This window comes from Anomaloglossus baeobatrachus, chromosome 4, assembly GCF_048569485.1.
Source record: "Anomaloglossus baeobatrachus isolate aAnoBae1 chromosome 4, aAnoBae1.hap1, whole genome shotgun sequence".
Classification (NCBI taxonomy): Eukaryota; Metazoa; Chordata; class Amphibia; order Anura; family Aromobatidae; genus Anomaloglossus; species Anomaloglossus baeobatrachus.
Genome location: NC_134356.1, coordinates 219,052,640 through 219,124,728, shown reverse-complemented (window position 1 = coordinate 219,124,728; position 72,089 = coordinate 219,052,640). Strand labels below are relative to the sequence as shown.

At 46.5% G+C, this 72,089-nt stretch overlaps 2 protein-coding genes across 9 annotated transcripts in view; both read left to right on the top strand.

The window, feature by feature from the left end:
- Window positions 1-11,973, top strand: part of BRD8 (bromodomain containing 8) — a 90,008-nt gene extending 78,035 nt beyond the window's left edge. For 6 of the 8 annotated variants that reach the window (XM_075344665.1, XM_075344664.1, XM_075344663.1 and 3 more), the window contains 4 exons: window positions 313-490; window positions 598-702; window positions 10,041-10,085; window positions 11,010-11,973. In XM_075344665.1, coding sequence (XP_075200780.1) covers window positions 313-490; window positions 598-702; window positions 10,041-10,085; window positions 11,010-11,069 — 388 coding nt within the window. In that variant the 3' untranslated portion in view covers window positions 11,070-11,973. The remainder of the gene's footprint in view (window positions 1-312; window positions 491-597; window positions 703-10,040; window positions 10,086-11,009) is intronic. The other 2 variants (XM_075344666.1, XM_075344661.1) reach the window with 1 other exon arrangement.
- An 8,704-nt stretch (window positions 11,974-20,677) lies between these two features.
- Window positions 20,678-68,818, top strand: LOC142302371 (uncharacterized). Its single transcript, XM_075343427.1, has 9 exons — window positions 20,678-20,701; window positions 25,328-25,558; window positions 28,428-28,670; window positions 33,504-33,707; window positions 36,744-36,877; window positions 42,661-42,747; window positions 60,466-60,534; window positions 67,178-67,355; window positions 68,689-68,818. Exons 1-9 carry the CDS (start codon window positions 20,678-20,680, stop codon window positions 68,725-68,727), a joined length of 1,209 nt encoding a protein of 402 aa, XP_075199542.1. The 3' UTR covers window positions 68,728-68,818.
- The last annotated feature ends 3,271 nt before the right edge of the window (window positions 68,819-72,089 follow it).

Genomic DNA, 72,089 nt, shown 5'->3' with positions numbered 1-72,089 from the left:
ACTACACTGCATACATACTGTATTTAGAAAGATTTAGGAGTGCTTCTTTACATTGAGGAAAAAAAATATTTAAGTTTTATTTCAGCATCATTGTACTGACCTGGAGAATCCTATTGTCAAGTATTTGTTACCTCCCAACCAATGCCGTAAAACAAAACTCAAAAAAACAATGTTGGAATTGTTTTGTTTTGTTTTTCTCTCAACTTTAATTTTTATTTACATTTTTTTACATGCCCTAAATAATCAGTTTTACGTTGTGTGAAATATTAAGCATTATTTGTTGCAGTACTCTTTAGACTTTTTATTTCCAAGGCCTATGGACCTATCTACTATAAAGAAAAACATTGAGACTGGCCTAATTCGGAGTACAGCGGAGTTCCAGAGGGACATCATGCTCATGTTCCAGAATGCTGTAATGTATAACAGTTCTGATCACGATGTCTACCACATGGCTGTGGAGATGCAGCGTGATGTGCTGGAACAGATCCAGGTATGATTAATAAAAGAAACGTGCTGACCATTCATGTTATTTGTTAGAGGATATATAGATGTATAAATTTCATTGCCATTTGTATTTTTTTCCTCCTTATATGATAGCAATTTTTAGCCACACAGTTGATTATGCAGACGTCTGAATCCGGAATCAGTGCAAAAAGCTTAAGGGGCCGAGACTCCACACGCAAGCAAGATGCCTCTGAAAAGGTAATTTTATTTGTGTGGATTGAAAATGAATTTGCTCCTCCACATGTCCTTATCTTTAAGAATGTTTGTTAGAGAGGCTAAGTTTTTAAATGTATTTTTGTTAACCTCTTTGGTAGCTAATTCAGCTTTGATCTCACATAGTTTTTTTTAACGTGCTTTTCTAAAATCCTGAGTGGTTACCCTCTCTGATTAGGCAGAAATACATCCATCACTCCCAGTATTGCTACTTGACATAACTAGATATGTTTGCTTTGAAAGAGACCAGTGGTAGTTTCTGTGGGAGTTTTAATGTCTGATGGGAAAAGTATCTTTAAACAGTACTTGTCACCAATCTGCGGCTGCCCTTTACCAGTAAGAAGCCTCAGAGTGGTGACTTTTCTAGACAATATCCAGTATCAAATCCTTGTAGATGTAGCCTTAATGCTCCTCCTAACGTTCTGGTTTGGGATCCCTTCATGTAGAGCAGGATCCTTTAACCCTCCACAGATCCCTTCATGTAGAGCAGGATCCTATAACCCTCCACAGATCCCTTCATGTAGAGCAGGATCCTATAACCCTCCACAGATCCCTTCATGTAGAGCAGGATCCTATAACCCTCCACAGATCCCTTCATGTAGAGCAGGATCCTATAACCCTCCACAGATCCCTGCATGTAGAGCAGGATCCTATAACCCTCCACAGATTCCTTCATGTAGAGCAGGATCCTATAACCCTCCACAGATTCCTTCATGTAGAGCAGGATCCTATAACCCTCCACAGATTCCTTCATGTAGAGCAGGATCCTATAACCCTCCACAGATTCCTTCATGTAGAGCAGGATCCTATAACCCTCCACAGATGCCTTCATGTAGAGCAGGATCCTATAACCCTCCACAGATCCCTTCATGTAGAGCAGGATCCTATAACCCTCCACAGATGCCTTCATGTAGAGCAGGATCCTATAACCCTCCACAGATCCCTTCATGTAGAGCAGGATCCTATAACCCTCCACAGATCCCTTCATGTAGAGCAGGATCCTATAACCCTCCACAGATCCCTTCATGTAGAGCAGGATCCTATAACCCTCCACAGATCCCTGCATGTAGAGCAGGATCCTATAATCCTCCACAGATGCCTTCATGTAGAGCAGGATCCTATAACCCTCCACAGATCCCTTCATGTAGAGCAGGATCCTATAACCCTCCACAGATGCCTTCATGTAGAGCAGGATCCTATAACCCTCCACAGATCCCTTCATGTAGAGCAGGATCCTATAACCCTCCACAGATTCCTTCATGTAGAGCAGGATCCTATAACCCTCCACAGATTCCTTCATGTAGAGCAGGATCCTATAACCCTCCACAGATTCCTTCATGTAGAGCAGGATCCTATAACCCTCCACAGATGCCTTCATGTAGAGCAGGATCCTATAACCCTCCACAGATCCCTTCATGTAGAGCAGGATCCTATAACCCTCCACAGATGCCTTCATGTAGAGCAGGATCCTATAACCCTCCACAGATCCCTTCATGTAGAGCAGGATCCTATAACCCTCCACAGATGCCTTCATGTAGAGCAGGATCCTATAACCCTCCACAGATCCCTTCATGTAGAGCAGGATCCTATAACCCTCCACAGATCCCTGCATGTAGAGCAGGATCCTATAACCCTCCACAGATCCCTTCATGTAGAGCAGGATCCTATAACCCTCCACAGATCCCTTCATGTAGAGCAGGATCCGATAACCCTCCACAGATTCCTTCATGTAGAGCAGGATCCTATAACCCTCCACAGATTCCTTCATGTAGAGCAGGATCCTATAACCCTCCACAGATGCCTTCATGTAGAGCAGGATCCTATAACCCTCCACAGATTCCTTCATGTAGAGCAGGATCCTATAACCCTCCACAGATGCCTTCATGTAGAGCAGGATCCTATAACCCTCCACAGATTCCTTCATGTAGAGCAGGATCCTATAACCCTCCACAGATGCCTTCATGTAGAGCAGGATCCTATAACCCTCCACAGATCCCTTCATGTAGAGCAGGATCCTATAACCCTCCACAGATGCCTTCATGTAGAGCAGGATCCTATAACCCTCCACAGATGCCTTCATGTAGAGCAGGATCCTATAACCCTCCACAGATCCCTTCATGTAGAGCAGGATCCTATAACCCTCCACAGATCCCTTCATGTAGAGCAGGATCCTATAACCCTCCACAGATCCCTTCATGTAGAGCAGGATCCTATAACCCTCCACAGATCCCTGCATGTAGAGCAGGATCCTATAATCCTCCACAGATGCCTTCATGTAGAGCAGGATCCTATAACCCTCCACAGATCCCTTCATGTAGAGCAGGATCCTATAACCCTCCACAGATGCCTTCATGTAGAGCAGGATCCTATAACCCTCCACAGATCCCTTCATGTAGAGCAGGATCCTATAACCCTCCACAGATTCCTTCATGTAGAGCAGGATCCTATAACCCTCCACAGATTCCTTCATGTAGAGCAGGATCCTATAACCCTCCACAGATTCCTTCATGTAGAGCAGGATCCTATAACCCTCCACAGATGCCTTCATGTAGAGCAGGATCCTATAACCCTCCACAGATCCCTTCATGTAGAGCAGGATCCTATAACCCTCCACAGATGCCTTCATGTAGAGCAGGATCCTATAACCCTCCACAGATCCCTTCATGTAGAGCAGGATCCTATAACCCTCCACAGATGCCTTCATGTAGAGCAGGATCCTATAACCCTCCACAGATCCCTTCATGTAGAGCAGGATCCTATAACCCTCCACAGATCCCTGCATGTAGAGCAGGATCCTATAACCCTCCACAGATCCCTGCATGTAGAGCAGGATCCTATAACCCTCCACAGATGCCTTCATGTAGAGCAGGATCCTATAACCCTCCACAGATCCCTTCATGTAGAGCAGGATCCTATAACCCTCCACAGATCCCTGCATGTAGAGCAGGATCCTATAACCCTCCACAGATCCCTTCATGTAGAGCAGGATCCTATAACCCTCCACAGATCCCTTCATGTAGAGCAGGATCCGATAACCCTCCACAGATTCCTTCATGTAGAGCAGGATCCTATAACCCTCCACAGATTCCTTCATGTAGAGCAGGATCCTATAACCCTCCACAGATGCCTTCATGTAGAGCAGGATCCTATAACCCTCCACAGATTCCTTCATGTAGAGCAGGATCCTATAACCCTCCACAGATGCCTTCATGTAGAGCAGGATCCTATAACCCTCCACAGATTCCTTCATGTAGAGCAGGATCCTATAACCCTCCACAGATGCCTTCATGTAGAGCAGGATCCTATAACCCTCCACAGATCCCTTCATGTAGAGCAGGATCCTATAACCCTCCACAGATGCCTTCATGTAGAGCAGGATCCTATAACCCTCCACAGATCCCTTCATGTAGAGCAGGATCCTATAACCCTCCACAGATCCCTTCATGTAGAGCAGGATCCTATAACCCTCCACAGATCCCTTCATGTAGAGCAGGATCCTATAACCCTCCACAGATCCCTGCATGTAGAGCAGGATCCTATAACCCTCCACAGATGCCTTCATGTAGAGCAGGATCCTATAACCCTCCACAGATCCCTTCATGTAGAGCAGGATCCTATAACCCTCCACAGATCCCTGCATGTAGAGCAGGATCCTATAACCCTCCACAGATGCCTTCATGTAGAGCAGGATCCTATAACCCTCCACAGATCCCTTCATGTAGAGCAGGATCCTATAACCCTCCACAGATCCCTGCATGTAGAGCAGGATCCTATAACCCTCCACAGATCCCTTCATGTAGAGCAGGATCCTATAACCCTCCACAGATTCCTTCATGTAGAGCAGGATCCTATAACCCTCCACAGATTCCTTCATGTAGAGCAGGATCCTATAACCCTCCACAGATTCCTTCATGTAGAGCAGGATCCTATAACCCTCCACAGATTCCTTCATGTAGAGCAGGATCCTATAACCCTCCACAGATTCCTTCATGTAGAGCAGGATCCTATAACCCTCCACAGATCCCTTTATGTAGAGCAGGATCCTATAACCCTCCACAGATCCCTTCATGTAGAGCAGGATCCTATAACCCTCCACAGATGCCTTCATGTAGAGCAGGATCCTATAACCCTCCACAGATGCCTTCATGTAGAGCAGGATCCTATAACCCTCCACAGATCCCTTCATGTAGAGCAGGATCCTATAACCCTCCACAGATCCCTTCATGTAGAGCAGGATCCTATAACCCTCCACAGATCCCTGCATGTGGAGCAGGATCCTATAACCCTCCACAGATCCCTTCATGTAGAGCAGGATCCTATAACCCTCCACAGCTGCTCTCGCAGTTAGGAGGCACTAACACAAATGTAGATCCTAAATGTTGTGATACCCTATGGAGATATAATAATAGATCAGTGCCAGGGATACACAAACCAAAAAAGGACCAGGACAGATTTGTTGTCAAATACAAAATACACTTTATTGGTGCAAAAAGGTGAAGTGCACAGTGCTGGCCCAGAAAAACACAGGAGATGCCTAGGGCTGCCTCAAGATGGCAGTATAGCCTGCTATAGAGGTATATGTAAATGTGCAACCAACAGTAACTGCAGGAGAGGGGGTGTATATGACAAACAATGGAATTTCTAAATCACTCTAAAGTGCTTCCTCCAACAGCGGCTAAGATAAAGAAAATAACACAATACCTTGGGTCATAATGGAGACAGCAAGGAAGAGGTCAGGCAGACCAGGCCTGGGGGGGGGGCCGGGGGGGCTGCTCCCCTCTTCCCTGCTGTCTCCATTTGTACCAATAAAGTGTATTTGACAACAAATCTCTCCTGGTCCTCTTTTTTGGTTTATGTATCACTGGCATTGATCTTTTATTATATCTCCATAGGGTAACACAACATTTAGGTTTTATGTTCTACTTTGGACCTTTCCTTTTCCTTTTAGTTCTCCATCTTCTCCATTCTGTGAGTCTGCGGAAATCGGACTGCACTCTGATGTCATCCGAGTGCAGTCTGATAATTTCCATGCACTCGTAGACTCGAATAGTTGCGCACTTTCTGATTTATGCTCCACATGGATCGGCATGAGAATAACAGCGCTGGTCGTCACTGCCCCATAATATAACATTGGACCATGTGCTATCTGATAAAACATCACATAGGAGTCATCTGAGTTATACGCTCATATGACCTGAGCCCTAAAAGAGAGCGGTCTCTCTTTCCTCTAATCCAGCTCTGCCATATATTTTACCAAGCTGTCACCAATTGATCACATTATTACCGTGGTTACCAGTTAATAAGGGACAATTAATTCTTGTAGAACTAGAAGAGGCAAACTAGTAAATATTTCTTTTTTTGTTATTTTTTTAATATATTTGTGGATATATTTTTTTGTGTATCACAATTTTAGACAAATATGGAGTTACCTTAAAAAAGTTTGTGTAGTCTGGTCTTGTAGGGTATTACACATTCACGGTTCGTTTACACAAGTAGATAATCATTATAATTGAACCTGTCATCTCATAAACCGCTATTAACCTGTAGCTATGCTGATAACTTGGAGGTTAATAGCATTCAAAATCTGTGTGGTCACCGCACTGAGAGCCTGGTTAACTTTATTCCTCTAGGTTACAATCATTGTGCCATGCTATTATTCACCGCTCAGTGAGCAGCGGTTGTAACCAGACTCCGGTACAGACTGACAGCCGGCTCAGTGAGCGGTGACTGAAGCAACTTCAGGTGCGCCTTTCTGACTGAAAGCCTGAGGCTGCTACAGGAAAACGCTAATTTCCTCTATCCTGCTGGGCTTTAAGTGCAGCAGCTGCATTGCTTTGGAAGGATTTTAACCTGCATTCATAACCCCATATCTGCAGGTTAATAGTATTTCCGGATTATTATTATTTATTATTATAGCGCCATTTATTTTATAGGGCTTTACCAGTGAAAAAGGGGTATAATGATAGGGACAAGTATAATAATCCTGAACAATACTAGGCACAGACTGGTATAGGAGGCTAGAGGACCCTGCCCTGAGGGCTCACAGTCTACAGGGAATGGGTGAGGGTACAATAGGTGAGGATAGAGCTGGTTGCGCATGGTGTACTAGTCTGAGGGTTATTTCTGGTTTTAGGCTTGTCGAAGAGGTTGGTCTTCAGGTTCCTTTTGAAGGTTTCCATGGTAGGTGACAGTCTGATATATTGTGGTAGAGCTTTCCAGAGTATAGGGGAGGCACGGGAGAAATCTTGTATGTGATTGTGGGAAGAGAAGATAAAATAAGAGTAGAGAAGGAGATCTTGTGAGGGCTCACAGTCTACAGGGAATGGGTGATGGTACAATAGGTGAGGACAGAGCTGGTTGCGCATTGGTCTACTGGACTGAGGGTTATTGTAGGTTGTAGGCTTGTTGGAAGAGGTGGGTCTTAAGGTTCCTCTTGAAGCTTTCCACGGTAGGGGAGAGTCTGATATGCTGAGGTAGATCGTTCCAGAGTATGGGGGATGCACGGGAGAAATCTTGTATGCGATTGTGGGAACAGGAGATAAGAGAGGAATAGAGGAGGAGATCTTGTGACGATCTGAGGTTGCGTGCAGGTAGGTACCGGGAGACTAGGTCACAGATGTAGAGAGGAGACAAGTTGTGGATGGCTTTGTAAGTCATGGTTAGAGTTTTGAACTTGAGTCTTTGGGCAATGGGAAGCCAGTGAAGGGATTGGCAGAGTGGTGAGGCTGGGGAATAGCATGGGGACAGGTGGACATTACAGCTCTGTACACTATATTGGCTGTTCTTTTCATTAAAGCTCAGCTCCCTGAGCTGCAGAGCCTGAAAATGCCAATGACACAGTATACAGAATTGTGGAGCTCTGGCTCTGTATACATCTAATATAGTTGATCTGTGGGTATGGCACTTATTACACCCTCAATCATTTGAAATTGATAACCTATTTAAATCAATATTATAATACTGGCAACCACTTTAATTATAAAATTAGACATCTACATCAGCCATGAGGTGACATAAGGAAAAATTTCTTTGTCACAAGTTCCCTTTAAATGATGAATAAATGCGATCATACCTCACAACTAACACACAATGCCAGACAAGTTTTTATACAGGTCAAGAATCGGGAGTCAAATTGTAAGGTCTTATCTGCACCTTATATTGTGAGGTCTTATCCGCATACTGCATCTTTGGTGCATCTTTGTGGTCACAAAGATGCACCTAAATGAATGCATTTCCTTCTCCCAGCAAAGCGTATGAGATTTCTATTTTGCTGTCTGCACAGTGCATTTTTTTGGCTGCATTTTTGAAAATGCAGCCAAGATGCAGCAAGTCAATTCTTTTTGTGTTTTGTCCCTGCATTTCAGAGGACTGACAGATCAATCCCTCACTGACTCTGGGTCGGCGGGGGATGGATTTCTGGTATCTCGCCAAATGCCAGTCCTCATATAAAGTCTATGGGGACCAAAATCCAGTGCAAAGGGGAAGGAGCAAGCGCTTCATACTGTCACGGGGACAGCTGTCACACTGCTCCTGTGCCCTCTCATTCACTTCCCGGGCCGCTCATTACCTTCATTGACTATGCACTGCTTCCCCTCCCCACCGGCGTCTGATTGGTTGCAGTCAAACGCACCCCCACACTGATTGACAGCATGTCTGACTCTTCCAATGTCTGGCGTCACAGACGCCAGTGGGCGGGCCTATAGCATAAAGTAAAATAAATAAATTTTAAAAATTGGCGTACAGTCCCCCCATATTATGATACCCAGTACAGATAAAGCCATGGTTACAGGCTGCAGCTCCCAGTCATGTACTTATCTTGGTTCGGTATTAAAATAGGAAGAACTGCTTGTGGCTTTTTTTTCTTAAATTTAAATACATTTTTAAAAAACTGTGTGCGATTCCCTCCAATTCTAATACCCAGCCAAGATAAAGCCCGACAACTGGGGGCTGGTATTCTCAGGCTGGGGAGACCCGTGGTTATTGGTCACCCCTCAGCCTAAAAATATCAGCCTACAGCCGCCTGGAATTGCCGTATCTATTAGATGCGACAGTCCCAGTACTTAACCCGCCTCTTCCCGATTGCACTGGATGGTGGCAATCTGGGTAATAAGCAGATAATGACAGCTCAAACTGCCGCTAAACACTAGATTAGTAATGGGAAGAGTTTGAGACCCCTGCATCACTAATCTGTAAGTGAAAGTAAATAAACACAAACACCAAAAAAATCCTGAATTTGGAATAAAAGACAAAAAAGCACCGTTTCACCACTTTATTAACCCTCAAAACACCCCTGAGGGTCCAACGTAATTCACAAAAGGGCCCACAACAATTTAGTTCTGCTACATCTGAGATTACACCGAGCAGCTATAGAACATGACTGCCCGTTGTGAGGTTCAGGCAGTGACTGAAGTGAGCCGCCTGATCAGCGGTGACCGTGGGAACCTTCAATTGTGGCCGCAGCTAACTTGACGTCACCGCTGATCGCGGCTCAGTTTCTGCCTGCAGCCCTCATGGCCATCCATCGGCGCCCCACAATCTTGTCACAGGACATGATGTGAGCATTTAGAACTTCAAGCTCTAAATGCTGCTGTTCGAGAATAACAGGTTTACAGCTGCAAGTAGATTTCTAATCTATTTATGGCTATTAGAGGCAGATGATGGCTAAATGAACAGCTATAATTTGCCAGGATTGGAGCAGGGTCAGCTCCTGAGTCCTCTCCATTCATCTTCTGTCCATGAGCACCGTATTTGTATAGTGCTAGTCATTAAATCGTTAAGGGTATGGACATCTTTAGGAGGCATTTTTTTTTCCACTTAAATGCATGTATTTTGTGCAAAGATAATTTTTATTTGTGTATGAGTAAAACATTTTTTTTACTGATTGTTGTTTATAGGCTCTTCGTTTGCTAGCAACATGCACAAATCAAACGGTGCAAAAAAATTTGAATCAAACCCAATTGCAGAAATTATTTTTTGCCCAGAATACCTTTTTTTAAGTTAAAAAAATGGCCTCTGATGGTCTCTCTATCCTTTTTTATAATCATTGTGCACAGGCATCATTGGAACATTTGTTAGTTTAGAAATGACCACTTGTTAGCTAGGATTTGTATTTTTTTTTTTGGTTAGGGCAGTAATAGAATTGGTGATCTAAGACTCGTATATAAGAGGTGGGAAGCCACGATACTGAAGCCGTCTGCCATTCTATAGGATGATGGCCAGGCCCTGGCTCCTCTTTTGCTTTTATGTTGCCAGCTTCTTAATGTCTTGTGTCGGAGGAGAGTCTCCTTGGAATCTGACCTGTTTTTCTGTTTGTCCTTTAACAGGACAGTGTCCCCATGGGCTCTCCTGCCTTCCTTCTCTCTCTCTTTGTAAGTATTGAATGGCTGCATTGTATTGGAGGATATGTGCTTCGGCACCCTCCATCCATCCATTACAGCAGTTTGACAATGTAATGTACTTTGTTAAATGTTATTAGGGTACGGCCACATGAAGAAAGTGCCACTGTGCGGCCCGAAAAATAGCTTGGAAACTGATTGGGAACAGCCACGTGATTTTGCAGATAACTGTTTTAACAACAAAACCATGCAACTATTAGCATTGACTATGAAAGGGGATGTCCCAAGAACGCAACGCAACATCTATTTACAGGATAAGTGAGAAGTGTCTGATCTCAGGAGGTTTCACTGCTCGGAAAAGAATTGTTCCATGAGTACAGGAGTTTGCGGAGGCCTGACGGACATAGACTGCCATGGACTTTCATTGAAAGGCAATTTAATATCCGATGGCTACCGCATACTAATATAAAAAAACACTGTTGTATTGATCAGTGGCAGATATTTATCACCTATTCTGTGGACAGGTGACAAGTTGGGATTTTGGGACAGCACCTTTAATGGCTATTGTGGCCACATGCGTGGCCATACCCTAACTGTCTGCTTTGTGTCCCTTGTGCATTGCTTCCTCATTGCTTCTTTCTGTCCTTCACACTGATATATTTATGTTTGTGAAAATTATCCAAGGCCAAAATAGTAAGGTTCCGTAATTTTCTGTTTAGTACATGATGACGAAAATGTGTTCATTCCGCAGTTTAGTGTGTATTCAGTAAGTTCACCAGTTCAGGGTTAGGACAGCACTAAGATGAGAAGGCAGAAGGTCACTACTTAGTGTCTCAGGTATGTGACTTTCAATTGTCTTGGAGCGTCTAACAAGGTTGTCTGTGCTTAGACATATACTGTAGGGTGTTGCGTAGTTTATGCTTGTCTTTATACTGACTCATTTGTCTTATTTCATAGGATGGAGGAACGCGAGGCAGACGGTGTGCCATTGAAGCCGATATGAAGATGAAAAAATGAGGCATCTGCTATGTGCAATACATAGCAATGGCCGTAAAACATGATGTGTAATATATGATTTAATAGATGGATGTTGTCTTTGGAAATTTAGATTGTAAAGCCCCAGTATCTGGGTTTCTTTGTGCATTTGTTTGCCCTGCCTTCCATGAAGTAGCGACACAAGCAGTATTGTAAATATGTAAATCCAGAAAGCCCATTCTTGTACATTATTTTTTACTCTTTACCCATAAGTGGGACTAGAAAAGAAATCATGACATCCTCTCTTTCAGATCTTCTCTTGGTTTGAGCTTTGAAAAAAAGTATCAAAGTGTAGCAGGGATTTGTGTAGAATAAGACCTTTACAAGAACATCAGCCATTTTTTTCATTACGTTTAACGCATATTGTAAACAATCATGAGAAAAAAAAATGTTGCCGTTTTTAAGTAAACTTTCATCTGCTCTTTTGTAAAGTCATATTTTCAAACAATTATGTAAGAGAGATGCAATACCAGACGCCGCCCATAAGGAAGCGCCGCTCTATTTTGGGTGGAGAAAGAGACAACTACTCTTTAGATATTCTGATTTGTTTTTAAAGGGGTTTTCCAGTTTCAGAAAATACCTTTTCTTTATTTAAAAAAACCTCTTGCTCTCCTCTGGTCTAGCATTGAGTCCCCCTGCCATTCCAGATGTCCGATATTGTTTGAAGGGTCAATGTCATGTCAGCAATGCTGCAGTCAATAATGGATTTGTTTTTTTGTAAAGGGATGTGCATACACTTTGTGAATAGAGAGGATCCCAAAACTATGTATATTGGGCACATATCAATGTTTTTGAGGACATTTGTAGTAATTTTTCAAGTGTAATTTATATTTCTTTTGCATGTGCTGTCTATGTCGATGAATTCAAAATAAAGGCATTATGTATAGATGTTTTGTTAATTGTATAAAGGTTATTGAAAAATAATGTATTTAAAGTGATGTGTACACAATAATGGAACTGTGTAGGTTACGCTGCCTGCTTCTTTGTCCCATTTCATGATCCACTGGACCAATTAGGATCCTGTTGTGCTGGGCTTTTCTCTGGATGATTGCAGTCTTTTAGCACAGTGCTTACATACTGAGAATTGTAGAGGTGGCTGAAGCTTGGATGTGTTATACGCATCGTAGTTCACCCGCAACAACTTTGATATCTACTTTTATTTATAATAATAGTATTTATAACAGTTAAAACCAGCATGGTCTTGCTTCCACATTAGGCCATCTTTTACTCTTGCATCGTTACAAAGGTTGAGTATGACGGTAGTTATTTTTCTAAAGCTGCACAAGCTACACCATGGTCAATGCATCTGCAAGTGCTTGGAATCCCAACTATGCCAATGGACTGCTTGGACATTTCCAACACACTGTAAATGTTGGAAAGAAGAGCTCATCAGATGTCTTTGTTGGCAGCCTTCCTACAGAGGCCCAATCATCAACATAACAATACATAGGTAATGTTCAGCAGAGAAGTCATGCAAAGTTTTCTGCATGAAGTTACAAATAAACATTGCTTCAAAAGTAACTCTCAGATAAACATGTATCGTGTTGTATTTGCATGATGGTGTAATCCCTGCTTGACACGAGTCGATCTATCGTGCGATAGCACGAGTGATCGTACCCGCCCCCGTCGTTTTTGCGTCACGGGCAAATCGCTCCCCGTGGCGCATAAACCCGTTTAACCCCCTTCACACGCACTTACCTTCCGGACGACCTCGCTGTGGGCGACGAATGTCCACTTCCTGAAGTGAGAGGGACGTTTGACGTCACACGGCAGCCGGCCAATAGAAGCGGAGGTGTGTTCATCGTTCCCGTGGTGTCACACGGAGCAACATGTGCTGCCACGGAAACGATGAACAACCGGCGCCATTAAAAATAAACAATATTTTGAAAGTAAACGACGAGTACACGACTCACGATTTGTGAGCGATACTGCGTCGCTTGGAGGTATCACACGAGACGACGTCGTGACCGATGCCGGATGTGCGTCACGAAAACCGTGACCCCGACGATGCATCGCACGATAGCTCGTCTCGTGTAAAGCACCCTTTAGACATAACATAGCTGCACATCTAATACCCAACATGACACTGATATTGTGTACTTTTGCAATACGTCATTGTCGGACAGAATATGGTATATGTTATCCTATAACAAACATGAACATTTATTTTTGCCCTGCTCATTAATTCTACCCGGGTCTTGTGTGGCTTTAAAGGACAACAATGTGTTCACAGCCAAATGTGACCAATTTTTTGGACTGAGGAAACCACATATTTGTACGTATGTATATAGATTTTTCTTCAGCGCTCTATTGGGAGACCCAGACGATTGGGGTATAGCTACTGCCCTCCGGAGGCCACACAAAGCACTACACTAAAAAGTGCAAGGCCCCTCCCCCTCTGGCTATACCCCCCCCGTGGTATCACGGGTTCTCCAGTTTTAGCTTTGTGTGCGAAGGAGGTCAGACATCCACGCATAGCTCCACAGATTTTAGTCAGCAGTAGCTGCTGACTATTTCGGATGGAAGAAAAGAGGACACATATAGTGTCCCCAGCATGCTCCCTTCTCACCCCTGGATGGTGTTGTAAGGTTGAGGTACCTATTGCTGGTACGGAGGCTGGAGCCCACATGCTGCTTTCCTTCCACATCCCCCTGAGGGGCTCTGTGGAAGTGGGATCCTGCCGGCCTCAAAGCGCTGACGCCGGGCTCCATCCACAGACCCATTTGAACCTGCTGGATACGGAGCTGGAGTACCGTTCAGGGACATGGCCCTGCACCATTACAGGTACTCTGTGTCCCCGTACACACAGGCACAGCACACTCCAGACTTGCTGGGTGTGCTAGTGCGCCGGGGACAGTAATGGGTTACAGTCACTGCAGCTTTGCTGAGTGACTTTGTGTTTTGGGAACTACCGCGCCGGACGCTCCGGGAGCGGCGGCGCGGCTGGGACTTGTAGTTCGCCGGGGACTGGGCGCCGACCGCGCTTTTACGGCGGCGGCGCTTATAAATCCAGTCCCCGGCTTCTGCGGCCTAGTGCCGCTTCGTTCCCGCCCCCTCCCTGTCACTCAGGGAAGGGGACAGGCGCTGAGCAATCAGCAGCGCCGAGGGCTGGAGCCTTTTTACATGCTCCAGCCCTCTCACTGCACACTGTGGGACGCCGGATTCCCGCTCTGCCTTGGGGGCACGCCCACGGCCCGCCCCTACTCACACGAGCTGGGGAAGAAGCCGGCAGCCATTACTGCAGAGCTCGGGGCACCAAGGCAGGACAGTGGCGATCATACACCTGCTTATAGGCGGGCGGTAAGAGGCACAATAGTGCTGACCACGATATAACTGCAGTGTATACATGTGTTGTTTTTAACTACATAGGTCGCTAGATGCCCGCTTGGGGAGCGACACATCAGCAGCAGGAAAGCAGGTGTGCTAAAGCACAGGCTTTCTAGGCTGCTTGTATTGCACGACTGAGGTGTTCATTTGTGTTTATGCTGATATGCTATACACTGCACTGTACAGTCGCTAGTATTAGCTATATTCTTCTGGAATGGCTAGACTACAGCAGCAGAAAACCAAGGGTGCTGGGGCACAGGTTTTTTTCTATGCTGCTTGTATTGCATGGGCTGCAGTGTGCATTTGTACTTGTGCTTGTATGCTATACATTGCACTGTATGGTCACTCTTCTGGGCTATATTCCCCTAGATGACCAGTCTACAGCAGCAGAAGAGCAGAGGTGCCAGGGCACAGGCTTCTATGCTGCTTGGATTGCATGTGCTGCAGTGTTCATTTGTACTTGTGCTTGTATGCTATACATTGCACTGTAGGGTCACTCTTCTGGGCTATATTCCCCTAGATGACTAGTATACAGCAGCAGAAGAGCAGGGGTGCCAGGGCACAGGCTTCTATGCTGCTTGTATTGCTTGTGCTGCAGTGGTCATTTGTACTTTATGCCTGTATGCTATACATTGCAATGTACGGCCACCAATCTTGGCTATATACTTCTAGATGGCTAGTCGGCAGCGGCAAAAAAGCAACACAGATTTCAGTGCTGTTTTTACTACATGGGATGCTGTTCATGACACCGTCCCATTGTGTGCATGCTCCCCTGTAGCACGTCGTTTGCCGGGGTCTCTAGCACTTCGTCTGCCGGGGTCTCTACTAGTTGTGGCCAAAGAAACCTCCTGTCAACCCTGTCCATGGACAGGGACGGAGTAGTCATAATATAGAGACTTGCACCCATGGGCAATCTACTTGAACAAAAGGCAGCTCTTCAGGGCTTTGATACTGACATCGCTCTCAATCCGGATACATAACGCCATACGGAATGATCCTATACCGTCCATCAATGGAAGGTTGGATCTTTCTCCCTCAGCTCCCCCAGTGGAGATAGGAGACGAACAGGAGAAGTTCCTTTTCAGTGTCTCACGCAGATATTGAGTATTTTACTGGCCACGCTGACTTCAGAGAAGCAGTCCAGGAACACCACGCTTACCAGATAAGCGTCTTCTCCAAACGTTTTTAGGATACACGTTATCCCTTTTTTCCCCTAACGTGGTCAGCGCTGGACCCAGGGTCCAAAGGTGGATTCTCCAATCTCCAGGCTTGCATATAGAGCCATAGTTGCGCTGGAGATGGGGCTTCACTTCAAGATGCCATTCACAGACAGATGGACTCTGGTTGAAATCTGTCTAGGAGGATATCGGCGTGTCGGTTGCTCCGGCATCCACAGCCGTATAGGCAACTTAACCTTTTCTGCTGTTCTTGCGCAGCTGACCTTGAGCAGGGACATCTGTACCGCAGAGGCGTCCGTAACCCCGCAATGTCTGCACTGCGACTTACCCGGTTAATGCTGTCCTAAAAGTACAGTCGAGGTTTCGGTCCTTCCCAAGTTCCGGCAGGTCCCAATTGTCCTCGTGCAAAAGGGCTACAAAACCTCAGACGGGCTCAGATTCCGGCCGGGCTCAATCTCGCCCAAGGAAGGCAGTCGGAGGAACCGCTACCAAGGCGGTCTCCTCAGGACTCTCAACTCTCTCTCTCTCCGCATCCGCGGTTGATGGCAGACTCCCCCGCCTTTGGCGACATTTAGCTGCCACAGGTCACAGACCGGTGGGTGACAGACATTGTGCTCACGTGCACAGGACAGTGTTCTGTTCTCGTCCTCCGACTCCATTCTTCAGAACGGCCCCACCTCTCCACCGAGCAGATGCCCTGCTGCAGGCGGTGGACGCTCTAAGAGCAGAAGGAGTGGTGATCTCTGTCCCCCCTCAGGAACGAGGGCGAGGGTTTGTACTCCAATCTCTTTGTGGCTCCAAAAATGGACGGTTCCTTCCGTCCTGTTCTGGTTCTGAAACTGCTCAACGAGCATGCGAACGCCAGGCGGTTCCGGATGGGATCCCTCCGATCCGTCATTGCCTCAATGTCTCGAGGAGACTTCCTTGCCTCAACAGACATCAAGGATGCCTATCTCCACGTGCCAATTGCTACGGAGCACCAACGTTTTCTACGTTTTGTGATAGGAGACGAACATCTTCTGTTCGTAGCTCTGCCATTTAGTCTGGCGACAGCCCCACGGGTGGGCACCAAGGTCATGGCAGCAGTGGTAGCAGTCTTGCACTCTCACGGACACCCGGTGATTCCGTACTTGGACGATCTACTCGTCAAAGCAACCTCCCTCGAGGCATGCCAACGCAGCCTGAATGTTACGCTGGAGACTCTCCAGACTTTCGGGTGGATCATCAATTTGGCAAGGTCAAATCTGTCTCCGACTCAATCACTAACGTATCTCGGCATGGAGTTTCATACTCTATCAGCCATAGTGAAGCTTCCGCTGAACCAGCAGCGTTCACTGCGGACAGAGGTGCAGTCTCTCCTTCAAGGCCAGTCGCACCCCTTAAGGCGCCTCATGCACTTCCTAAGGAAGATGGTGGCAGCCATCGAGGCAGTTCTCTTTGCGCAGTTTCATCTGCGCCAACGGCAATGGGGCCAATGGGATGGGCAGTCAACCTCCCTGGACGGGAAGTCTCCCTTTCCCTGACGGCCGAGGACTCTCTGCAATAGTGGCTTATTTCCACCTCATTGCCATAGCCCCCATCCTGGGCAGTGGTCACGACAGATATGAGTCTGTCAGGGTGGGGAGCAGTTTGTCTCCGCCACATGGCTCAGGGGACGTGGACTCAGCAGGAGTCCACCCTTCAGTTCGATGTGCTGGAAATCGGGGCAGGGTATCTTACCCTATTAGCTTTCCAAAAGTGGCTAGAAGGGAGCAGATCCGAATCCAGTCGGACATCTCCACAGCGGTGGCATACATCAACCACCAAGGAGGGACACGCAGTCAGCAGCCTTCCAGGAAGTCCGGCGAATCCTCATGTGGGTGGAGGACACAGCATCCACCATATCCGCAGTTCACATCCCGGGCGTAGAAAACTGGGAAGCAGGCTTCCTCAGTCGCCAGGGCATGGACGCGGGGGAATGGTCCCTTCACCCGGACGTGTTTCAGGAAATCTGTTGCCGCTGGGGGGGGGGCCGGACGTCGACCTAATGGCGTCTCGGCACACCAACAAGGTCCCGGCATTTATGGCACGATCGCGCGATCACAGAGCTCTGGCGGCAGACGCCTTAGTGCAAGATTGGTCGCAGTTCCGGCTCACATATGTGTTTCCACCTCTGGCACTCTTGCCCAGAGTACTGCGAAAAAAAAAAAAAAAAAAAAAATCAGATCCGATTGCAGCCGCGTCATACTCGTCGCACCAGACTGGCCGAGGAGATCGTGGTACCCGGATCTGTGGCATCTCACGGTCGGCCGACCGGGGTCACTAACAGACCGACCAGACTTACTGTCTCAAGGGCCGTTTTCTCCATCGGAATTCTGCGGCCCTGAACCTGACTGTGTGGCTTGTGTGTCCTGGATCCTAGCGTCTTCAGGATTATCCCAAGGGGTCGTTGCCACCATGGGACAGGCTAGGAAGCCCACGTCTGCTAAGATCTCCCACAGAACGTGGAAGGTTTTCTTAATCTGGTGCTCTACTCAGGGAGTGTCTCCCTGGCCATTTGCATTGCCTATCTTTCTTTCCTTCCTACAATAGGAGTTAGAAAAGGGCTTGTCGCTAGACTCCCTCAAAGGGCAAGTCTCAGCACTATCCATGTTTTTTCAGAAGCGTCTAGCACGTCTTTCTAAGGTGCGCACGTTCCCGCAGGGGGTTTGTCATATCGTGACCCCGTACAAGCGGCCGTTGGATCCATGGGATCTGAACAGGGTTCTAGTTGCTCTCCAGAAGCCGCCTTTCGAGCCTCTGAAGGAAGTTTCCTTTTCTCGCCTGTCACAGAAGGTGGCGTTTCTCGTTGCGATCACATCGCTTCGGCGAGTGTCTGAGCTGGCAGCTCTGTCATCCAAGGCTCCCTTCCTGGTGTTTCACCAGGACAAGGTAGTGCTGCGCATCATTCCGGAGTTTCTCCCTAAGGTAGTATCCTCGTTTCATCTTAATCAGGATATCTCCTTACCGTCCTTTTGCACTCATCCGGTTCACCGGTATGAGAATGATTTACGTTTGCTAGATCTGGTGAGAGCACTCAGAATCTACATTTCACGCACGGCGCCCGTACGCCGTTCCGATGCCCTTGTCGCTGGTACGCGCAAGAGGTTGCAGGCTTCTAAAGCCACCCTGGCTCGATGGATCAAAGAACCAATTCTGGAAGCCTACCGTTTTGCAGGGCTTCCGGTTCTTTCAGGGCTGAAAGCCCATTCAACCAGAGCCGTGAGTGCGTCCTGGGCGCTACGACACCAGGCTTCGGCTCAACAGGTGTGCCAGGCAGCTACCTGGTCGAGTCTGCACACTTTCACCAAACATTATCAGGTGCATACCTATGCTTCGGCGGATGCCAGCTTAGGTAGAAGAGTCCTGCAGGCGGCAGTGACATCCCCGTAGGGGAGGGCTGTTTTGCAGCTCTAACATGAGGTATCTCTTTACCCACCCAGGGACAGCTTTTGGACGTCCCAATCGTCTGGGTCTCCCAATAGAGCGCTGAAGAAGAAGGGAATTTTGTTACTTACCGTAAATTCCTTTTCTTCTAGCTCTTATTGGGAGACCCAGCACCCGCCCTGTTGTCCTTCGGGATTTCTTGGTTGTTTGCGGGTACACATGTTGTTCATGTTGAACGGTTTTTCAGTTCTCCGACGTTATTCGGAGTTAATTTGTTTAAACCAGTTATTGGCTTCCTCCTTCTTGCTTTGGCACTAAAACTGGAGAACCCGTGATACCACGGGGGGGTATAGCCAGAGGGGGAGGGGCCTTGCACTTTTTAGTGTAGTGCTTTGTGTGGCCTCCGGAGGGCAGTAGCTATACCCCAATCGTCTGGGTCTCCCAATAAGAGCTAGAAGAAAAGGAATTTACGGTAAGTAACAAAATTCCCTTCTTTTTCTTCTTTCCCCTTCACGTGGAACAGAGCGTCCAGCCCCCACAGCTGTACAGGAAGCTTAGAACAAATAGACAACACCCATTTCCACCTTCAGTGGTTTCCTGTTCTTTGGACAGAGGAGTTTGGAGCATGTGGCTTGAATGTCAGGAAGACAGAACATCTTAGTAGACTGAGCAGTCTCAAGCATACTTTGCAGTATAAAAGTAGGTCTAACTGACCACTGTAACACAATTCTCCATGTGGAGCATTCTAGCAGTCTGGGTATCCTTCCTGCTGCTTCATGGTGTAGCCTTGGCTTTCTGCCTAATGGCTTGGTTTGGACTTGGCCTCTTGCCTCATGGCTTGGTTTGGACTTGGCCTCTTGCCTCATGGCTTGGTGTAGAACTGGCCTGCTGCCTTATGGCTCATGCCTTGGAGCTTGTCTGACTCTGGACAATCTTCCTCCTGCTAAGGACAATAGTGTTTGGACTTTGCCTACTGCCTCATGGCTTGGTGTAGATTTGTCCTGCTGCCTTATGGCTCTAGCTTTGGAGCTTGTCTGACTCTGGTCCATCTTCCTGATGCTAAGGACAATAGTGATAGCAGAATACTGATAGGGTACAATAAAGGCCCAGTCACACACAACGACTTACCAGCGATCCCGAAAACGATGTGACCTGATAGGGATCGCTGGTAAGTTGCTGGGAGGTCGCTGGTGAGATGTCACACAGTCAGACCTTACCAACGATGCAGGAACGATACAGGTCGCAGTAACGACCTGTATAACTATCTCAGCAGTCACTGTGGCCCTGTCACACAGTGTCAAACATAGCGATGTGTCCTGCCCAGCAGGACATCGCCTTTGAAGAAAATGGCCTGGACCATTCGGTAACGACTAGAGATCTCACAGCAGGGGCCTGATCGCTGGTAGGTGTCACACATAATGAGATCACTAACGGGATCGCTACTGCGTCACAGAAACCGCGACTCAGCCGCGATCTCGCTAGCGATCTCGTTATGTGTGACGGTACCTTTAGGCATTGAGGAGTGATTCAGCCAGTTTTATACATTTCAGTAGACAAATTTGCTGAAATTTGACAAGGTAAAGGCCAGTCACTGCAACTAAGATTAGATGAGCAAATTGGACTGTAACCTGGAGAAACCCATCAAAGCATAGTTTTAAGCTCCTAGTTTGGATTGAGAAAATGGGCATGTCTTCTCTAAATTTGGTGAGCAGATGGCTGGATTAAACCTTTATTTATCAAGAGAGTTGCATAATGAATAGAAAATATAGTCCAGACATTGACTAGGTTAGAAATAATGTTTTTTACTTGAAATAGTAATTATCTCTTTCAAACTTTGCTTTCGTCAAAGAATTCACCCTTTGCAGCAATTACAGCTTTGCAGACCTTTTGGTATTCTAGCTGTTAATTTGCTGAGGTAATCTCGAGATATTTCCCCCCCATGCTTCCAGAAGACACCCCCCCCCCCCACAAGTTGGATTGGCTTGATGGACACTTTTTGCGTACCATACGGTCAAGCTGCTCCCACAACAGCTCAATAGGGTTGAGATCTGGTGACTGGGCTGGCCACTCCATTACAGATAGACTACCTGCTGCTTGCTTCTTCCCTGAATAGTTCATGCATATTTTGGAGGTGTGCTTTGGGTCATTGTCCTGTTGTAGGATGAAATTGTCTACAATCAAGTGCTGTCCACAGGGTATGGCATGGCATTGCAAAATGGAGTGATAGCCTTCCTTATTCAAAATCCCCTTTCCCTTGTACAAATTTCCCACTTTACCAGCACCAAAGCAACCCCAGACCATCACATTACCTCCACCATGCTTGACAGATGGCGTCAGGCACCCTTCCAGCATCTTTTCAGTTGTTCTGCCTCTCACATATGTTGTTCTATGGGATCAAAACACCTCAAACTTCGATTTGTTTGTCTATAACACTTTTTTCCAATCTTCCTCTGTCCAATGTCTTTTGCCCATATTAATCTTTTCCTATTATTAGCCAGTCTCAGATATGGCTTTTTCTTTGACACTCTGCCCTGAAGACCAGCATCCCGGAGTCACTTCTTCACTGTACACGTTGACACTGACATTTTGCGGATACTATTTAATGAAGCTGCCAGTTGAAAACCTGTGAGGTGTCGATTTCTCAAACTAGTGACTCTAATGTACTTGTCTTCTTGCTCAGTTGTGCAGTGGGGCTTCTCACTTCTCTTTCTACTCTGGTTAGAGCCTGTTTGTGCTCTCTTCTGAAGGGAGTAGTACACACCGTTGTAGGAAATCTTCAGTTTCTTGGCAATTTCTTGCATGGAATATCCTTCATTTCTAAGAACAAGAATAGACTGTTGAGTTTCACATGAAAGTTCTCTTTTTTTCTGGCCATTTTGAGAGTTTAATGGAACCAACAAATGTAATGCTCCAGATTCTCAACTAGCTTACAGGAAGGTCAGTTTTAGGCTATGTGCGCACTGGGAAATGAAATTTCCTTGCGTAAATTCCGCAGGCTCTCAAAGATGTTATCACTTGCGGAAAAAATCCGCATCAAATCCGCACCCAAATCCGCATGCGGATTGTCGCGTTTTGTTGCGGATTTGGTGCGGTTTTTCCGCAAGCTGTTCCCTGCGTGATTTTTACATTTAGATTAGTGAAAACCCGCAACTACCTGCGGAAAAGAAGTGACATGCAATTGTTTTTGCTGCGGGAATCCCGCAGCAAAACATGCAGCTGTCAAAATCTGCCTAGTGCGCACAGGATTTTTTTTTGCCATAGGATTTGCTGGTGATTCACTGCAGAGATGTTCTGAACATTTTCTGCAGCGAAACATGCAGCAAATCCGCGGCAAAATCCGGTAAGTGCGCACATAGCCTTATAGCTTCTCTAATCAGCAAAACTGTTTTCACCTGTGCTAAGATACTTGCACAAGGATTTTCAAGGGATTTCTAAACATCCATTAGCCTTCTAACACCGCAAACACAATGTGCCATTAGAACACTGGAGTGGTGGTTGTTGCAAATGGACCTCTATACACCTATGTAGATATTGCATTAAAGACCAGACGTTTGCAGCTATAATAGTCACGTACCACAGTAACAATGTATAGAGTGTATTTCTGTTTAATGTTAGCTTCATTAAAAAAAAAATGTGCTTTCCTTTCAAAAATAAGGAAATACGTAAGTGACCCTAAACTTTTGAACTGTAGCGTATATGTTTCTAACCAAACCTGCCCTTACAGCTTAAGTTCATTAACGTTTCAATTAGATTTTCATCAAATAACAAACATTTATATATTTTAAAGAATTCTTACTTTGCCTAAAAAATGTTCACGGTAGTGTGTGTGTGTGTGTGTGTGTGTGTGTGTGTTTCATAGGCATTTATATTTAAGACCTTGGATAAAGTACATTTGACTTTTCTATATACCCGAGAATACAGACTGCTTAAAAGACACACAGATGCAAAAGGAGCCTTGAGTACAGATGCAAAACTCAAGCGAGTCTGTGGATTCAGTTTTTATTTTCATTCTTAACGTGGAATACCATTTTTAGTTATGTCTTATTGGCCTCAACCTCCTGAAGAATGAATAAGCGTCAGGCTATGACAGCAGCAGAGAACCAATTCTTTGAGTAAACCTGAAGATCATAGTGTTGACATTTAGTGAATATAGAGACACTTTCTTTTTAGCAGCTTTTGAAAGAATCCTTCTACAAACCCAAGTATTAACCTAGTCTTCATTTTAGCGTTTTCATATTTAAGGTTTGCTGTAAGTTTTCTGTGAATAAAAAAGGAATGGTTATATAATAAAAAGATACCAATTTCGAGATTTATTGTGTCTGAATTTTTGAGTTTGTCCGAAAGTATACTGGTAAATACTTTCACTTTGAAATGCTATGATGATCATTGTTTGGTTAGCACGTGAACAGTCCTTTTTAAAGGGGATGTCTGGGTTATTCACATTCAATACTTATCTTTAGGATAAGTCATCAATCTCTGATCGGTGGGGATGCAACACCTGACACCTCCGTCGATCAGCTTTTTCTTAGTGCCACCTTCGCCAGCCAGATTTACTCCGTTTTGGAGCTGCACAACTCCATTGATAGAATATTATTATTCTATTATTGATAGAATAATTGCTGTGGCTCAGTACTGCACATCTGCTCCCTATTGGTTCAAGTAAGGCTGTTTTCACACATCCGGTTTTTGCCGCCAGGCACAATCTGGCGAATACCGGACAAAACGGATCCGGTGTCGGAGGCGTTTTTATTCTCATTGAATTGTATTAGCGCCGGATTGTGCCTGATGCCCTTGCGTTTCATCCGGCGAAATTTCTGTGTCCAGCTGCCGGAAAGGACATACAAGGGAACGTGTTTTGTCAGCAGCAACAAACCGCACCGCCGTGCGGTGTGTTGTAAAGTGAAAGCCTATGGGCGCCGGATCTGTTGTAATGCGGCAAAAAACGCATTCCACCGACTGGATCCCCCTTTTTTTTTTTTTTTTTTTTTACTGAGCATGCACAGATGTGTAAATTCCTTTCTGGTTAGAAAATATAGCGCCTATAATTGGTTGCAGTGATACAGCTGTCACTCAGCGCGGGGGATCGTCTGACTGCAACCAATCACAGCTGCGCGGGTCTAAATCTTGCAGTTAAATAAGTAATTTAAAGAAAAAACTGTGTGCGGTTCAATTCCCCCCCCCCCTCAAATGATACCCAGCCAAAATAAAGCCACACAGCTTGGGAGATAGTATTCTCAGGATGGGGAGCCCCCCAGCCTAAAAATATCAGCCAGCAGCCACCCGGAAATGCCGCATCCATTAGATGTGACAGTCCTGGGACACTACCCGGCTCATCCCGAATTGCCCTGGTGTGGTGGAAATCGGGGTAATAAGGAGTTAATGGCAGCCCATAGCTACCACGAAGTCCTAGGTTAGTGATGGCAGGTGTCTGAGACAACCCCCCATCACGAAACTGTAGTGAAAGTAAATAAACATAAACACCGAAAAATCCTTTATTTGAAATAAAAGACATAAAAACAACCTCTTTCACCACTTTATTAAAATCCCCAAATACCCCTCCAAGTCCGACATAATCCACAAGAGGTCCCATGACACTTTCAGCTCTGCTACATTGGAAGCTGACCAGAGCGCCCGTAGAACACCGCTGCTCACTGTGAGCTCCACAGAGCAACTGAAGTGAGTCTCGCTGTCAGCGGTGACGTCACTCAGGTTACCCGCGGCTACAGCTAGATTCTCTGTACAAACTGCTACAACTAATCATTTTTTTTTTTACTGTATCAGTCGCATCAGTTTTACCACAATCTGCAACTGATCCATTGCATCAGGCACAAACCGGATGTGTGAAAGCACCTTAAGGGGCAAATAAGCAATACGCAACCGCACCCATTTTATAGGTGACAGAGCTGTGGAACAACAAAACTGGTAGTTTTGGTTTCGGTAAATGAAGAGCTGATTGGCAGGGGTGCTGGGTGTTGCACCCCCTCCAATCGGACATTGATAACCTATTCTAAGGATAGGTATCAATATTAGTCTTGGACAACCGAAATAAAAACGATCAAAACCTTATTGTGGTTTGTAAACACGTTTTTAGATTTACAGATATATATATCTGTTGCCTTATATTATACTTGATGGGTAAGATGGTGTTTTATACTGAGACTGTGATGCCCTTTGGTATAATGATATGGCAAACTAATAGGTAGTAATTTAACTTAGTGAATGTTTTGTAAATCTCTCGATAGTCTATATACTGCTTACAGAATGTGCGTTAAATAGATTACCGTATAAAAATATATAATAAAAAAAAACAGGTTTTACGTTATCTTGCAGAAAAATTCCCAATGGCAATGGAAGACATTTTGTAATGCTAATGGTATATGCCCTTTGAGGTCTAGTCTACATTACGAAGGCTTTGAATATGACGAGAAGAAACCAGATATACATGGAGATGTGGTAGATGGAATCCTTATTGAATCTCTTTCATTGGGGTTTGGGAGTATAATGCTCAGATCGAATGACTCTAATTCAGCTGATGAGCATTCTTTTCATGGCCTCTCACAGGTATTTAGTTTATCAGGACATCATAGGATATTACAGTAACCGAGTATGAGCTGTCTGTTTTCTGGGTTCAATAGAACACATATACAGATCCTGAAAAATTATTTTTTTCTAGTCTGTAAACTTAGTTGTAGGTGTATTTATTCTGTTTTTATAATCAATACTTAAAATTCTCTTAATCTCTTGCAGTTTTCACTCTGGCCACTAAGCCTATTATGAGACTCCTACTTTGTTTTGTATACATTTCTTACCACAATTTTAATATCACAGGATTGCAGTGAATGATGGTTAGCATTAAAGGAAAACTACCATCAGAGCATTACTTATTTTTAGACCGGTGTTTGTGGTAAATTATTATTTTTTTTTTTTTTTTTTACTAATTAGGATATTGAACGAAATTGTTTCTCCATATCACAATTTGAATTAAAAATAATAGATAACTTGCAATTTTTACACTGGCCACAGGGGCTTTTTTAGACTTAACTTCCTGTTGTTTTCGGAAACAACATATGTAAATAGTCACAATTGTCAAACCCCCGACACTATCTTTTGTATTGAAGCATGTAATAAACTGGTACAAAGGTTGTGAAGAGCAGGGTAGAGCAAGGTCAGGTGTGACAGAACCCAGCATCCATCATGCACATTAGGTTGTCAGTTGTGTATAGAGGAGTGAGCTATCATTGTAATCCTGACTCTTAATTATTTGCGGACTTGCTGAAAACTCTTCCTGCTATGAGTAAGGACAACCCGTCCGAAATGTGTAAGTGATTCTTAACAGGGAATGGCCCCCCTCTTTTGTACATTGATGTCCTATTTTTAATCAACTATGGAATAAAGACTGATTTTATATTACAGGATGTGCTGCTGGAAAACCTCTTTATCTTTCAGGAAGGACAGTCCAAAAAAAAAAAAGCTCCAGTGGCCAGTATGAAAATTAGAAGACTACTAAATTTGTGGGTTTTTTTTAATAAAGCTCGTGATATGTAAAAATAAAATATAGGCAACCTTATTAAAAAAAAAATAATAAAAAAATACATATAACACCAGAACCTAATTTAAATGGATTATCTGGGCCTTTTTTTTTATTTTCCCTATGGAACTAAGAACTTATCGGCAGGTAGTTGCTAACTACCTGCCGATAAATAATTAGTTCTGTGCTTTGCCTGTGCTGTTCAGTGACGATCTCTCCCAGCGTAGAGTGCAGACACACACCTGCCAGTCATTCTTCTGCTTCCTGTAATGTCACTTTGACAGAGCAGTTCCTTTCCTTACGTTCTTCTCTGTTGACGGGGTGTCACTGCCAACGTCCTGTTTGAGAGCCAGTTACTTGCTGCATTAGGCTGAATCAGCAATTGATCACCCTGATGTTGACAGTAACACCCAATGGATAGAGCAGAGCACAAGAGAACTAACTGCTCTGTTAACGTGACATCATAAGAAGCAGGAGCGGTCAACTACTTTGAGCCAGGAGAGGTCGTTGCAGGCCACACCAGTAATTGGCAACTACTTGCAAATAAGTACTTAGCCCTATAGGGAAAATAAAAAAAAATAAGTCACAGATAACAATTTTAAATATTAGGCACTTTTCTGATGATGAACTCCCTTTAACCCCATTCCCTTCATAGTGACTTCTACACAGATAACTGAGCATAAAATAAAACAGCTCTCTCATAGAAACCAATGAGTCAGATGTTAGCTATTAGGCCTAAGCCACACGGCGAGAAAATCGGTGCGAGTGGAGTGCGATAAAACATTGCATTCCACTCAGACCAATTTTAGCCTATGTGCTACCGCACATTATTTTCTCAGCCTTAATCGGACCGAGAAAACAATCGCAGCATTCTGTGATTGTAATGTGAGACTTTTTTTTTTTTTCTCTTGCACCCATTCAAGTGAATGGGGCGAGAGAAAAATCGCACTGCACTCGCGGTACACTGGTGTACCACGCATGCAGAGCGAGAATGGCAATAGCCGGCTACGGAGGAGAAAGGGAGATAAATCCCTCCCCTCCTCAGTGCCAGCGCGCCCCCCGCAGCTGAGGACCACTCGCACAGTCGGACCTCAGTAGCAGGGATACTCGCATGACATTCGGCTCCTGCTGTGCTGACAGCGCGAGTCGAGTGTCATGCGAGCGTCGCACTAGTGCCCCGTGTGGCCCCGGCCTTACTGTCTATGTAGCTCTGGTAAAAATGTGCTAATGTGGTTTTATCCTTAAAAATATAGGCAATACAGTCCCTTTAAAACAATAGGACATTTTCTGACTTATTTTTTTAAACATTAGTACAATTGATCCTTACCTGCGTTGATTTTGCATAAATGCTTACATTTTCTTTGTTGGCCATTAGTGATGACTAACAACTTGTAACTCTGCAATCCAATCACTAGCCTCAGTCGTAAGATGGCAGGTGGCGTACTTACTAGAATTGAGCGAGTACCTAACTATTTGTACTCACTATACACATAATGAGTACGGTCTAATACTCGCGTATTCATTCCGAATAGTGTGTGCAATGCAAGTCAGTGGGGAAAAACTCGCAAAGTAGCGAGTAACCCAAATGCCGTACTATTCGCTACTCGCACAAATAGTTATGAGTATAGTGAGTACAAATAGTTAGGTACTCGCTCAACTTTAGTACTTACTTGTATCACCCCTGAGTGTTCAGTTGAAAGGGGGAGTACTGATTATTTTATTTTCGTACCTTTTGTTGCTGTTTCTACATTATTAAACCTAGTTTTAGAACAGCCTCTTTTTTAAGGATCTCCAATATAATAAGCTATTGAGTACATTTACACTATATAGAATTTATGTAGCCTGTGATTTTCAGGATATTTTCCTAGGATGTTGCCCATTTTTTTCTTATACCTACTGTAGATGAAGGATCCCACAAACAATCCGTCTGCTACTAGTGTAGATGATTTAATGAGCGGCACTGGTAATTCCTGCTTGGAGGATTTGAGTGGAGGAGATGCAGCATGCCTAAAAAACAATCTGGAAGATAGTGAAGGACAAAGTCATCTTGATCTTGGGTTGACGGACAACACGGAGAAAACAGATAAAATTCAATCTTCAGAAATGGTGTCTGCTATAAATGATACTATTCTGCACTGTTCACAGGTAAAAATATACTTGATAGAAAGCACCATGAGCCTTGTGTATTATAATTGAAATCCAGAGATCCGATTTATATAATAGTTCTTTAATTCACAAAACCATTTTTCAAATACCTTATTTTGCCATTATAAGTGCATCTCAATATATTAGCCAGAGCTAACGGCAGCTACGAAGAGCATCGTTCTCTCTGATGTGGCATGTCCATGATTTAGAAAAGCAGCCCAGCTGATTGACAACAGTTTCCACCATGCAATCTCTTAATTTTCCCCATAGTAATGCTTTGAGGGACTAAACATTTGCTGTCTGGCTTCCCTGCAAATTGCAGCTGACCCTTCTGCAGCACAGCAGGGAGACACCCTGTGATAACTTTATTTTTTACAAGAATCTTGGCGCAAAATTATTGTAAAAAGCAGACTGCCACCTTTAAGGGAATCTGACAGGAGATTAATTTTGCCCGAATCACAATTGCAGGCTGGTTTGCTTTCCTCTGAATTGCAATGTTTCAGGAAAAATATACATTGAAAAGCAGGTCGGCGACTATGTTTGTATACTGACTCGCAGGTAACCAGCGGCTTCTTACCACCACGCCATCCTAGACTGACAGGTCTCTCAAAATGTTTGTGTTCGGGCAGCAGGAACCTCCTATCTGGTTCTTGTTAAAGGGAATCTGTCAGTAAGAGCAACCTCCCTAAGCCCATGTAGGTCATAGAAGGCTGAATAAAAAATACCTTGATATCTGTGATCTGACGTTTTATTCTAAGACATCCACGAATTTCTTATATGTAAATGAGTTACATGGTCATATGTCTCACACTGAGAATGCTCCTTTTATTAAAAAATAAGCCCCTTAGGCAGATTCTCATGCAGATCTGTGTCCTATCCATCAGGGCTGTGGAGTCGGTAAGCCAAACCTGCGACTCCGAGACTCCGACTCAGACCTCTCAATTTCCCTTGCACCGACTACACGACTCCGACTCCGATAGAACATAAAATATATTTATTGTAATACAAGTTTAGAACCCAAGTCCTCTTGTACCTGGCAGTCCAGTAGGCCACTCATCCTAACTGCTACCTCAGTCAGAGCTTATTTTCCTTTAGTAAGCTGTTGATCATCAAGCAGTATACGATGACTTGGGTCCACATAAACAGCTGCCAGAAGAATTTTATTTTCCAATAGCTATGTCTCTCTCCGTTTCATTGAAGCAGAAATGCCATCTGCGATTAAACCTCCTCTTTGGGCAGGCAAAATAGCAAGTTCTTCCACTCCCTTATTAAAATGCCAGGACTTAAATCCTCAGCTTGTAATTTTTTAGTCACGGTAAATGAGTGATTAAGCAATTCCTTCAATTTAGCCACCTGTGCCTATTGATCTTCATTTAGGGTTACTTGAGGTTTCACCATATCTATAAGAAACGGTTTTAGTTCAAGCAATCGCTCAATCATTAAATAAATGCTGCCCATCGAGTGGCTTGATTGACAATTGCCCCTTTCCCAGCACGTATCTTCAAGATGGAATCAATTTTAGGGGTTCTGGCGGCAATAACCAATTTCCTCACTTTTCCAATCAGATTTCCAGCATGTCCCTCTTGCAGACTATCTCTTATTTCCATCTGCAGCGTGTGTACAACACAGCGCATATGATGAATATGAAAGTGTTTTGAAGCAGCTTCAACAAGATCATCTAATTCTAAAGTATCATTTTGCTGTTCGTCTGTTGTAATATCTGTTTGTTCCTCAGTTATATGAACAGCACTGTGGCCTTCCATCTCAAACATACTGAATCCTAAATTTTCTTCTAGCTGTTGTTCATTACTTTCATTCATCAGTGTAATTGTACTTATCATATTTGAAGCATTGTCCATTACAATAGCAAGAACCTGTTCTTTTTTGAGTTCGTAATCTTGAGGAACGTTTTCCACTGGAGAAACTGGAGGCCTTAAAAACGGATCCTCACAAACAATGAGCAGTCAGTTTGTGTGGCATTTTTCTAATCTGCTTTTGCTGTTGAAAGCATTATTTATGAGCTCAACAACCTTTCAGGTGATGCGTTTTTTTAAAAAGCTGATCTGCTTTTGCAGCTGAAAAACATATCCTCAAAAAACGCAGCAAAAACGCTGTGTGTGACTGCAGCCTTAGATCAGGAATAGAACAGACATTTATAGGACATTTCATAACTTTCCCAAATTCCTATGAAAAAATTGTCATCACACTCTGCATTGCACTACTGTCCCCAGTTTATTAGATATTTTAGGAGTCGGAGTCGGTGCATTTTATACCGACTGCAACTCCGACTCCACCAAAATGAGCTCCGACTCCGACTCCACAGCCCTGGTTTGAATGTAGCCTTAGATCAGGAAAAGAACAGCCATTTATAGGACATTTCATAACTTTTCCAAATTTATATGAAAAAATATTCAACACATTCTGTATTGAACTACTGTACCAATTTATTATACATTTTAGGAGTCGGAGTCGGTCCATTTTATACCGACTCCAACTCCACCAAAATGTACACCGACTCCGACTCCACAGCCCTGCTAGAGTGGAACATCTATAAACTACATTGCTCTGCACATGTTCAATCTCATGTTATTTCTTTTAATAGCTTCAGGAGTCAGAAACCATGGAGCATTTAAAGTTAGTAGTGTGTTCATTATACGGATGGCTTCCACTAGGAAGTATAAATAATAGATGAGACGCCGCGTCTTTGCCTAGGGACATCTCGGCGGCTCAGCCTGTGTCTTAAACAAGTCAGTATGCCACAAGGTTTTGATACATAAAAATAGCAACATAAACAGGAATAAATATCCTCCAAAAATTAAGCAATTACAGAAAAGAAGGGCAGCAGTTGTAAGCCGCCCAGGCCAAAAACTAGTACTCTAGCAGGATGCAGCCAAACCCCCACTAAGTGGAGGCATCACAGGTGCAGGAGGAGCAAATCACACACATACCGTATTTTTCGGACCATAAGACGCACTTTTTTTCCTCCAAATTTGGGAGGAAAGTGTGGGGTGCGTCTTATGGTCTGAAGCTGCGGGGTATGGAGCTGTGGGGAGTCAGCGCTATGCAGTGGGATCACAGGAGGCAGGGAGGGTCGCTGCTGCAGGATGCCGGCGGCTGGAGAAACCACGTGTACCCGCTGCATAAAGTAAAGGAATATTCATTAGCTGCTCCCCGCCCACCTCTCTCTGCAGTCAGCGGGGGTGAGGAGCAGCTAATGAATACTTGTTTAATGTAAACAGCGGTCACACGTGGGAGCTCCAGCCCCCGGCTTCCTGCAGCGGCTGGGGAGACTGTGTGTCCGCTGTGTAGGAGGCAGGAGCAGGGTGCCGCTGCAATCATGTCTGGCCCGGGGGAAGTGCAGATCACTGCAGTGTCCGGCCCAGAGCACGGCATACCATCACAGCACAGCCGCAGTCTCTGTGCTGCGGGCTCAAATTACTTTCACTTTGTTCTTGCCTCTGCACTAGAAACAGTCTCCCGTAGCTGACAAGGACCTACAGTGGTGTAATGAAGAGGGGTGGACAGAGCAGCACAGAACAGCACAGTGCCCCGCCTCTTCATTACATCACTGCAGGTCCTTGAGATATGGGAGACTTTGTTTGTAATGCCAGGACCAAACTGAAGCACGGTGAGCAGCACATCAGTAAAAGTAAGGCAATAAATAATATAGTATATAAAGGCATTACTGTACACCTGGATGGGGTTGGATCATATATATATTTACACACACACACACACACACTATATAACTATATACACACACACTATATAACAACTATACACACACACACACACACACACTATATAACTATATACACACACACACTATATAACAACTATACACACACACACACACACACTATAACTATATACACACACACACAAACACACTATAACTATATATACACACACACACACACACACACACACCAGATTGGAGGATCACACATATAATGATGGGGAACATACATATTCCATGATGGGGGCCATATATACCTGGAAGGTACCCAGAATGGGGGATATGAGGACAGAATTTGGGGATATTATTACCTCAGTAACACTGTCAGCAGTAAAATAACAGTGTGTCATGACCACATTCTTTTACTTTAATTTTATTTTTTTTCTATTTTTTCTCCTCTAAAACAAGGGTGCGTCTTATAGTCCGGTGCGTCTTATAGTCCGAAAAATACGGTACTTCCAAAACAGGGAGGGGGCGATTGCTGGATGATAAACCTGCACACTGATGGCTTGCATAGAGCGCTGTTCACAATGCAGATAACTCAGTCACAAGCCCGCAGCCTATTAGTTGACGCCCATACTATTAGATCAGGCGGGATGCCAAGCTGAACCCCATCTGTATACTATACAGGGACAGACACTCTAATATGCAAGACCTAACAGAAAGGGGCCTGGCTGCATCCTGTACAAAAAAATATGAGGTTTTAGTTGGTATTATGGCCAAAATACGGATGCCACAAGGTTTTGACCAGCATAAAATAGGGCCAAAAACCCTGCTGAGCTATGATTCACAATGTGTGAGAGAAAGGGGTTAAAGCGCATGCACCAACTGAAAAAAAATAATTCTGAAGCAATGACCAGTTGGACTGCAAGCAGAGATTTCATATTGTGATCTCCAGAAGAAACAAATGTGAATATCTCTGTATTGGAGCTTTGCAGCGCAAAATGGTAGAATCTGGAGCTCAGGAATTTTTATAAAATATTTAATTCAATTATTTTTTAGCAAGGGTCATTAATAAGCCATTCATCAAATGTACTTTGTGTGGTTCGCACTGTGGATTATGAATACCGTTTTTATGTTTATGCCACTTGCAGGTTGAAGAATCAAGGTTAAGTCAGTCCACTAGTAGCATACATGATATAGTGAGTTGTCCTGAAAATTCCAGTATTGATGAGTGGAGTGAAAGAGATGGAGGATTCGCAGGAAAGTATCTGGATAATATTGGAGAAGGCCAAAGTGAACTTGTAAAGACAGAACATATAGTAGACAAAGCTTTTATAACAGAATCTGTTGCGCAGGTAATTGTTAATAGAAACATATCATGGACCTAATGTATAGGGACCCATGAATGTTCAGGTTCGCTGTGTTCAGCCAGACTTTAGTTAAAAGTTCGGTTTGGGACCCGGACTTTACCCAAACTTGACCCTGAACTCCATATAAGTCATATAAGGGGACCTGAACTTTAACATTTTTTTGTATCTATTTAAATAATTTTAAAAAATGGCATGGGGTACCTTCTATTTTTTATATCCAGCCAAGGTAAAGCAGACAGCTGGGGCTGGTATGATCAGACTGGAAGGTCTATGGTTATTTGGCCCTTCCCAGCCTAAAAATAGCAGCCCGCAGCCACCGCAGAAGCAGTGGATCCATTAGATATGTCAATTTTGGTATATTGCCTGGCTCTGCCTGATTTCCCTGATGCATTGGCAATTGGGGTAATATTTTTTGGGGTTGATGTCAGCTGTAAATTGACAACTGGCATCAACCCCAGGGGTTAGTAATGGATATGCGTCTATTAGACTATCATGCTTGCCAAGTGTGACGAGCATGGCGTGTGTGTTCAGACCTAGGGACGTCTGGCGCCGAACAAAAAAAACACAAAGGGAAACCAGGGACATGATAACAACAGAAGACCTTGGAGCTAGTGAGAGGGGTAGATGGGACACTTCCTATCTTCACCTGCAGCTGTCCTTACTCTCTGAGGAGCCCTGTAGATGCCCTCGCTAGTGAGATGCAAGTGAGGTTCACTAGACCCACCACTGCACTAATAAGACAAAAGCGAAGAAAAGACAAACTAGGGAAACAGCATCATAAAAAGGATAAAGCCTGAGTTTGGGACAACTCAGCAGGACCTTTCACCAAGGCGGACAGAGAACAATGACTTTGTATCTTCAGCATGGATTGCTGGGGAACGCCACTACTTAAATCTGTAGGGGCGTGGCTACAAAACAGCTGCAGTTGAAATACTCAGCTAGAAACTGCTGGACATCAAAACTGACAATAACTCATAAGGTACTGAAAGAAATGAAATCACGTTTAAATGTAGAGTCTCAGATAGAAATGAGAGATTTCAACCCTGAATCCGTCACTAGTCTCCAAAAATAGAGAGACGACCGTGACACAGACAACCCCATTAGTAACCCGGTAAGTGTACAGTTATAAAACACATAGAAAAAAATAGTTCATTTAAATAAAGACTCCCCCACACTCCCTCGTTCACAAATTTATTTGTTTAAAAAATCCTCGAAATTCTGACGTAATAAATAGTGAATAAAGACTCCCTTACACTTCCTCATTCACCAATTTATTAATTAAAAATAAATCCTTCAAGTTCCGACATAATCCAATGGTGTAATGTCCCACAACGTCTAGCGAATCCTATAGAGCCTCGTTCTCCGAAGTCGACGCTGCTATTCCTGATAGGTCATATAACGTCACAGAACCGCTGCAGCCAACCAGCGGCCGCTGAACATCTGCAGCCTATATTGTTTCGGCAGAGTGGAAGTTGGAATATTGATCAGCTGCAGCAATGTTACATGCCTCTTCAGCGCTGACATTACTAAAATGGCGATCCTGTGGAAGGTGAGAATAAATTGCTTTACTTTCTCTGAGATCCTCAAGTGATTAAGCAGTAAGGATGATCAAATATCAAAAATATACGGTAATATTGCTTCGCGAATATCCGACAAATAGGTCGCCGTTATGCAAATATTCGATGCGCAATGTAAGTCTATGGGAAGCCCGAATAGTTGCTATTCGGCAACTATCCGGTTTTCTCATAGACTTATATTGCGCATCTAATATTTGCAAATAGTCGAATAGCGGCTACCTATTCGGCGAATATGGGCGTTGACGAATATTTGAGGTATTCGATCATCCCTATTAAGTAGCAGTTGTCCATTAGTGAACAACACCTTTTAAAGGGAATCTGTCTGCAGGGGATTTTTTTATGTTATCTGAGAGTAGCATGATGTAAAAGCAGAGACTCTGATTCTAGCAACATATCTTACTTCATATAATGGTTACTTACATTAGAGTCTCCATCTACATCTCTGAAATACGTGAAACCCCCAATGGATCCATTCACCAATGAGGCAGCAGAGTTACTCTGGACTCCACTTGTCCTCTGTTCACCGGAGTCCATCTTTTCAAAAGTGCACAATGTTGTTGACTGTGTTTTGTGCATGTCTAAAAAAACACGTAAAAAAGGTGGACCCCGCCAGACCACGGGTCAGATGTGAGGTCAAAGTGACTCTCTCTGCCTCATTATAGTGAATTTTCTATTGGGAATTTTGTCTGACACATGTTTTTCAGAGATTTACACGTAATCCTTGGTGTAAGTGCTCAGCGTAGAGTGCAGGATTAATATGAGCCATGCCTTACTGGGATCTTTGGAATGCAGAATGAAGAATTGTTTCAGGGGCTGCTCCACTGTGCAATCTCCACAGTGACAGTGTTCACTCTGTTGAGCCGGCAACACAAAGCAGCACGCATAGAGTACCTGGCGGCGTGCGCTGCTCTTTGTTGCCAAATCCCTGATATGAGCTGGCAACAGAATGGAAACTGTCACTGTGCAGATCGCACAGCGCACAGAGAGGGACAGAGAAAACCATGTAACAAGTGTCACTGATGACGCTTTGTTTCAGGGAGGGTGCAGAGGCTGTCAGTGACCACAGCCTCTGCCCCCTAATGACGTGTTATTTGAGTATCCCAGCATGCACTTGGATTCTCAAACAATGCGTCATCAGACAGGAAGTAGGGGGAAAGTATCAATAGCCATTAGGGTAGTCAGGGGAGGGTAGGACATTTTTTATACAACAATATCAGAAATTAGTTTAGATTGGGGAAATAAATAAATAGGGATTTAGATTGAAATTTCTTCAGCCTTTGGATTGCCCCTTTATAGTGGTTATCCGATTATTTCTTTTCCTCACCAAACTCCCCAGCACAGCTGAAAACTGAAAGCAATTTATACATTATTCATGGACTGCTCATCTACATGATCCTCAACATGTTTTTCAGTAATTAGTTTGCATGTTTTGTTTTTCTTTAAGGGCCTAAATGTAGAGGAGAAAGTTACTGAATGCATTGACTCCCAATATTCAGACCAAGATTATTCCTCACAACTCCAAGAACCTATATCAGAAGTGGATGCCTGTATCACACCAAAGACCACTATGCTTGAACTGTGAGTGTTTCTGCTTCCACGAGCAGAGTTTCTTCACTTTTATTACTGCTATTAGCCACTTCTTTCTTTATGATGTACTATAATGTGATGGGTGCATAGCATTTAAGGCAAAATGCAGTGCTATTACTCCTGAGTCTTCCCTGTGAACTGCAGCAGCTATTATGATGATTGCAATGGTAACTGGAGGCCTAACAATGGCCAGCTACAGGCTGTTAGAGGGTTATTCCCATAATTGCATCATTTTTCACAAAGCACAGTAAATGTATACTACTTATTCATATACAAACTAAGCCCAAAAAAAGTTTCTTTCTCATACCCTTGGGTCTTATTTCATCTCTATCTGCCCCAGTTCACAGAACTGAATGTCCGGTCCTATTCTTATATGCTAAAACTACATTTCTCAGCAGGACTTGCTTCTCCTCAGTTCAGCATACTTCCGACCCCACTTTCCTATGTGGGCTCCTAATAGCCGCACCTCTCTGAGACATCATCAGGCTGATATAACTGTGCAATCGACTTTATTCTTCTTTATAGTTTATGTTCCAGTACAGTACAATGCCTCACATAATTTTATATTATTGGGTGGCAAAAAAAATATATTTTTACCACTAAAATGTTGTTTTAACCACAGGTTTCCAAATTACACAAGGGGAATAGGTAAAAAGGCCCCATATTAAGTTAAACAATTTGTCCTGAACATGGCAATATCCCACATGTGATTGTAAAGTACTGTTTGACCACACAGTGGGTCTCGGGAGGGAAGAAACGCCATTTGATTTTTGGAGCACACATTTTCCTAGAATGGTTTGTGGACTCCATTTGCAGAGCCCCTAAGTGCCAGAACAGCAGAAAACCCCTCAAGTGACGACATTAGTTCATCTGTGAGTGTAGTGTCGATTTAGTCTCTGGAAAACACCCATGAATTCAAACTCAATGAATGTTGTAGAATTAAAATTTGCAAATAAGCCCTTTGTCATGCCCAGTACATTGTAGTGCCTGTACATTATACCCAGCTTGTGGTTCTGGAGACACACACCCTGTAAATTTAGTGGGCTCTCCTCATTACAATAATGCCAAACATGTGGACATTAACTGTGATTTAGGCACATTGTGTTGCTCAGAAGGGAGGGAACATTTGGATTTGGGAGTGCTCATTTTGCTGGTTTTCTTTTTGAGGGAGAAGCCATAGTGGTTTTCCAGAACTTTTTGCTACCAGTAACATGGAGCTTCCTATTTTTCCACTAATAGATGACGGACCTGAGTGGGAATTTTTGTTTTTAGAAGTTGAGTTTGGTTTGGTGGCAGTTTGGGGTACAGAACTTGTGTTTTTTTGGGTTGAGTTTGGTGGCAATTTGGGGTACAGAAAATTTTGGATCAGTTCACACTTATCCTGTGCTCTATGCTGAGCACTTACATTAGGGTTTCCATCTACATCTCCGAAATACGAGATTTAGGTGAAATCCCCGAGGGTTCCATTTACTATAATGAGGCAGCAGAGTTAGTTCGGACTCAGTTTGGCCTCTGTTCAGCAGTGTCTGTCTTTTCAAAGGTGAACAAAACTGTTGTTGACCGCACTTTTGTGCATGCCTAAAAAGATGGAGACTGCTGGAACACAGACCAGTTGGGAGTTCCAAGTGACTTACTCTGCCTCTTCACAGTGAATTTTCTGTTGGGAATTTTGTCTGAATCATATTTTTCAGGCATTTACATGTAATCCTCGGTGTAATCGCTCAGCGTATTGCAATGGATAAATGTTAGCCACACCATACTAGGGATCTTTGGGAGGTAGAATGAATAAATCACCAGCAGTTGAAGAATTGGCTATATGTATTTATTTTTTACTCCGTACAGTGTGTGGTATAAGTGATTAGGCGGCTTTATTCCCCAGATCAGTATGGTTACAGCAATACCAGATTTATATAGGTCTTTTTTGGTTTGGCTACTATCACACTAAAAACGTTTTTTTACAAAATAAGGCTGGGTTCACATGTCTTGTAGTCATGCACTATCAAGGATTGTGCAAACACAACTTTTTTGTCCGTTGTTAAATAACGGATGTTGGCCAGATTCATTTTTAGCATGTTGAGTCTATGGACAAAGGATGTGTTAACTGATTGCTATTTAGCCATCTGTTGTACTTGCATTTATAATGGATCCTTTGTTTTCTTACCAGATCCGTTACAAATGGAAGATAAATAGCAATCCGTTAACAGATCCGTTGTCCATAGACGAGTCCATGTTAAAAAAACGGACCTGGCAGAAATCAGTTTCCCAACGGATCTATGCAGGATCCATTCTAACATGACTACTGGACATGTTAAATTAGCCTAAAGGATTTTTGCATCTCTGAATTTTGATGGTTATAGCTTTTTTATTTTTCTGCCCACAGAGTCATGTGAGGGCTTGTTTTTTTGCGGAATGAGTTGGCGTTTTTCTCAGTACCATTTTAGGTCACATAATATTTTTTGATCACTTTCTATTCTGCTTTTTGTGAGACATAAGAAGAAATAGCAATTTAGGATATTTTTTTTACCTGTTTCATCGTGTCATAAAAATTATAGGACAGTTTTATTTTTCAGGTCAGGTCGAATACAGCAATGCCACATTTATTTCTGTTTTGCCGCTTTTACAACATAAAAACAATTTTATAGAAAAAAAATGTTTTTGCAATGTTGTATTTTGAGGGCTATAGATTTTTTATTTTCTCACTGACGGAGCTTTATGGCAACTTGTTTTTTGCAAGACAAGTTGACATTTTCAGCTGTACCATTTTTATTCATATATGACTTTACTATCATGTTTTAGTCCACTTTTTTGTCAGCTGCATGATGAAAAGGCACAGTATTTGCTACTTTTATGTGTTCACTTAAGGGGTTAACTAGTGTGACAGTGTTATAGAATGGGTTGTTACAGACACGGTGATACCAAATATGTGTACTTTTTTCTTATTTTTATGTTACATAAATATACATGTTTATTCTTATTTTTTTTATTCTTTATTTTGTTTTTATAAACTTAGAATTTTTTTTTTTACTTTTTTTGTACTTAGGCCCCTTTTACACATCGGTTTTTTTGCTATCAGTCACAATCTGTTGGCTCGACGGATCCGTCGCAGATTGTGGAAAAACTGATGCGACGGATCCGTAGAAAAAAATGGATCCGTCGTATCAGTTTTTCAGCCCATTTGTTATATATACAGTGTTTTTGCACCCCATCTGAGCATGGTCAGTTAAAAAAAACGGATATGTTGCGGGATTCCCTCATTTGACGGATTACGACTGATCCTGCGCCCATAGGCTTCCATTCTACTAAACGACTGACGACCACGGATCAGTTGCTATCCGTTTTTTCGACGTAGGCAGAAAAACGTTACTGTGGACGTCGTCTCCGTCCGACGAACAAAGAATTTTCGATGGATCCGTCGAACGACGGATGAAACGCGTGGCCATCCGTCGCCAATACAAGTGCATGAGAAAAGAAACGGATACAGCGGCATCAGTCACCGGATCCGGTTTTTTTTTTTTTTCAAAATTCGACAGATTGTGACTGATGGCAAAAAACTGATGTGTGAAAGGGGCCTTAGTCCTTGTACACTGGAGATCAAACTTAGAGAAAAATGTATAATCACTTGCTTTTTTCAGAACTAATGTAATCTAAATTGATCAACATTTGAAGGATTTTTGTAAGGGGTACACCATGCCACTAGAACAGTGTTTTACAAATGATCCAAAGTTTATCAACATGAAACCTTTATTTTGCCCAAAATGTGATGATCATAATTAGAGAATAAGAATGACTGTAACACAGAGAAAGATTATAACTACATTTTCTGAAGGTAACATCAGACACCAATCAGTAGGAAGTGTACAGTCCTTTGCTTTGAATGTCTTCAGTACATATGCGGCCAAAGGACATCACTAGTCTCTCACACTGCTCTGGTGTGATTTTGGTCCACTCTTCCAGTCTCTTCCACCGTTCTTTGACCATTATAGGTTTCTTGGCCATCACTTTGTCACCAAGCATTTTCCAGAGGTTTTCTATTGGGTTTAGATCAGGACTCTGGGCTGCCCATTTCATTCTTTCCCCAGTTTGTTGACGAACATACTATTTCCCATCAGACCCAAATAAGTTAAACTTGCTTTCATCAGTAAAATGAACCGTGGACCACTTCTCTGTTTACAAAACATGCTCCTCAACAAAGGCGAGTCTAGCCTTTTGATTCTTTCTGCTAATGAGAGCTTTCAGTCCAAACGCTCTTAAACGTTGTGACACTGTATGATGAGACAGATCCTTACCCTGTTTAGGGCTGAAGTAGCGAGCAATTCCAGCTGCAGTGTTGAAATGATTACTCATGGAGATTTTCCACATTATCTTGTCCTGTCTTGCATTTGTCTTTCCAGGGTTACCAGCCTTCTTGGGGGACTTGAAAGAGTTTGTGATGTTGTAAAGATTCAGTATTCTCAAAATCACAGACTTGGAATGACCAACTTCTCTTGCTATGGTTGATAGGGACACGCGTTTGGCCTTCATCTAGACAACCTTCTGCCGGAGGGTTTCAGTCACTTTGAATGGCACACCATTTTTGCAAAGTCAGTGCAAACTAGAAAGTCAGGCTGCCAGTTCCATAGGGTTTGACAGATAAGGAAATTAGCACCAGGTGGCAGATTAACACCAATAACTTGTAGGCATCTGAAAGTGTTCTCTAATTTTGATCAGTATTCTTTTTCATTTATGTCATTTACATTTTTACTATGTTCTTGGAATAAATTCAGTTTATGATATATGGTTAAAATACTGCTAGTTTACTCATGTTGGGATATAATCATATAGGACTGCACAATGACCTTAACATTTAGGAAATTGTGTGGTATCTAATTTTTATCTTTAGTGTATGGGACATTACCTTTTACTGACCTGATTGCAGTTATAATGTATTACAATGCACCAGCATTGCATGCAGTACACCAAAGCTATCAGTGCAGCACTGACAGAAGCTTCTGAGATCATGCTCTTGGCATGATCCCAGAGGCTTTTTGTACATTGGTGACCCAGAGGTCATCATGAAAACCTCGGGTCACCATGGCAACAATAGACCTCTTGCAATCACATCTCAAAGGAACCAAAAAGAGAAAAGAGGTAGCACAATCCCTCTCTTAAACCCATAAATGCTGCGATCGATATACAGTAGATCATGGCATTTAGTTGTTTAAACATTCAGTGTCGGCACTGGGACCGTCCCTGACTGTGAGAGCCAGGATTTATCTACCAGGTAAGCAGAGTCCCTGACAGCGATCACATGGGCACAGCTCCTGTACCCCTGCGATCACCGGGATGTACTCAGTACGTCCTTGGTTGGAAAGTCTTCGACAAGCAGCACGTATCCAGCACGTCCAATATATGGAAGGTTTTAAGAAATTAAAATGAATTTGGTGACTTGTTTGTGGAAAAATACATGGATGCTACCATTGTCTATACTGTACTGACATGACTTGATGTAGAATATTTTTTTTTTATAAATTCTTTATTTAACATTTTACAATACAACATAGATGGGTAGGGAACCATCATGACACTTTCTTACAAATTATGATAATGTGGATTCAGAAAAAAATTGATGTAGAATTTTTTAGCTGTATCTCAAGTGTAGAAATAAAGAAAAGTCACTCTTGAGATGGCAGTGGTACTAATGTAGTTGTCTTCAAGTCTCCACATGTCATTTAAAACCATGAATACATTTACAGTCTGTATGTATGTGTGCAGTCATGTTACTATCCGTTTTGCAGATTGGTTTTAAATTCTAGAGAATCCAACCAAAACAACGACACCAAAAAAAAGATGGCACCCATTTGGAAGATAATAGCGGATCACAGGTGTGTCATATTTCATATATTAAAAATGGTAGGAGGTGGTTTCATTTAGAAAATCCATTTTTAATACCTTATTGAGCAACTTTCAGTCAATAGATAGTGCACTTAGGTGCCACAGTAGAGGCCAATTTCTTTGCTCCGGAGGATCCTCATGTCAATGTATGCACAGTCATTTCTTTGATTTTGTTGGAAAATGTAAAGCTCCCAATGGGTTGTAATTACAGTACCTTGGAAAAGTTTTCACCCCCTTTGGCCTTTTACTTACCGTATTTTTCGGACCATAAGACGCACCCTGGTTTTAGGGGAGGAAAATAAATAAATATTGACGTCATCATTGTGTGCATTGCTCTCCACACACATCAGCGGGCAGGCAGACAGGAGTAGAGATGAGCGATGTTCGAGGTCCGCCAAATTCATGTTCGAGTGATTTTGGGGGGTGTTCGATTTGCTAAAAGTTCAGTAGTTCGAGTTATGTTCGAGAACGGTTCGATCAACAAAAAGCGTAGCTAGTTACTAGCTGGCTTCTCACTGTAATAGTGTGAGTCACTGTGAATCATGATATTATCAAAATTCAGCGTATAGTGTGCGGGGGGGAAGTTAGATCAGAGCTGCTGCTGAGTGCTGAAAGAATGCCGATCTCCATTTTTTTTTTCTAACCGCGCTGTGAGGTAGCACGGTCGGCTGCGCAGCAGAAGACACGGGTTCCAGGCATATAGGTTCACAGCACTCGGTTTTAATCTTCAAACAAAAGTCCATAACACAATACATGTGCCTCTCCAGCAGAAAACTCAGGGAGTTCTGTTCACTCCCTCACACCCGGCACACCTGCCCTTGTTCCTGATTCTATTTAACCCTTCCTTCAGTCTGTAGGGAAACAGCATTAACCCTATAGTGGATTTACTTTCTATCATGGAGTGAGCACAACCTGGGCGAGACATACCGGCCGTCATAGATAACCCCGGTCACAGTCTCACATACCCCCCCCCTCAGTTCAAGCGTGCGGGGTTGAACTCCAGCCATCAAACACGGGCCGCGGGACAAGGCATCGGCGTTGCCCTGCAACCTACCGGCCCGGTGTTCAACCGTAAACCGGAAGTTCTGCAGAGAAAGGAACCACCGGGTAACCCGGGCATTCCGTTCCTTGGCGGACCTCATCCAGACCAGTGGAGAGTGATCCGTCACCAAGCGAAACTGCCGTCCCAGCAGGTAATAGCGTAGGGACTCCAAGGCCCACTTGATCGCCAGGCACTCCTTCTCCACTACGCTATAATTCCGCTCGGGAGGGGTGAGCTTCCTACTCAAGAAGGTGACGGGGTGTTCCTCCCCCTGAACCACCTGAGACAGTACTGCCCCCAGGCCGACCTCCGAGGCGTCAGTCTGTACAATGAACTCCTTCCGGAAATCAGGGTTGACCAGAACGGGCTGTCCGCACAGGACCTCCTTCAGGGCCCGGAAGGAGTCCTCGGCCTGCGGAGTCCAGCGCACCATGACGGACTTCTTGCCTTTGAGAAGGTCCGTCAAGGGGGCTGATAGTCCCGCAAAATCCTTTACAAACCTCCTGTAGTACCCCACGATACCCAGGAAGGCCCTAACCTGCTTCGTGGTCAGGGGTCTAGGCCACTTCTGGATCGCCTCAACCTTGTTAATTTGGGGCTTAATCACTCCTTGGCCTATCACGTAGCCCAAGTAGCGGGCTTCCGTGAGTCCCAATGCACATTTCTTGGGATTGGCTGTCAGTCCGGCTGTTCGAAGCGCGTCCACCACCGCTTGTACCTGTTCCAAGTGGGTCTGCCAATCGGAGCTGTAAATGATGATGTCATCAAGGTACGCTGATGCATACGCCTGGTGGGGTTCCAGCACTAAGTCCATCAACCTCTGGAACGTGGCTGGAGCGCCATGTAACCCAAAAGGCAAGACAACATAGTGGAAGAGACCCTCCGGCGTAACAAAAGCGGTTTTCTCCTTGGCGGACTCCGTCAGTGGCACCTGCCAGTACCCCTTGGTCAGGTCGAGCGTGGTAAAATACCGCGCCTGTCCCAGCCTATCAATCAGCTCATCCACTCTGGGCATGGGGTAGAGATCGAACTTGGATATTTCGTTCAATCTCCTAAAGTCATTGCAGAACCTTAAGGAGCCATCGGGTTTTGGTATTAGGACGATCGGACTAGCCCATTCACTCCGGGATTTTTCGATGACCCCCAGGCGTAACATTGTCTTTACTTCCTCCGATATGGCTTGTCGTCGAGCCTCCGGTACCCGGTATGACTTCAGGCGTACCTTCAGGTGGGGCTCGGTGACAATATCATGTCGTATCAGACTGGTCCTACCGGGCAGCTCGGAGAAGACATCGGGGTTCTGCTGAACCAACCGTCTGGCCTCTCGCCTCTGAGTCTTGGTGAGGGCTTCTCCAATCCTTACTTCCGGTTCGTCCTCTCCGGAGGTCGCTGGAGCCGGAGGTGAAGGACCCGAAGAGGAGGGAGATGGGGAAAAAACAGCCATCAGGCTTTCTCGTTCCTGCCAGGGTTTTAATAGGTTGACATTGTATATTTGTTCAGGTTTCCGCCTACCGGGCTGCAATACTTTATAGTTAACCACCCCGACTCTTTCCTTTATCTCGTAGGGGCCTTGCCACTGAGCCAGGAATTTACTCTCCGCCGTGGGGATTAATACCAACACCCGATCCCCGGGTTTAAAGGTCCGCACGGTGGCTTGTCTATTGTAGCGGCCGCTTTGCGCGGCCTGAGCCTCCTGTAAATGCTCCTTCACAATTGGCATGACCGCGCTTATGCGGTTCTGCATACCCAAAATGTGTTCAATCACACTTTTATGGGGGGTGGGCTCTTGCTCCCATGTTTCCTTTGCCAGGTCCAACAATCCCCGGGGATGTCGCCCGTATAACAACTCAAAAGGCGAAAACCCCGTGGATGCCTGTGGCACCTCACGGATGGCAAACATCAAATAGGGAAGCATCATATCCCAGTCTTTCCCGTCTTTTGAAATCACCCTTTTTAGCATGGTTTTCAGGGTTTTATTGAAACGCTCCACTAAACCGTCCGTTTGAGGATGGTACACAGACGTACGCAACTGCTTGATCTGGAGTAGCCGGCATAGCTCTTTGGTCACTTTAGACATGAATGGGGTCCCCTGATCCGTAAGGATCTCCTTGGGCAACCCCACCCGGCAGAACACAGCAAACAACTCCCGAGCTATAAGCTTTGCTGCAGTATGTCTGAGAGGTATCGCCTCGGGATACCGGGTGGCATAGTCAACGATCACTAGGATGTGTTGGTGCCCTCGAGCGGACTTTACGAGGGGCCCCACCAGATCCATCCCTATCCGTTCAAAAGGGACTTCTATAATGGGTAACGGTACCAACGGACTGCGAAAATGGGTCAGGGGTGCGGTAAGCTGACACTCCGGGCAGGTTTCGCAGAACCGTTTTACCTCCCCAAAGACTCCGGGCCAATAGAACCTTTGCAATATTCGCTCCTGCGTTTTCTTGACCCCCAGGTGGCCACTCATCAGGTGTTTATGAGCCAAGTCGAGGACCCGCCGACGATGCGGCTGGGGCACCACCAACTGCTCTACCCCCACGCCCCGTATTTCATCTACCCGGTAGAGTAAATCCTGCTTAAGAGCGAAATGGGGGTACCTTACCTGGGCACCGGGCAGCTGTGCCACCCCGTCAATTACTGTCACCCGACTCCGGGCATGTATTAATGTAGGGTCCTGGAGTTGGGCAGTCCCAAACGTATCCGGGGACGCCTCCAACTCCGGGATGGGTTCGACCGTCTCAGCCTCTCCTGCCAATACCTCTAGGGGCGACCTATCGGGTTCACATTCTGTCCCTATCATGGGGACCCCTACGGCAGGTGTCCCGGATTCAGGATTGTAGGGCTCAGGTCCCGGACTGACCAATATCTGAGGAGACTTAGGGGGTCCCTTCCATAAAGTCCAAAAATAGGGCAGATCCCTTCCTAGGATCACGTCATAAGGAAGAGTGTTAAGAAGTCCCACCTCATGTTGCACCTGACCGCAAGGTGCTGTGATGGTGACAATCCCCGTGGGATAGTCTCGGCGGTCCCCATGTATGCAAACCACCCCCACGGTACGTCCTGTGGCCTTTACTTTAGCCCTCAAGGTGGATCGCACAAGGGTCACTAAGCTTCCGGAATCCAACAATCCTGTAACCGGACATCCATTCACCTGTATTTGGCACAAGTGGGGCTCCGTCTCTGGGGAGACCAGGTCAGCGGTACACACCACCTGAGCATACATTGAACCCCGCCGGGTAACCCCACAATCCATGGGCTCCGTGGTGAGTGGACACTGGGCTTCCATATGTCCCACCCGCTGGCACCGCCAACATCTAATGGGGACGGGAAACACCCTTGACGGGTTGTCGTTTAGGGTACAGAACCTTCCGGACCTCAGGATTGGCGGCCGCGGCCTCAGGCGGGACGGTAGGGGACTCCTGCACCGTTGTCGGCAGTGGGTCCTTGGCCCAAGGCTTGGAGGGGCCGGACCGACGGGCGGTACGCAAAGTCTCAGTGTCCCGTATCAAGTCCTGCGTAGCCACATGCCGCTCTACCAGGGACACTAACTGGTCCAGGGTACTCGGGTCACCCTGTCCTACCCACCGTTGAACGGTGACGGGTAAAGTGCGCACAAAACGATCCACTACTACCCTTTCCACCATCTGCGCCGGGCTCAGAGTGTCAGGCTGCAACCATTTTTTTACAAGATGCAACAAGTCGTAGGCCTGGGAGCGTACGGGTTTGGCTTCCTCATAGAACCACTGATTTACCCGCTGAGCCCGTACATAGGTATTCACCCCCAACCGTGCCAGTATTTCGGCTTTCAGGGTCACATAGTCAATGGCGTCCTCGGTACAGAGGTCCAGGTACGCTTTTTGGGGTTCCCCCGTCAGATAGGGCGACAATACCTCAGCCCACTGGGGGGTCGGCAGCTTTTCCCGCTCGGCCACCCGCTCAAACACCGCCAGGAACGCTTCCACATCGTCCCCCGGGGTCATCTTTTGCAACGCTTGTCTCACCGCTTTCCGGACGCTGCCGTCATCACCCGGTCCCGGGGTTGTTGCTGCCGGTCCGGCACGGATCGACTTGGCCAGGAGAACCATCTGTTCTTGGTGCCTTTTTTCCTGCAATTGCAAGGCTTGCTGCTGACGTGCATTGGCCTGATCCATCTGTTCTTGGAATTTTTTTTCCTGCACTTGCAAGGATTGGAGCAGGTGTGCATTGGTCTGTTGTTGCTGTGCATTAGCCTGTTGTTGCTGTGCATTAGCCTGTTGTTGCTGTGCATTAGCCTGAGCCAAATGCTTTAGTATGTCCTCCATGGCGTCGCCGGGTTTGGGCTGTAGTATAGCCGCTCGAATCCAGGACATGCGCAGCTGGGTCACCAGGGATGGATGCTACACCTCACCGGCTGTGATGCCCGCCGATTCTCCACCATATGTGAGGTGGCACGGTCGGCTGCGCAGCAGAAGACACGGGATCCAGGCATATAGGTTCACAGCACTCGGTTTTAATCTTCAAACAAAAGTCCATAACACAATACATGTGCCTCTCCAGCAGAAAACTCAGGGAGTTCTGTTCACTCCCTCACACCCGGCACACCTGCCCTTGTTCCTGATTCTATTTAACCCTTCCTTCAGTCTGTAGGGAAACAGCATTAACCCTATAGTGGATTTACTTTCTATCATGGAGTGAGCACAACCTGGGCGAGACATACCGGCCGTCATAGATAACCCCGGTCACAGTCTCACAGCGCGTACAGTGGGGCGGGCCAGGCTGTCAGCAAATCACAGACACACACACAGCAAAGTGGATTTTTGCCAGACAAGCAAGGGCATGTGTCATAGGCTGTGCATGTCACATGTCTTTGCTCTATAAGATCCGGACATTTTCCCCGTTGCCGCCATTATCTCTCTGCTGCGGGTGGGTGACAGTCACCTCTCCCGCTGCTGCTGCTGTGTGCGCTATAGACATACAGTGCAATCTCCAGAGCGCTTTAGGGATTAGGGACTACTTGTAATTTCAGCCCTCTTCAGGGCTGCATTGCAGCCGTTCATAGGCATTGTTGCTAGGCAGGTCCGTGCCAACGCTGTGCAGGGCTTTAGATAATAGCGTCTGGCTACATCAGCTTACGCAATTCCTTGCTGCATTTTTTCATTGGCAGGGATAGAAACTGAGGCTTCCTTTGCAGTCCTGCTACCTACAGCACCTGTGCAGTCTACACACCTGCCCATTTTTGCTACGCAATTTTAATAGCAAACAGTGCTGATACTTAGGGTGACTTTACACGCTACGACATCGCTAGCTGATGCTTGCGATGGCGAGCGTGATAGCACCCGCCCCTATCGTTACGCCGATATGTGAAGATCGCTGCCGTAGCGAACATTATCGCCCGCATTAGTGTTCCTCTGGTACGAAGCAAGGTACACCACCTCTGCATTCTACACACCTGCCCATTTTTGCTACGCAATTTTAATAGCTAACAGTGCTGCCAGTTTTAGGGCCATAGTTGCATTGTCAGGGATAGTCAGTGTTGGTTCTTCAGCTGTCAATAAAGCTAGACCACCTCTGCATTGTACGCCACCTCTCCATTTTTGCTACGACATTTTAAGTGTCCAATCTGGTCACAAACAAAATGAGTGGCAAAAGGACAGATGCTGGTGGAAAGGGGAACAGGCATGTTGGAAAGGGAAAAAAGTTTGTGTCCGTGGGGGAGGTGGTAAAGCTACAGTAACATCTGCTGAAGAAAGGCTATCTTCAAGCGAAAGTAAGATGTCTACTATTTCTTCATCGTTCCTTATGGGAGACCCAGACCATGGGTGTATAGCTTCTGCCTCCGGAGGACACACAAAGTACTACACTAAAAAGTGTAGCTCCTCCCTCCTAGCATATACACCCCCTGGATCACCAAATACAGCCAGTTCAATGCTTTGTGTTCAGGAGGCACACATCCACACATACATTCTCATCTGATTTTCATTTTTGGAAGCGTTTGAAGAAAAGCGGGTCCAAGCCTGGACTCCCGGCATGTCCCTTCTCACCCCACTGTGTCGGCGGTGTTGTTAAGGTTGATTTCAGGGCTGGAGCCCTTTCATGCCACGCTCCTTCACCATCCCCTCGGGCTCTGGCTTGAAGTGGGAGCCAACACGGTTCTCCCTGCCTCGCAGGAGACCGGTCTCCATCCGCAGCCCGTATGGATCCTGCTGGACGGAGCGCTCATCCCTCAGGGACATGGCCCTGCGTCTCACAAGCTAAGTACTGAGACGTTATTACCACAGAAAGTGGTCTTTCAGGGGTCCCTTGTACTTTATATGTTGGGGAGAGTGTGTTATGTGACTGTGTTAACATTTCCGGCCGGTTCTCCAGTTTTCACTGGAGAACCGCGCTGATGGTGCCTGCGCGCTGGCCGCATGTTTAAATCTAGGCCCCGGCTTCGCCTGAGGCCTAGTTTCGATTTCACTGCCCCTGCATGTCAGTCATGCAGAGGGACAGTGCGGCTCCGCCCAGCGGCTGTTCAGCACAGGGAAGGGACACTCCTCACTGAGGAAGGATTCCCTCCCCTGTATACCTCATTTGCCCTCCGGATCCCGCTCTCAGAGTAGGCCCCACCCCCTCTCCTCGCTCCGGCGCCATTTTACCAGCGTTCTCATGCATGTCTGCATAACCACATTGTGACACTGGGGGCCTGGGCGATCTGGAGGGCACAGAGATGTCTCTATGTAAACGGTCTGGCAAGCCACAACCTCCGGTTGTGGAGCTGCTTATATACTCTGTTTATATACTCTGCTGGGGGTCATTCTGGCCAGAGCCCCCACTTCTGCAGCATGTCTCACATCAGAGCAAGGCTGCAAGGCTGTTTTTAATATGCACTGCATGTAGGCTCGTACTGCCTGTACCGAGCACATAACCACATTGTGATGCCTGCTCTAACATAGTGGTGCCTCAGCCTGGAGGCTCATCCCCAGTGGTCCCTCCGGCTGCTCCGGCTCCGGTGGCTGAACCCCCGGCTTGGGTTGAATCCCTCTCTCCAGGGGACAGCTGTCCCGGACACTGCTGAGCATGCATCAGTCCCCTTCTCAGGGCGCTTCTGCTGCCACGGCTCGCTCAGCAAAGCTCACAGAGGATTCTTCATCTGGTCTCAGACCCCGTCCTCCTAAAATGGAGACGCAGGGTCCCCTTTCCTTCCTCGTCCCGCGGCTCTGATTCACGAGCTGACTCGCAGGACGAGGAGGATGCCTTTACTAGGGGCTCGGACGCTACTCCATGTACCATTTTGTCCGAAGGTGACGCAGATGCTAATCATTTGATTGCGTCCATTATATTTGTACTGGACCTCAATCCGCCTGTATCAGGGGAGCAACCCCCTCTGGCAGAAAAGCATCAGTATACCTTGCCTAAGAAAACGGGGAGTGGGTTCCTTAACCACTCCAGTTTTTCAGGCCACTGTGACCAAACCCAGAGCCTGTCCTGACAGACGCTTCCCAAAGCGTAGTTCTGATGACTGTTCCCCTTCCACCAGAGGTGGTCAAGGAGTGGGCTCAATCCCCATAGGTGGACCCTCCGGTGTCTAGACTTTCAGCCCGGACAGTTGTATCAGTGGCTGATGGCACCTCTCTAATGATTCCACCGTCCGCCAGGTTGACCTTCTGGTCAAATCTGTATATGAGGCGGCAGGGGCCTCGTTCTCCCCATCTTTTGCAGCAGTGTGGGCTCTCAAAGCCATCTCTGCTTCTCTAGAGGAGATGCATTCCCTCACCAGGGACTCTATGCCCGAAATGGTTGCCTTAACCTTCAGGCTTCAGCCTTTTCATCCTATGCCCTGTCTGCCATACTGGAGCTCTCACCGCACTGCGGTGGCTTCGGCTAATTCCCTCGCTATCCGCAGGCTCCTGTGACTTCGAGAGTGAGGCAGATGCTTCTTCAAAGAAGTTCCTTTCTAGGCTCCCTTTTGCTGGGACCAGACTATTCGGTGAATAACTGGATGAAATTATTAAGAAAGCGTCTGGCAGGAAGAGTACTTCCATGCCACAAACCAGGAAACCTGTCCAGGCCAGGAACCAGTCGAGGTTTCGTTCCTTTCGTTCCTCCAACTGGTCGTCCTCTAAGCCCTCGGCCTCGTCCACTAACTCAGCCAAGGACCGTGAACCAACTGGCGCACGAAGCCGCGTCTTCAAAAGACCGCAGGAGCTGCTGCCATTAAAGCAGCCTCCTCTTGACTATCTGGCCGCGCCAGCAACGTCCTTGGTCGGTGGCAGGCTCTCCCACTTTGGTGACGTGTGGGTTCAACACGTCTCCGATCAGTGGTTGCGGGATACCATCTCCGCGGCTACAGGATAGAATTCTATCCAGCCCGCCAAACAGATTTTTTCTGTCAACTCCCCCCCCCTGCTCCAAGGTCGCCGCCTTCTCACAGGCCGTGGCATCCTTGCAGGCCAACGGAGTAATTGTACCGGTTCCCGACTGGGAACGGTTCTGAGATTTCTACTCAAATCTCTTCCTAGTCCCCGAAAAGGACAGTGCCTTCCGACCTGGATCTCAAGCTTCTCAACCAGCAGTTCAGGTGCGGCATTTCGCATGGAATCTCTGCGATCAGTCATTACCTCAATGACCCAAGGAGATTTCCTAGCATCCATCGACATCAGAGATGCCTATCTGCATGTGCCAATTGCAGTTTCACACCAGCGTTGGCTACGTTTTGCAATCGGGGAGGAACATTTCTAATCGTGGCTCTTCCCTTGGGGTTAGCCACGACGCCTCGAGTATTCTCAAGGCCATGGCAGCAGTGGTTGCGGTTCTGCACCTCCAGGGGTTGGCAGTGATCCTTTTTTCCTGGACGGCCTTCTAGTCAAGGCTTCATCCAGTGCAGACTGTCAGCGGAGTACCTCGCTCACTCTCGCCACTCTAGCCAATTCGGGTGGCTTGTCTTTCTGTCCAAGTCCACTCTGACTCCGCTCACGTACCCAGGGATGCAATTCAAGACTCTGCCGGCACTTGTGAAGCTGCCCTTAGTCAAACAGCAGTCCCTCCTCTGGCGGTGCGCTCTTTGCTGAGGCCCCGCCGTTGTTCCATCAGGCACCTAATGCAGGTGTTGGGTAAGATGGTGGCGTCAATACAAGCGGTTCCCTTGCCCAGTTCCATCTGCGTCCTCTGCAGCTGGACATTTTCCGCTGTTGGAACAAGCGGACTTCCTCCTTCCACGGGTTGGTGGCTCTGTCGCCACAGACCAGGGGCTCCTTTCTGTGGTGGCTTCGGCCCCTCTCTCTTCAGGGACGCTCCTTCCTGGCTCCGTCCTGGGTGATCCTCACCATGGATGCCAGTCTATCCGGCTGGGGAGCAGGATATCTCCACCACGGAGCGCAGGGCTCTTGGACTTCGGCCGAATCAGCCCTCTCGATCAATGTGCTGGAAATCAGAGCTGTGCTTCTAGCTCTCTTAGCCTTTCACCTCCTGTTGGCGGCCAAGCACATTCGAGTCCAGTCAGACAACGCGACAGCGGTTGCCTACATCAACCACCAGGGCGGGACACTCAGCCGCCTGGCAAGATTGGAGGTTCAACGAATCCTTCCGTGGACGGAGGACTCCAAGTCCTCCATATCCGCAGTCCACATCCCAGACGTGGAAAACTGGGAGGCAGATTATCTCAGCCGTCAAACCGTGGACAGAGGCGAGTGGGCTCTGCATCCGGCAGTGTTTCGGTCAATTTGCCGCAAGTGGAGCTCTCCGGACGTGGATCTTCGCTCCCACGATCCTCAGGCTTTTGCAGCAGACGCGCTGGTTCAAGATTGGTCCCAGTTTCGTCTGTCTTACGTGTTTCCCCCTCTAGCTCTTGCCCAGAGTCCTGCGCAAGATCAGAATGGAGGGCCGTCGGGTCATTCTCATTGCTCCAGAATGACCCAGGCGAGCTTGGTACCCTGGCCTGCTCCGTCTGTCCGTAGAGGTGCCGTGACATCTCCCGGACCGTCCAGACCTTCTTTCTCAGGGTCCGTCTTTCCGCCAGAATTCTGTGGCTCTCAGATTGACGGCGTGGCTTTTGATGAGTCCTGGATCTTGACGACCTCTGGTATTCCTCCTGAAGTCATCTCCACTGTGACTCGGGCTCGGAAGTATTCCTTGGCCAAAATCTTTCACAGGACCTGGAAAATTTTCCTGTCCTGGTGTCGCTCTTCCGGCCATGCTTCTTGGCCTTTTTTCCTTGCCGACCCTCCTGTCCCTTCTACAGGACGGTCTGCAGCTAGGACTATCCCTCAATTCCCTCAAGGGACAGGTCTCGGCTCTGTCAGTGTTGTTCCAGCGGCGTATCGCCCGGCTGGCTCAGGTGTGCTCTTTCATGCAGGGCGCATCTCACATCTTTCCGCCTTACCGGCGGCCTTTGGAACCCTGGGACCTTAATCCGGTCCTCACGGCTTCTAGAAACCCCCCTTTGAGCCTCTTAGGGCAGTTTCTTTGTCTTGTCTTTCACAGAAAGTGGTTTTTCTAGTGGCCATAACTTCTCTCGGGAGAGTCTCTGATTTGGCTGCACTCTCTTCGGAGTCGCCTTTTTCTTTTGTTTTTTTATCAAGACAAGGTGGTTCTCCGTCTGACTCCGGACTTTCTCCCTAAGGTGGTTTCTCCTTCCACCTTAACCGGGACATTTCCCTGCCTTCCTTTCGGCAGGCTCCTGCTCATCGCTTTGAAAAGGCGTTGCATTCTCTGGATCTGGTGCGGGCGCTCCGGATCTATGTGTTTCGCACCGCTGCTCTTAGGCGGTGCACCTCTCTTCTGTGCTGACCACTGGTTGGCGTAAGGGCCTCTCGGCTTCTAAGCCGACCCTACCTCGTTGGATTGGGTCGGCCTCTTCCGATGCCTACCAGTGTACTCAAGTGCCTCCCCCGCCGGGGATCAAGGCACACTCGACCAGAGCTGTCGGTGCCTCTTGGGCTTTCAAGCACCAGGCTACGGCTCAGCAGGTCTGTCAGGCTGCCACTTGGTGCAGTCTGCATACTTTTTCGAAGCACTACCAAGTGCATGCTCATGCTTCGGCAGATGCGAGCTTGGGCAGACGCATCCTTCAGGCGGCTGTCGCCCATTTGTGAAGTTAGGTTTTGCCTACTTCTCAGTTTTCTGTTTATTCCCACCCATGGACTGCTTTGAGACGTCCCATGGTCTGGGTCTCCCATTATGAACGATGAAGAAAAAGAGAATTTTGTTTACTTACCGTAAATTCTTTTTCTTATAGTTCCGACATGGGAGACCCAGCACCCTCCCTTTGCCTGTTGGCAGTTTTCTTGTTCCGTGTGTTTTCACCGGCTGTTGTTGTAGACAGAGGCTCCGGTTGTTCCGGGTTTTGCTCTGTTTTTACTTGTGGGTGGATGTCCTCCTTCAGCTTTTGCACTAAACTGGCTGTATTTGGTGATCCAGGGGGTGTATATGCTAGGAGGGAGGAGCTACACTTTTTAGTGTAGTACTTTGTGTGTCCTCCTGAGGCAGAAGCTATACACCCATGGTCTGGGTCTCCCATGTCGGAACTATAAGAAAAAGAATTTACGGTAAGTAAACAAAATTCTCTTTTTTCCGTGGACAATCTGATGTGCTCCCTTTTTTACAGAACCGAACTACTGTAACAAAGGTAGATGATGCACAAAAAAAGAACATGCTTGAATGGATCTCAAGTGCTCCAACCAGTGGCCTCTCCTCCACCTCAACTTCAACATCCAAAAAACAACAGTCCTCTGAGTTGTCACCCCAATCGCACTTGCTTTCTCCCTGGTCTCAAGTCTCCACCGGCCATGCAGAGTATGTTGTAACAGAGATAGGTGAGTCTGCAGAGCTGTTCAGTCACACTATAGCCTGGGAATTAGAGGTCTGCTCCCACGCTACAGTGAGTACAGACCAGGAAATGGTCTACAGTGATGCCCAGAAGCTTTGTGAGTCTGATACAGGCCCTGATGACCAAGTTTCTGAGCATAATGTAGACCTTCATTCACAAACTGTAACACCTCTTGGTGGAGACAATGAGGAACATACTGATGACGATGAGACTCAGATACCTGATTGGAATGACAACTTAACTATTCAGTCAGGGCAGGAAGAGGTTAGGTATGAGGGCGAGCGGAATGCAAACACAACGGTTGATGATGAGGTTCTAGATCCCACTTACTGTCAACCCACAGTCAGGCACTCAAGGAGGTCAGCAGAGGCTGTGGAGGAGGATGCGACGGAGGTGGGAGGGGTGGCTCTGCAGGTCGCATGGGCTCTAATAGTTGCATTGCCTGGTCCTTTTTTGACATCGCAAAGGATCACCCAACTCATGTGATCTGTAGGCTTTGTCACCAATCTGTAAGTAGAGGCCAAAAACTCACTAGTTTCACTACTTCGTCCATGAACAGTCACATGATTAACAAGCATAAGTCCCAGTGGGAAGCTCACTGTGCTACAATGTGGCTTAGCGGAGCGGGCTAACCACCGTCTGCCCCTTCAAGTGCATCCGCACGCTCTTCCTCCTCTATGACTGTGGGGACAGCGGTCACACATGTTTTTCTACGCAGACCTTCCACCTCTTTAACCGCAACAGGCAGTTTGCTTGGCAGGTCATCAGTTGTTTTGGGAGGGGAAACAGGTGCTGTTGTAGAGCTCTCACAGACATCGAGAGCACCAACTTTGGATGACGGCAATATCATGTTTCCGCCTGCATTTTCCTCACAGACCAGCAGTTTTCCAGGGACACCCTACTCCACACCGTCTCTGCACAGCAGCCAAATCTCGGTCCCCCAGATGTGGACAATTAACAAGCCATTTCCTTCGAGCCATGACAAAGCTAAGAGGTTGACTTTCACCCTCTGCAAGTTGTTGGCTATAGAAATGCTGCCTTTCCGCCTGGTGGACACAGATGATTTTTGAGACCTTATGTCCATCGCAATACCCCAGTACCAGATGCCCAGTCGCCGCTACTTCTCCAAGAAAGGTGTGCCTGCGCTACACCAGCATGTCGCACACAACATCACCGCTTTCTTGAGAAACTCTGTGTGTGACAGGGTGCATTTCACCACCGATTCTTGGACCAGTAAGCATGGACAGGGGCGTTACATGTCGCTGACTGGGCACTGGGTAACTATGGTGCGAGATGGAGAAGGGTCTGCTGTACAAGTCTTGCCGTCCTTACAACATGTGCGTCAATCCTCTGTATGTCGAAGTTCCTCCACTGCTTCTGCCTCCTCAACCTCGTCTGGGTCCTACACCTCCACCCCAAGCCTGCCTGGTCAGGCCACCCGCGTTGTAACTGCGCACAAGGAATCCCGCACACCTCCTTACTATGCTGGCAGCAGAGCTCAACGGCATCAGGCGGTCTTTACGTTGAAATGTCTTGGAAATAAGAGTCACACAGCTGAGGAGTTGTGGTCAGCTCTGAAGAGCTAGTTTAGTAAATGGTTGTCTCTACTCAACCTGCAGCCAGGGAAGGCCGTGTGCGACAATGCTGCAAATCTGGGTGCAGCCCTACACAGGGGCAAGGTGACACACGTGCCTTGTATGGCTCACGTGTTGAACCTTGTTGCCCAGCAATTTTTAACCCACTATCCCGGCCTAGATGGGCTTCTGCACAGGTCACGGTCACTCTCTGCTCACTTCCGCCGTTCAACCGGCGCAGCTGACCGACTTGCATCGCTCCAGAAGTCTTTCGGCCTGCCGGTTCATCGCCTGAAATGCGATGTGCCGACACGCTGGAATTCGACTCTCCACATGTTGCAGCGACTGTGGCAGCACCGCCAAGCCCCTGGTGCAATACGTTATGACATATAGCCTGGGCCAACGAGATGCAGAGGTGGGGCAGATCACGCTGCTTGAGTGGTCTCAGATCAAGGACCTATGCACCCTTCTGCACAGTTTCGACATGGCGACGAATATGTTTAGCGCTGACAATGCCATTATCAGCATGACAATTCCAATCATTTACATGCTGGAGCACACTCTAAACACTATTCAGAGTCGGGGGGTGGGACAAGAGGAAGGGGAGGAAGTACAGGAGGATTCATATGTGGAAGGGCTACCAAGATCTGCAAGGTCCAGACGTTCTGCATCACCAAGGCGGCAGGCATGGGACGGTGGGGGAGAGGGATTAACAAGGGCGCAAGTTAGCAGCCAAACTGTTGAGGAAGGTGCAGGAGCCCAGGAAGAAATGGAGGACGAACTGACAATGCGCATGGAAGATTCAGCAGATGAGGGAGACCTTGGTCAAATTTCGGTTGTTCGAGGTTGGGGGGAGATGTCAGAGGAAGGAAGCACGTTTATCAGCTTGCCGCCACAAACACAGCAAAGACTTGGTCCGCAGGGATGCGCAAGACACATGAGCGCCTTCTTGCTGCACTACCTACAACATGACCCTCGGATTGTCCGAATTAGAAGTAATGATGACTACTGGATTGCCACACTCTTAGATCCCTGGTACAAGTCCAAATTTGGCAAATAATTCTAGCCATAGAAAGGGACGCACGTATGCAGGAGCATCAGCAGAAGCTGTTACGCAATCTTAGCTCGAAATTTCCACCAAACACCAGTGGTGCACAGAGTGAATCTCCCAGTTGTAACTTGCCAAACATGGGACTGTCTCGTCATCATCAGTCAAACCGTACCAGCAACACCGTATCTGGTGGTAACAGCAATTTTATGGAATCGTTTCATAATTTTTTTAGACCATCCTTTGCAAGGCCACAAGAGACAAGAAGTCTGACACATAGTCAACGGCTTGAGAGGATGATACAGGAGTATCTCCAAATGAACATCGATGCCATGACTGTGCAACTGGAGACTTGCTCATTTTGAGCTTCGAATCTTGAAAAATGGCCTGAGCTCACCACTTACGCCTTGGAGATCTTGTTGTGTCCCGCAGCCAGCGTTGACTCTGAACGTGTCTTCAGTGCTGCTGGGTGTGTGCTGACAGTTAAGCGCACACGTCTGTCCAGTGACAATGTGGACAGACTAATGTTCATCAAGATGAACAAGTCATGGATCAGCAAGGACTTTGCTACCCCAGGGTCATCCTGGGGAGAGTAAAGGCTGGTGTATTTTTTTATGTGCTTGATGCAAATCAACACATCCAGCTTGCAACTGGGGCACAAGTGATGCCACTGAAGTGGTGTGTGTGTGGCCCAATTTTTTGAAAAAAGGGAGACTCTGCTTGGAGTCCCCTTGCTGTGTTTTTAACAATGAGCCAAGATGAACAAGTCATGGTTCAGCAAGGACTTTGCTACTTACCCCAGTGTCATCCTGGGTACAGTTAAGGCTGGCGTATTTTTGAATGCGCTTGATGCAAATCAACACATCCAGTTTGCAACTGGGGCACAAGTGATGCCACTGAAGTGGTGTGTGTGGCCTAATTTTTGGAAAAAAGAGAGACTCTCCTTGGAGTCCCCTTGCTGTGTTTTTAACAATGAGCCAAGATGAACAAGCCATGGATCAGCAAGGACTTTGCTACCTACACCGGTGTCATCCTGGGGAGAGTAAAGGCTTGTGGATTTGGATTGTGGTTCATGAAAATCTACCTGTCAAGTTTTCAACTGGGGGACAAGTGATGCCACTTAAGTGGTGTCTGTGGCCCAATTTTTGGGAAAAAGGGAGACTCTGGTTGGAGTCCACTTGCTTTGTTTTACATGATTTTAGAAGGGCATGACATGCCTATATCTGTGTCTCCTCCTCTTTTTACTCGTCCAGCTCTTTTGTTTTCACATGAGTATATGTCCTTGTCACTTTCCCATGTGTTTGTGGTGTCTTGGGAGTTGTTTGTCACCTTTTGGACACCTTTGAAGGTGTTTTCTATGTGGTTTTATGTGTTTGTGTTTGCCTGCCATTGTTTTCAATGGGGTTCGAGTGGTTTGTCGAACGTTTGTCGAACGGAGCCTTCGTTTGACGAACCGAACTCGAACTCTAGGGGGGTGGCTCATCTCTAGGCAGGAGGTCATCGCAATGCTGCAGGGAATGGTGACCGGTGAGTATACTTATGGTATTCACTGCCCCCCGCGCTGATGATGATATGCAGTGGGCAATTAATATAGCCACACATGTTCACTCGAGGCTGTAGGAGCCAGGGATGATCACGCGGGCTGGCTGTTTAGTATGTGCGCACATCGCCCATCTGTCAGCGTCGGCTTCAGGGCTTAGAGATGATGGGATGTCGGGATGCAGTGCATATGAAATGAGGCTAATGAGCGGGCCCACGTGGTCACGGTAGGTGCTGCTACAGCCTGCTCCTGCATCTGATGACCCGCTCTACCACCGCACCCCCTTTCCCCGCAGCCATCGGATTATAAGACGTACCCCACACTTTCCCCCAAAATGTTGGGGAAAAAAAGTGCGTCTTATAATCCGTAAAATACGGTAATTTTTTTTTACATTACAACCTGTGTTTAAATATTAATGTACACTGAAGTTTTCAATTACTTTGTCCTATTTGTTTTTTTGCTTCACAATAAAATGAAAACTAAATGTTCACAATTACAGGCATGTTCTTTACACTCAAAAAAACAGTGAAATTACAGGTTGTGAGGTAGCAAAACATGAAAAATGCCATGGGGGGGAGCGAATACTTTCACAAGGCACTGTACATAACATGAACACGTCATAGAAGTTTTTTGGATAATACTGTGTGTCTGTATTGTTAAAGCCAGTGCCTAAGCCAATTCTCTTATTCTTTCTTTCACTTGTTTGCATTTTACTACAGATTTGCTGGACCATTTCGTAAACCACTGACGGACTGGGAGGTTCCAGGGTATACAGAGATTGTTAAACGGTCGGTAGGAGGCATGTTTTCTTTATATACAAAACATGTCATGGAAATTTTTCTTGTTTCAATCAATGTTCTACTATTACAAATTCATTTTCAATTTTCCCTTGAGCCACTGTTCCTTACATGCATTCCAGATATAGAACATCTATTTAATACAACACTAGTTTAAGGGTATGTTTACACTCACCTTTTTAATGCGCATTTTACACAGGATATTTGTGTGTGTAAAATATACAGGGTGTTATAATAAAAGCATGATCAACGAGATCTCTGAAATCTCATTCACACACTGTTTTTTTTCTATATGTATTTCTTTGTCGCTCCATTGGGAGACCCAGACAATTGGGTGTATAGCTTCTGCCTCCGGAGGCCACACAAAGTATTACACTTTTAAAAAAGTGTAACCCCTCCCCTCTGCCTATACACCCTCCCGTGGATCACGGGCTCCTCAGTTTTATGCTTTGTGTGGAAGGAGGCACACATCCACTCATAGAAGAAAAAAAAAAAAAAAAAAAGATTTATCATACATAGTATGACAGAAGAAAAGAGGTCCCCTATGGGGTCCCCGGCATGCTCCCTTCTCACCCCACTATGTCGGCGGTGTTGTTAAGGTTGAGGTACCCATTGCGGGTACAAAGGATGGAGCCACATGCCGTCTCCTTCACCATCCCTTATGCGGCTCTGGGAGAAGTGGGAGCTTCATCGGTCATTCACCTGCTGAGACCGTGCTCCATCCGCAGCCCCTGGTGGAACCTGCTGGACCGGAGCATTTTCATCCCCAGGGACCGGGCCCTGCACCTTCAAGGTACTCTGTGTCCCCATGGGGGGACGGTACAGGGAGAGAGGTCGCCTCTCTCCCCAGTAGCGCCGTCCGTTGTTTTTTCATCGGACTTCCGCGCCGGCCGTGCCTGCTTGTCGGGCACGGCCTTAAATTTAGTCCCCAGCTTCATCGCGGCCTAGTCGCGAAAAATCCCGCCCCCGGGCATGCTTGTCAGGGGGAAGGGCGGTATTACCGACAGAGGGCTGGAGCATCTTTGCATGCCTCCCCTCCCCTCTCACGGACCACTATGGGGCCTCCAGATTCCCGCCTTTTGCCGGCGCCGCCCATGGCTCCACTCCCCCCTTGAGAGCTCCTGCGGCCATGTTTGGCATTCTGCCGGTGTATGCTGCAGCTGCACATCTCTACAGCTCTGGGGGACCCACGACAGGGAATCTGGAGGACACCAGCGGTTGGTAAGCCACACCGGTCACCCGGTGCTGGTTCCCCTAGGGTGCCGTGATATATATATATCTACATATATTATATATATTCGTAACGGCTGTTTAACCCTTTCCCATATACCCTCAGTGGTCGCTCTCCTAAGGGACACTTATTGCTTGCAGCATGTCGTCCACAAGGAGCAAAGCCCTTAAGACACAGGTTTTTTTCGCAGCCTGTACCTCTTGTGGGGCTATGTTGCCTGCGGGATCCACCTACCCTCACTGTGATCAATGCTCGACTCCTGCCACGCTTGCTCAGCCGGAGCCCGGGGCACTTGTGGGCCCCTCGGCTCATGTAGATCCCCCTGCTCCTCCTGAGCAGGCTGCAGGGACAGAGTCACCGTCATTGGCCTCTTTCGCTGAGAAACTCTCTGTCACTTTCTCAATCCATTGCACAGTCTATGGACAAATGGTCATCTAAGCTCCTTGAGGCTTTGCAGTCCAGACCGGGCTCTTCACAGGCCCCGGCCCCTGTTAGTTTGTCTCCTCCAGGGCCTTCTCGGTCCGCGCCGCAGCGCGCTCCCAGGATAGCCCCTAGGTCCCAGGCGGAGGACTCCTGCCCGGATCGCAGTCCCAGACCGGCTAAGCGGCCTCGCTGGGACTCTTCCCTGGCCTCCTCACGCTGCTCTGGATCTCAGCTGGAGGACTCTCAGGATGACGAGGCGGACGTGGGAGCTCAGGGCTCTGACCCTGACTTTGCCCTCAACCTTGATACCCCTGAGGGGGACGCCTTAGTAAATGATCTTATTTCGTCCATCAACCAGGTGTTGGATCTCTCTCCCCCGCCTCCACCGGTAGAGGAGTCGGCTTCTCAGCAGGAGAAACACCAATTTCGATTCCCCAAACGTACGCGCAATACATTCTTTGATCACTCTAACTTCAGGGACGCTGTCCAGAAGCCCAGAGCGGTCCCGGACAAGCGTTTTGCTAAAAGGCACTCTGACACGCGTTATCCCTTTTCACCTGAGGTCGTTAAGGGCTGGGCGCACTCACCCAAGGTGGATCCGCCAGTCTCTAGATTGGCTGCTAGGTCCGTTGTGTCTGTTGCCGATGGCTCATCCCTGAAGGATGCCACTGACAGACAGATAGAGCTCTTGGTGAAGTCTATTTATGAGGCCACGGGCGCGTCTTTTGCCCTGGCCTTTGCGGCTGTGTGGGCTCTCCAAGCAATCTCGGCTTGTCTGACTGAGATTAATGCTGTCACGCGGAATTCTGCTCCGCATGTGTCTTCCTTGACCTCTCAGGCATCAGCATTTTCGTCCTACGCCATGAACGCCATCCTGGACTCTGCTAGCCGTACGGCTGTAGCATCCGCTAACTCCGTGGCAGTCCGCAGGGCCATGTGGCTGCGCGAATGGAAAGCAGACTCTGCTTCCAAAAGGTTCTTAACTGGTTTGCCTTTTTCTGGCGAACGTTTGTTTGGCGAATGGTTGGATGAGATTATTAAGGAATCCTCGGTAAAGGACTCCTCCTTACCCCAGTCCAAACCTAAGAGACCTCAGCAGAGAAAAATCCAATCGAGGTTTCGGTCCTTTCGTCCCTCCGCCAAGCCCCAATCCTCTTCGTCCAACCGGCCGGAGAAAGGCCAGAGGAACTCCTATGGGTGGCGGTCCAAGTCACGCCCCCAAAAGGCAGCAGGAGGCACTGCCTCCAAGACGGCCTCCTCATGACTCTCGGCCTCATCTAGCCACATCCTCGGTCGGTGGCAGGCTCTCCCGCTTTGGCGATGCCTGGTGGCCACACGTTCAAGACCGATGGGTGAGAGACATTCTGTCTCATGGTTACAGGATAGAGTTCAGCTCTCGACCTACGGCTCGTTTTTTGAGAACCTCCCCACCCCCCGCACAGGCAGACGCACTGTTTCAGGCGGTGGATGCTCTAAAGATGGAAGGAGTTGTGATTCCCGTTCCCTTCAGGAACGTGGTCGCGGATTTTACTCCAACTTGTTCGTGGTGCCAAAAAAGGACGGGTCTTTTCGTCCCGTTCTGGGCCTCAAGCTGCTCAACAGACATGTGAGAACCAGACGGTTTCGGATGGAATCTCTCCGCTCGGTCATCGCCTCGATGTCACAAGGAGACTTCCTAGCATCGATCGACATCAAGGATGCTTATCTCCATGTGCCGATCGCACCCGAACACCAACGTTTCCTGCGTTTCGCCATCGGGGACGAACACCTCCAGTTCGTCGCATTGCCCTTCGGCCTGGCGACAGCCCCACGGGTCTTCACCAAAGTCATGGCATCCGTCGTGGCGGTCCTGCACTCTCAGGGCCACTCGGTAATCCCATACTTGGACGATCTCCTAGTCAGGGCCCCTTCTCGGGTGGCGTGTCAACGAAGTCTTACCGTCACTCTGGCGACTCTCCAGCAGTTCGGGTGGATCATCAATTTCCCGAAATCCAAGTTGACGCCGACCCAATCACTGACTTACCTCGGGATGGAGTTTCATACCCTTCCAGCGTTAGTCAAGCTACCGCGGGACAAACAGCTTTCTCTGCAGGCGGGGGTGCAGTCACTTCTTCGGAGTCAGTCACACCCCTTAAGGCGCCTCATGCACTTCCTGGGGAAGATGGTTGCAGCTATGGAGGCAGTGCCGTTCGCGCAATTCCATCTACGGCCACTCCAATGGGACATTCTTCGCAAATGGGACAAGAGTTCGGCTTCCCTCGACAAGAACATCTCTTTTTCACTTGCAACCAAAACATCACTTCAGTGGTGGCTCCTACCCACATCTCTGTCTCGGGGAAAATCCTTCCTCCCCCCAACCTGGGCCGTTGTCACCACGGACGCGAGCCTGTCAGGTTGGGGAGCGGTTTTTCTCCACCACAGGGCTCAAGGAACCTGGACTCCAATAGAATCGTCCCTTCAGATCAATATTCTAGAGATAAGGGCAGTATATCTAGCCCTATTGGCTTTCCATCGGTGGCTGGAGGGCAGGCAGATCCGAATCCAGTCGGACAACGCCACTGCCGTCGCCTACATCAACCACCAAGGCGGCACTCGCAGTCGTCAAGCCTTCCAGGAAGTCGAGCGGATTCTGCAGTGGGTGGAAGTCACAGGCTCCACCATCTCCGCAGTTCACATCCCGGGCGTGGAAAACTGGGAAGCAGATTTTCTCAGTCGTCAGGGCATGGACGCGGGGGAATGGTCTCTTCACCCAGACGTGTTTCGAGAGATCTGTCGCCGCTGGGGAACGCCGGACATCGATCTCATGGCATCGAGACACAACAACAAGGTCCCGGCCTTCATGGCACGGTCTCAGGATCACAGAGCTCTGGCAGCGGACGCTCTGGTCCAGGATTGGTCGCAGTTTTGACTGCCATATGTGTTTCCCCCTCTGGCAATGCTGCCCAGAGTACTACGCAAGATCCGGTCCGACTGCCGTCGCGCCATTCTCGTCGCTCCAGACTGGCCGAGGCGGTCGTGGTATCCGTATCTGTGGCATCTCACGGTGGGTCAACCGTGGGCGCTTCCAGACCGTCCAGACTTGCTGTCACATGGGCCGTTTTTCCATCTGAATTCTGTGGCCCTCAACCTGACTGTGTGGCCATTGAGTCCTGGCTCCTAGCGTCTTCAGGGTTATCTCAGGATGTCATTGCCACCATGAGACAAGCCAGGAAGCCAACGTCCGCCAAAATCTATTACAGGTCTTGGCAACTTTTCTTATCCTGGTGCTCTGATAACGGTTTGTCTCCATGGCCGTTTGCTTTACCCACATTTCTTTCATTCCTACAATATGGAATGGACAAGGGTTTGTCCCTCGGCTCTCTCAAGGGCCAAGTGTCGGCGCTCTCCGTGTTTTTTCAAAAGCGTCTAGCCAGGCTTCCGCAGGTCCGCACGTTCCTGCAGGGGGTTTGCCACATGGTCCCACCTTACAAACGTCCGTTGGATCCTTGGGATCTTAACAGGGTTCTGACGGCTCTTCAAAAGCCGCCTTTTGAGCCGCTGCGGGATGTTTCTCTTTCCCGTCTTTCTCAGAAGGTGGCCTTCCTGGTGGTGGTCACATCACTTCGGAGAGTGTCTGAGCTTGCAGCGCTGTCATGCAAAGCCCCCTTCCTGGTTTTTCACCAGGATAAGGTGGTTCTGCGTCCTGTCCCGGAATTTCTTCCTAAGGTGGTATCCCCCTTTCATCTAAATCAGGATATCTCCTTGCCTTCCTTTTGCCCTAATCCAATTCACCAGTGTGAAAAGGATTTGCACTCTTTGGATCTAGTGAGAGCACTCCGGTTCTACGTGTCTCGCACGGCGCCCCTGCGCCGTTCAGACGCGCTCTTTGTCCTTGTCGCTGGCCAGCGTAAGGGCTCTCAGGCCTCCAAGTCAACAATGGCTCGGTGGATCAAGGAACCGATTCTCAAGGCCTACCGTTCTTCTGGGCTTCCACTTCCTTCAGGGTTGAAAGCCCATTCTACCAGAGCCGTAGGTGCGTCCTGGGCTTTGCGGCACCGGGCGACGGCTCAGCAGGTGTGTCAGGCAGCTACGTGGTCTAGTCTGCACACTTTCACGAAGCACTATCAAGTGCATGCCTATGCTTCGGCAGACGCCAGTCTAGGTAGGCGAGTCCTCCAGGCGGCGGTTGCCCACCTGTAAGAGGGGGCCGTTTTCGGCTCCTTTTATTGAGGTATTCTTTTACCCACCCAGGGACTGCTCTTGGACGTCCCAATTGTCTGGGTCTCCCAATGGAGCGACAAAGAAAAAGGGAATTTTGTTTACTTACCGTAAATTCCTTTTCTTCTAGCTCCTATTGGGAGACCCAGCACCCGCCCCTGTGCCCTTCGGGCTGGTTGTTCTTTTGTGTACACATGTTGTTGATGTTGATTTGTTCTTATGGTTCATGGTCTTCAGTTCTCCGAACATCCTTCGGATTGAATTTACCCTAGACCAATTTGTAAGTTTTCTCCTTCCTGCTTTTGCACCAAAACTGAGAAGCCCGTGATCCACGGGAGGGTGTATAGGCAGAGGGGAGGGGTTACACTTTTTTAAAAGTGTAATACTTTGTGTGGCCTCCGGAGGCAGAAGCTATACACCCAATTGTCTGGGTCTCCCAATAGGAGCTAGAAGAAAAGGAATTTACGGTAAGTAAACAAAATTCCCTTTTTTGAGCCCTTCTGACTTTTTGCTGAGACCCTGCATCTCCATTCGTTCAGCACTTTTGTACTGCTTTTTTGGTGAAAAACGCAAGTAATGGCACATCAAAAATGCACGTATTGTACACAGCATTTGTCCTGTCACTACAAAAAAAAGCTGCAAAAATGTTACCTGTAGACGTACACTAAGAAAAACTGTCTGAGCTTCCAACATCCTCGTATGAGATCTTTGATCAGTTATATTACAAAGGCTTAGCAGAAAATATAAAGACAGGTATTACCCTAAATAATTGTTTTTTTCTAGGCCTATGGATCTATCTACAATAAAGAAGGGGCTATCTAAGGGAAGGATAAGGACCCATGCTGATTTCCAGAGAGACGTTCTGTTAATGCTGCAAAATGCTGTGATGTATAACCCCATCAATCACAGGGTTCACCAGCTAGCCCTAGAGCTACAAAGAGATGTGCAGGAGTTGCTACAGGTATTTTGATGCTTAGCTGTCTTGAATATTTTAACTTTACCACAGATTTATGATTTTTCTTATCGCTTTCTATCACGAACAAGATTATATGGATGCTGTAGCACCTTCATTAAAGGGGTTGTCCACTACTTTTACATTGATGGCCTATCCTTAGGATAGGTCATCAATGTCAGGTCATCTGGGATGCGACACCTGGCACCACCGCAGATCAGCTGTCCTCGGTGTCGGTGGCGGCAGCAGGCAGCCAGAAATGCTCAGTTCCAGAGCTGCTCTATCTTTTGATAGTGGCCGCCGCCGGGTACTGCATATCCTCCTCTTATTCAACTCAATGGGAGACGGATATGCAGTACCCCGCTGTGGCCACTATCAGAAGTCGGAGCAGCTCCAGAACTGAGCATTTCCGGTTGCCTACGGTACTCCTGCACAGTTTAGATACATAACACAGACGGATTTCAGGTCCGGGATGTTCGAGGTACTCCCGCACAGTTCAGATACATAACACAGACATATTTAAGGCCTGTAATGTTCGCGGTACTCTTGCACAGTTCAGATACATAACACAGACGGATTTCAAGTCTACAATATTCGTGGTACTCCCGCACAGTTCAGATACACTTCACCTGCAAAGTCCCTGTGGAGCAACCTCAGACTCCACTAACTCACTGACCCCGGCCAGTATAAACAGCCCTCTTCAGAGGTAACTTTTCGAGAGGGTTCAAACTGGGTATAGGTCAAGATGAGTGAATCCTCCCTTCTCGCAAAGGACTCCCCTCACTCTCACTGAGCAAACTGACCACTTGCCAAACATTTTCCATCTTAATGCCACACCCATGGTCAGGGATATATGGATAGCCATTTGCACCCGTCTCTCCAGCTATCTATACAATCTGTCCCTGATACGCCCTAGCAAAACTTGTTGCACTAAAAGTACCAGAACAGACATCCAGGTTTACCTCACTTCTGTGATACATGCCGGCCGCCTTGTTACAGCTCTAATAAAAAGAATTTATAAACACGGGGCATGCTAGAATGCAATGGTGGCTAGTAACCTAGGCTGTGAGCCAAGAAAAAAATTAAAATGCTCTTCATTTTTGGGAACAGAGAGACTTTTAATAACAAGAAAGATGAAAGATTCTTACTTTTACCAGCACTTTGCAATTTTAGCCAGAAAAGGGAGAAATTGTAGACATATATAGTATGTTAAATTCAGAAAACGTTGTTTGTCCTCAGTGATGGTGTTGTAGTGAAATGTGACTATACCAACCGAATAACGCCAGCAGTCATTTTCTCTAAATCTTGTATTCCCTTTCTTTTATTTTTCTGTGTGTTCTAGGTTTTTAATGCACATGTGAAAGAAAGTGAAGAAGAATAGAATATGTTGCACACAAGCTGTTCAGTTCTTTGTACATTGCTAATACTATGTTTTACTCCTGATTAAAAAAAAGTGTATAGTATAATTTATAATGATATATTTATGTTTCAGATAACTTGTTCTATTTCTTGTTCAAAAAAGCATTAAAATGTTGTATTGAAATGCAAGATGTGGCTTTTTTTTATCACAACGTTATTGGTAATATTATTTTTGGATTTGTTGCAGAGTCCATGACAATTTACAGTACAATACATATGTGTGGGGGTTTCACAACCCAAACTATACCTGGTGAAAAAAAAGATATTTGCATTGTTAAAGAAATAAACACCAACATTTTTTAAGCTAATCTGTGCTGTATTGTTATCTAAAACACCCCTACATTATTTTTTTTTGTTTCTAACTTTTGTTCCTCTTGAATTATCACTTTATTCTCTGCAGCTCTTTGTTTACCTGCAGCTCAACCAAGCATGATAGCTTCCTATGCCAAACCTCAGTCAGAGCTGGCACCGCCCGGCCTCACTGTCCAGCTCTGCCCTCTGCACACTCATTGGCTGTCAGTAATCTGCACCAGCACTGCTCTGTTATTTCCATCCCTCCAGTATTGGAAATAACAGAGCACTGATACTACCTGTGATACTACCTGTCTCAACTATAACAGCAGAATCACCTCACATAACATCCACAATGGTGACAGATAAGGCCGCTTTACACGCAACGGCATCGCTAACAAGATATCGCTGGAGTCACGGAATTCGTGACGCACATCCGGCCTCGTTAGCAACGTCGTTGCGTGTGAAACCTACAAGCGACCGCTAACGATCAAAAATACTCACCTAATCGTTGATCGTTAACACATCATTCATTTTCAAAATGTCGTTGCTGGTGCTGGACTCAGGTTGTTCGTCGTTCCTGAGGCAGCACACATCGCTATGTGTGACACCCCGGAAGCGCCGAACAACAGTGTTCATGCGTCCTCCGGCAATGAGGTGGGCGTGTCGTTAATGCGGCTGGTCTCTGCCCCTCCGTTTCTATTGGCGGAGCACTGTGTGACGTCGCTGTGATGGCGCACGAACCTCCCCCTTAAAAAATAAGTTGTTCGCCGCCCACAGCGACGTTGCTAGGAAGGTAAGTACGTGTGACGCGTCCTAGCGATATTGTTCGACACGGGCAGCGATTTGCCTGTGACACACAAACGACGGGGGCGGGTGCGATCGCTAGCGATGTCGCAGCGTGTAAAGCACCCTATAGAGTTATTACATGTTCCTCACTCATCGTAGATAAATGAATACTGTGTAATGAATACTATATATAGCACCTAATGTTAGTCTGTAGTAGATATACAGTGGGTACTGAAAGTATTCAGACCCCTTTAAATTTTTCACTCTTTGTTTCATAGCAGCCATTTGGTAAATTCAAAAAAGTTCATTTTTTTCTCATTAATGTACACTCTGCACCCCATCTTGACAGAAAAAAAACAGAAATGTAGAAATTTTTGCAAATTTATTGAAGAAAAACTAAAATATCACATGGTCATAAGTATTCAGTCCCTTCGCTCAGACACTCATATTTAATCACTTTACGGATTAAAACAGTGGTAGAAACGGGTACTTATGCCATTTTGCTGTCTTAAAACGGCGGTAAAAAGTAAATAGCGCCCTCCAGCGTCGGAAAATCTCTGGGATTTCAGCTACTGGGGGTAGCTGAGACCCTGGAGATCATGATTCCAGACGATTTTTCCGGTTCCATACAGTGCCTTGCGAAAGTTTTCGCCCCCCTTGAATTTTTCAACCTTTTCCCACATTTCAGGCTTCAAACATAAAGATAAAAAATTTAAATTTCATGGTAAAGAATCAACAACAAGTGGGACACAATTGTGAAGTTGAATTTTTTGCTTATTTTAAACTCTTATAAAAAATAATAAACTGAAAATTGGGACGTGCAATATTATTCGTCCCCTTTAAGTTAATACTTTGTAGCACCACCTTTTGCTGTGATTATAGCTGCAAGTCACTTGGGGTATGTGTCTATCAGTTTTGCACATCGAGAGACTGAAATTCTTGCCCATTCTTCCTTTGCAAACAGCTGGAGCTGAGGTTGGATGGAGAGCGTTTGTGAACAGCAGTTTTCAGCTCTTTCCACAGATTCTCGATTGGATTCAGGTCTGGACTTTGACTTGGCCATTCTAACACCTGGATACGTTTATTTGTGAACCATTCCATTGTAGATTTTGCTTTATGTTTTCGATCATTGTCTTGTTGATTATTATTTTTTACAAAAGTTTTAAATAAGCAATACATTTTGTTCAAATTCACAATTGTGTCCCACTTGTTGTTGATTCTTCACCATAACATTCACATTTTTTATCTTTATGTTTGAAGCCTGAAATGTGGGAAAAGGTTGAAAAATTCAAGGGGACCGAATAATTTCGCAAAGCACTGTAAATCTCCTCCTCCGCTCCCCCAGTGTTGCCAAAGTGCCCCCCTGACTCTCAACCCCCTGACGATAATCCAAGATGGCAGCGCGCACACCAGCTGCATTCACTCTCTTCTTCTGATTTCTGTTGCATGTGCCATGAGTGATGCGACAGAAAACTCCTCACCAGGTCAAGCTAGCTCACCCCCTATTACCCCCCCAAGGTGTCCCCAATACCTTGTGCAGCGTTGATCCCCTGTGATTCCTCCTCCTTCTCAATAGATGGCGGCCGAATGTGCAGATAGTGGCTGTCAGCTCAGCTTCCTGCCTTCAGAGACGCTGAGCTTACAGCACTCACACTACTGCTGTGGACCCGGGGAAAGTGAGTGCAGTATCATTGCACCCACACTCCTCACATGGAGGGTCTGCATTTCCAGAAAATGGGGGATACCTTCCCTGAGCGTACCCCCATATTCTAGAAGGTCCAGAGTCGTCGTGCAACGCCCTTATTGGATTACTGCAGACTGGAATTTTTTTTCTTTATAATAAATTGGTGAAAGAGGAAATGTTTTGGGGAGTATTTTTTCAAATAATTTTTTATATTGTTGTTTACTTTTTTTTTTTATTACTTACGGGTAGTGATGTTGGGTATCTGATAGATACCGTGACATCATTGATGCCAGGTGACATTACACAGCTGGTATCAACCCTATTTATTACCCCGTTTGCCACTGTGCCAGGGCAATGGGATGAGCTGTGGCAAAGCACCTGGATTGGCGCATCTAATGGATGCGCCACTTCTGGGGTGGCTGCGGCCTACTATTTTTAGGCCTCACAGCTTACAGTGCATGTCAGACCAAATGAGAATCATGAGGTCAAAGGAACTGCCCAAGGAGCTCAGTGACAGAATTGTGGCAAGGCACAGATCTGGCCAAGGTTACAAAATAATT

Coding starts and splice junctions, on each gene's coding strand:
- LOC142302371 (XM_075343427.1), top strand. CDS start 20,678: ATGGGCATGTCTTCTCTAAATTTG. Junction 20,702..25,327: donor GCATGTCTTCTCTAAATTTG/GTGAGCAGATGG, acceptor GTTATCTTGCAG/AAAAATTCCCAATGGCAATG. Junction 28,671..33,503: donor CTATTCTGCACTGTTCACAG/GTAAAAATATAC, acceptor TGCCACTTGCAG/GTTGAAGAATCAAGGTTAAG.